Raw genomic sequence first — 72,089 nt, forward strand, 5'->3', positions numbered from 1 at the left:
ACTTAACAGCACAGTCACAGAAGCGCAACTACCCGGGTCCGAACACCAGCTGTGCAACCCTGGGATTGTTCCTTACCCCTCTGAGCCTCAGTTTCCTCAGCTGTGACATGGGTTGGTGAGTAATAATAGCTAATTCATAGGTGTTAGTATAAATTAAGTATATTAATGGATGTAAGTTTTGATAATAATATAGTGATTATATTCCCTCATCTTTTTGAAGTTCTGTGCTATGATTTGAGATTTTCTTCCATTTGATCTTCCAGGCTACTAATTAATATTTCTACTGTTAAAGCAAACTAAATATGGTCTGAGAAGGACTCTGTACTCCTATATTTGAGTTCTTGTGGATGAACTGTAACCTAGCTTAATAGTCAGACAAAATTGAAAACCTAACTTTATAGTATGTACCTGTAACAATAACTGAGCGTTTGACAATCCCAGTGGTCATACTTCAACCACTCATAGACTGCTGAATGTTCAAACTACGTACAAATAAGGCAAATGCAGAGCTGTAACCAATCTCACTGTTTCTGTACCTCACTTCTGATTCCTGTACGTCACTTTACCTTTTTTTTTTTTTTGAAACGGAGTCTTGCTCTGTTGCCCAGGCTGGAGTGCAGTGGCACAATCTCGGCTCACGGCAAGCTCTGCCTCCCGGGTTCAGCCATTCTCCTGCTCAGCCTCCCGAGTAGCTGGGACTACAGGCGCCCGCCACCACGTCCAGCTAATTTTTTGTATTTTTAGTAGAGACGGGGTTTCACCGTGTTAGCCAGGATGCTCATGAACTCCTGCCCTCGTGATCTGGCCACCTTGGCCTCCCAAAGTGCTGCGATTACAGGCGTGAGCCACCGCACCTGGCCTCTTCACTTTACCTTTTTTGTCTAAAAATTTGTCCTGACCACGAGGCACGCCGGGGGTCTCTGTGAATCTGCTGTGATTCTGGGGACTGTCTGAGTTACAAATTGTTCCTTGCTCGATTAAACTCCTTTAAATTTAATTTGGCTGAAGTTTTTCTTTTATCACCACTTTGCCCGTGAGCTCTTTGAATACGTCTACTGAGTTTTAATCAGAAAATCATGTTTTTAGTTCCAGGAAAAATGTTTTGATGCTGTACTTAAGGTTTCTTAAATGCTCAGGAGGTAGACTGTGTCATTATCCTCAGTTATTTGCTGCTCCTCTCTGCAAGATGCTTACACTTTTCCACCCTGCTAACATCAGGCTTCGCGAGTGACTTGCTTTAGCCAATGAAATGTGAGCAGAAGCAACATAGGCCATTTCTGAGAAGCTTTAAGAGTCTTCATGTGGGCCGGGCACGGTGGCTCACGCCTGTAATCCCAGCACTTTGGGAAGCTGAGGTGGGTGGATCGCCTGAGGTTGGGAGTTTGAGACCAGCCTGGCCAGCATGATGAAACCCCGTCTCTACTTAAAAAAATACAAAAATTAGCCGGGGATGGTGGCAGGCACCTGTAATCCCAGCTACTTGGGAAGCTGAGGCAGGAAAATCTCCTGAGCCAGGGAGGCAGAGGTTGCAGCGAGCCAAGATTGCGCCATTGCACTCCAGCCTGGGCAACAGAATGAGACTCTGTCTCAAAAAAAAAAAGAGTCTTCATGTGGTCCTGATGTCCCTTTTTCTGTCTTTCAGATAGGGGGGCTGTTCCTTGAACTTGAATCCTAAAATGAACAAGATATAGGACAGGGCCAAACCCACTCATAAAGGCCATGTGATATGACAAAGAAGCAAACCTTTGTTTTCATAAGCCGTGGAGCTTCTGGGGTTGGTTGTTTCCATAGCACAATCTAGCAAAAGCTTACTAATACAGCCGATATGTTTGTTTGTTTGTTTGTTTTTTGAAACAGAATTTCACTCTGTCACCCAGGTTGGAGTGCAGTGGCATGATCTCAGCTCACTGCAACCTCTGCCTCCCAGGTTCAAGTGATTCTCGTGCCTCAGCCCCCCCAGTAGCTGGGATTACAGGTGCGAACCACCACGCCCAGTTAAGTTTTGATTAATACAGATTGCTGTTATTTTGTTACTAGATGTTAGGCTTATGGTAGGGTCTAAGGGCATTCTTACTTCTCCTGGTCCAAACTCAGTCTTAGGCAGAGGCTGTGAGCCTGAGCCCTGTGGTTGAGGCCTTCTCAGCGTTTCTGCTCCTTTCCCATCCCCATGGCAACCAAAATCTGTCCTGGAATCTGTGCTGGGTCTTGGGTGTAAAAGAGCCCCTCTGGCCAGGCATAGTGGTTTATGCCTATAATTCCAGCACTTTGGGAGGCCAAGGTGTGAGGATTGCTTGAGGCCAGGAGTTCAAGACCAGCCTGAGTAACATAGCAAGAGTCCCTCCTCCAGACCCGCACGTCTCCACTGTATATTGGTGCAGAATCCTAGGCCCAGAAGGTTTTCCTACCCCTGTTTTCCCAGGAGAAGTCAGCTTTTGCTTTGACTCTTATCCCAGAAGCAGTGGATCTTTGCCCTTGCCAATGTAGAATGAGAGTTTCCTACTGTTTCCCAAAGGCAGCCAGACCCTGCTTCTACACCTGTGGCTCTGGGGTGGAAAGTGTTTGCTGCCATTCTTCTAGCTGCTTGATGCTTTTATTGATGAAAGAGGAGTCTTTGGAAGTGAGTCCCCACCCACTTCTTGGCTACACCCTGGCGTAGGGCTGCCTGCATCATCTTGAATGCCTGCACCATCAAGCATGGGGCTCTTACCCTATCCCCATTCTTTCTCGTGAGCACCTAGTGGAGGCCCATGGAAAAGGGCTTGTAGTGACAAACTCCCCTTCTGTCTCGGACTCCCAGTCATTCTAAACTGATACGCACTGGGTGCAATGTCTCACGCCTGTAATCCCAGCACCTTGGGAGGCTGAGGCAGGCAGATCACTTGAGGTCAGGAGTTTGAGACCAGCCTGGACAACATGGTGAAACCCTGTCTCTACTAAAAATACAAAAATTAGCCAGGCATGGTGAGGCAGGCCTGTAATCCCAGCTACTTGGGAGGATGAGGCAGGAGAATTGCTTGAACCTGAGAGGTGGAGGTTGCAGTGAGCTGAGATCGTGCCATTGCACTCTAGCCTGGGTGACAGAGTGAGACTCCATCTCAGAAAAAAAAAAAAAAAAAAATTAGCTGGGCATGGTGGTACACACCTGTAATCCCAGCTACTTAGGAGGCTGAGGCACGAGAATCACTAGAACCTGGGAGGAGGAGGTTGCAGTGAGCCAAGATTGCACCACTGCACTCCAGCCTGGGTGACAGAGCAAGACTCTGTCTCAAAAATAAATAAATAAATAAACTGAATGCTAATCCATACTCAGTCTTTGGGAATCCAAGACATTTGAGTTCCTTCCTTTTTACCAACACTGGTGGTGGCCACTTCCTTCTGTTCTCTGCCAAAGACAGGACCCACCTCATGGTATCCGAGCTGTGCAGTCACACAGTGCCCTGTGCTCAGAAGTTCCCCATATTTTTCACCAGGTCCTATAAACCTGTAAATGATGTAGCCAGTGCTGGGCAAAGGTAAAATAGCCCCTGTTCCCTATTTCTTCTCAGGGAGGATAGTTACTCTTTGGAATTCAGTTCATTTCATTGCCTTGTGACCTCAGCTCTCTGACGAGTTCAAGAAAAGGTATGTTTTATAGATTATACGTCTTTTTCTCACCGTTTGGATGGGAGTTCTGGTTTTTTTTTTTTTTTTGAGATGGAGTCTTGCTTTGTCACCCAGGCTGGAGTGCAGTGGCACGATCTCGGCTCACTGCAAGCTCCGCCTCCCGGGTTCATGCCATTCTCCTGCCTCAGCCTCCCAAGTAGCTGGGGCTACAGGCGCCCGCCACCATGCTTGGCTAATTGTTTACATTTTTAGTAGAGATGGGGTTTCACTGTGTTAGCCAGGATGGTCTCGATCTCCTGACCTTCTGATCCACCTGCCTCGGCCTCCCAAAGTGCTGGGATTACAGGTGTGAGCCACTGTGCCTGGCCTGGGGAGTTCTGTTCTTTATTCTCCTGCAGCTTTCTACATCCTAAGCGAAAACAGCCTCTTTCTGTTAGAAATTATTTGAGGCCTCAAAGGGAGGTAACAGTGCTATGTTGTCTGCAGATTCCCTGCCAGGGATAAGTTGGTGATGGACAAGTGATTATCCCTGGGTGGTGTGACTCTTTTTTCTACTTTTTGTTTGATTATATTATCCCAAATTACTTTTACAATGAGCAATCCCTGCTTGATTAAAAACAACTAGAGCATCAAACTTTGAAGTATCCCTTTTAAACTTTTTTTTTTTTTTTTTTAATGACAGTGAAATTGATCCCTCAGGGTTCCTTCCCTAGACTCACTGGAGAAAACAGCATATCCAGGGGCACGAAGGGATATTATACAGAAGGCACAGAAAACAAATTAACAGAGCTCTGCTGCTCTAGGACATAGCTCCTTCAATCCTGGCCTTTGGATCAGGTGACAGGAGGGCCACTCTCTAAATATCTCCTTCCAATACCACCATTTCTGCACTGGTTGGTAAGGACCAGATGTGGCCCCTGTTCCTTTCCTCCCATTCTGCTTTTGGGTAGTGGCTGCTTCCTGCTGAGACAGCATGTTTTGGGGCACTCCCTCTGGGAACATGGGATAAGAGGGAGTCAGAAGCCTTCCTCTCAGTTCTGCCTCCAAGTCTATGACCTTAGACAAGTCGCTGAGCCTCTCCAAGCCTCGTTTTTTTCATCTATAAAATAAAGGTAAGCACGATAACCACCCCCACCGGGTTTTTTTTAAGGAGGACCAAATGTGATGATGTTTTAAAAAAGTATTTTACAAACTGCAAAGAACCCTCATTATTCATCTTGGTAAGCAACTTATACCTGGGAGTAGAATGGGGTAGGGGACAGATGGAAATGGGTCCTCACGTTCACTTTCAGAGCTCATATTTTGGAGCAAAACTTGGAGATAATAATATCTGCCTGTTCTCTTGTCTTTTAACCACCACCCCCCTACGCCCTGGTGAAACCTCAGTGTGTGGGTGTGGTTGCAGGGGCAGGCTATCTCTGTGGTCACAATACTCAGGGGGCCTCCTTCCTTCCTGCTACCTTCTCCCCTGGCTGAGTGGGCATGTGTGTTGGGGAGAGCTTCCACTAACATCAGGTAGAACCTATTAAGTACCTGGCAAGTGTTTCTCTGCTAGCTGGACACTAATCCTTTTCTGCAAGGGAGGGACCCCTTAATAGCCATCATTGGGACATCTTCTCTGCCCTTGCCAATGCAGCTGCTGCTTCATGATCTCTCTGGAACAGGAAGGAACTTCCCTCCCAAACAGAAGGTGTGCCCCATTACAAGGCCACAGAAATAAACTCCCTCTGCAGCTTCTCAACTAAATGGGGACTCCCAGATGGTAAGGCCCAAGTTCCAGGAGAAGCACAGCCAGGTTATCCCATGACAGGGAGCTGTCCACTACTGGCTGGTGGGCGATAGGGCACATTTGAAAAGGTGCTTCTCTTTGACTAACTACTCCTCATGCCATATGGCCTAGCCACTTGACCACTGATATTTCCTTTTTTCCTAGCATGGCTTTCTTTTATTTTATTAATTTATTTCAAAATTATACGTATCTGAACACCTGTGAACACATCTGCCAACCCAAGATCTAATTTTATTTTATTTTATTTTATTTTTTTGAGACAGGGTTTCGCTGATACCAAGGGGAGTGGCGCAATCACGGCTCACTGCAGCCTTGACCTCTTCAGGTTCAGGTGATCCTCCCCACCTCAAGTAGCTATAGCTGGGACTACAGGTGCACACCACCAAGCTCAACTAATTTTTAAAATTTTTATTATTTTTGTAGAGACGGGGTCTCCCTGTGTTGCCCGGGCTGGTGTCAAACTCCTGGGCTCAAGTGATCTACCAGCCTTGGCCTCCCAAATGCTGGAATTACAGGCATGAGCCACTGCACCTGGCCTAAAATATCAACAATAACTTACATTTACCTGTGCGCTTCCCTTTACCCCTTTACTTCCATTTTGTCCTAATAATTTTCTTCCTTTAAAAAATAGTTAGTGTTATCCTTAATTAATGTTTAATTAATGTTAAATTATATTTGATTAATGTAATGCTTAATAAATGTTTAGTTTTAGTTGTTTTTAAACTTGTTAGAGGGCCAGCCACAGAGGCTCCCACCTATAATCCCAGCACTTTTGGGGGCCAAGGTGGGAGGATTGCTTGAGCCCAGGAGTTAGAGACTAGCCTGGGCAACATGGCGAGACCCCATCTCTACAAAAAAATACAAAAATTAGCCAGGCATGGTGGCATGTGCCTGCTGTCCCAGCTGCTCAGAAGGCTGAGGTAGGAGGATCACTTGAGCCTGGGAGGTGGAGGTTGCAGTGAGCCGAGGTTGTATCACTTCACTCCAGCCTGGGTGACCCTGTCTCAAAAATAAATAAATGAAGAACACTTGATAGAAAGGTATTATGTTCTAGGTAGTCTATATACAATTACATTATAAGAACAGTATAGCATGTAGTTGTAGTTCATTGCTTTGTGTAATATTCTACAGTGTGAATATATCAATTTGCTTGTTCATTTACCTGTCAGTGGACATCTGGGATGTTTCTGGTTTGATTTTGTTTGTTTTTGCTGATATCTACAGAGCTCCTAATGGTATTCTAATAGATATATCTTGATGCACACATTGGGTCATAGAGAATGTGAATATTCAATTTTATAATATAGTTAATATAGTCAATAATAATAATATAATGTATCAATCTGTTCTCTTTTTGGTTGGTACTTTTTTGTACCTAATTTAAGAATTCTTCCCTTCTTTTTAAATTTTTTTTTAGCGACAGGTCTTGTTCTCTTATTCAGGCTTCAGTGCAGTGGCTCAATCATAGCTCACTGCAGCCTGGAACTCCTGGGCTCAAGCAATCCCCCTACCTCAGTCTTCTGAGTAGCTGGGACTACAGGCACATGCCACCACGCCCAGCCAATTTAAAACATTTTTTTATAGAGATGGGGTCTGCTTTGTTGCCTAGACTAGTCTCAAACTCCTGGCCTCAAGTGATCCTTCCGCCTTGGCCTCCAAGAATGTTAGGATTACAGGTGTGAGCCACCATGCCTGGCCTCTTCCCTTCTTTAGTCCAAGAAAGACAGTCCTCTATCTTTTCTACCAAGATAAACAGTGAAGACATGCTTTGACATTGCCCAGTTTCATTTTTCTCCATATGGATGTTTTCCTAGCTTCAGTTATTGAATAGTTCCTCTTTTATCTCCCAATATGACATAGCGATTGATATTTTAACCATAACTTCACACTGATTCTTCATAGAAGAAAAAATTTCACTCATAATCTTAATAAAACATTATGTTGACATATACCTTTAAAACATATCAATTAATTACTTTTTTTTTTTTTGAGACAGAGTCTCACTCTGTCGCTCAGGCTGGAGTGCAGTGGCGCAGTCTCCGCTCACTGCAAGCTCCGCCTCTCGGGTTCACGCCATTCTCCTGCCTCAGCCTCCCGAGTAGCTAGGACTACAGACTCCCGCCACCACGCCCGACTAATTTTTTTTTTTTTTTTTTTTTTTAAGTAGAGACGGGGTTTCACCATGTTAGCTAGGATGGTCTCGATCTCCTGACCTCGTGATCCACCCGCCTCGGCCTCCCAAAGTTCTGGGATTACAGGCGTAAAGCCACCGTGCCCGGCCTTTCTTTTTTTTTAACTGAAAAGTGATCACTTCTGTAGAATATATTTCCTACTGGCTATGCCCTCCTTGGCTTCCCCCACGGCACTGGGCAAGTAGCTGGTTGGCCCATTGCACTTCAGTGCAGAGCCTGGAGCCAGAAGGGAGGCCCTGACATTGGTCAGCAGGGCAGCTCGCCTCACAGCTTCATTTGGACAAGAGTCGCAGACAAGCTCAAGGGTCTAGGGGAACCAGGTTTGGAGATGTTAGACTGGGAATGGGCTAGCTCAGAATCAATCTGAATGATATGACATTGTTACAGGGTAGGTTAAATTATGTTCCCCCAAAGGATATATCCTGGCCCCCAAACCTGTGAATGTGGCCTTATTTGGGAATAGAGTCTTTGCAGGTGCAATCAAGTTAAGATAAAGTCATACTCAAATACAGTGGTCCCTAATCCAATGACTGGTGTCCCTATAAGAAGAGGAAAGTTTGGACACAAATACACAGGGAAAAGACCTCATAAAGATGGAGGTAGAAATGAATATGATGGGTCTACAAGGCAAGAGACGCCAAGGAATGCCAGAAACGATAAGAAGCTGAGAAGAGGCAAGCAAGTGTTAAAGCAAACTATATATGTCGTGAGAAGGACTCTGTACTTCTATATTTGAGTCCTTGTGGATGAACTGTAACCTAGCTTCATAGTCAGACAAAATTGAAAACCTAACTTAGGAGTATGTGCCTGTAACAATAACTAAGCCTTGGCCAATCCCAGAGGCTATACTTCAACCATTCACACTCTGCTGAGTGTTCAAACTACGTTCAAATAAGGCAAACACTGAGCTGTAACCAATCCGGCCATTCTGTACCTCACTTCCAATTTCTGTACATCATTTCCCTTTGTCTATAAGTCTTCTTCCACCATGTGGCTGCGCCGGAGTCTCTGTGAATCTGCTTGATTTGGGTGCTGCCCGATTCACAAATTGTTCATTTAATTAAACTCAATTAAACTCCTTTAAATGTAATTCAGCTGAAGTTTTTCTTTTTTCAGAAAGACCCTCTCCTAAAGACTCTAGAGAGAGCATGGCCCTGCCACCACCTTGCTTTCTGACTTCTAACCTTCAGAATTGTAAGAGAATAGATTTCTGTCATTTTAAGCCACAGTTTGTGGTACTAACACAGGCAACTTCTCCTCTGCCAAAAATAATAATTCATGTGATGGGATAAAAATGACTGGCGAGTTCCCAACCTTTCCCACCCCCATGGCCCCTAATGAGGGTCCTGGTTACACTCTCCTCAGTTCCTCCTGGAGCCCACCCTCCAAGGAAGGAGCCCCGCCCTGCCAGCCATTTGTGAGATAAAAATCAGAGGAAACGGAAACTGAGAGCCAGACCGGGAGCCCCTGCAGCAAGTGAGAGCCATGTGTGGGAGAAGACGGAGGGGGACATGCAAGAAGAACTGTGACTCTCATGTGGCCACCGTGAGAATCAAGTGCAGTCTTCCGAAGGACTACGTTCACTTATCGGTGTGAGAAACACACGTGAAAGACTTGAGTTATTTTGAAATCACGTTTTGTTTCATGGTCTTTGGACCGCATCGCAGCTCCAGCACAGAGCTGAGCCACGTGGACCGAGGCTCTGTGAGCTTTCCTCTCCTCCCCATCACTGAATGCTTTCTGCCCTCCAGGCCCCTGCTAAGTGCTTGGCAGACTTCTCTCCTGTCCTCACAGTAACTCTAGAAGGACAGTGCTGTTTTAGATGACAAAACTGACGCCTAACAGCAAACCTCAGTGAAATGGCCAAGGTCTAAAAGCTCAGATTACCTCATGCCTAGCTCAGAACTATTAGAATAATAATAGAAGTAGCAAGGAGCCTTGAGGCGACACCTAGAAGCTGGCAACCAACCCTACTACTGGTCTATGCTCTTGGGACAGCCTTGCCTCCTGGGATAATGGCAGCTCTGTTACCCTCCAGGAGATCAGAGAATGGTGTGTTTCTGGCATTGAGGCCTAGCCAGGCCAGGGTGGGCAGAGGTGGCTGCTATAGAATGGGCTCTGGAGCCAGACCGCCAGGGTTCCCCCCAGCTCTGCCACTCTCTAGCTATATGGGCATGTTATCTGACCTCCCTGGGCCTCTGTTTCCTCGTCTGCAAAATGGGGATAACAATAGTTGCCACCTCAGAGGGTAGTTGTGAGGATTAAGTGAATTAATACAGTATATGACATGCTTAGAACAGCACTGGACACAGTAAGCCCTTAATAAAAGCTAGCTCTTGTGATTATTAAAAAACATGATGCTCTACTCAGATCTGACAAGACCTTAGCTACAAAAAATATAAATCATCAAGCAGACTGTCTGACATGTGTATTTTTATTAAGTGTAAGAATGAACCTTGGCCAGGTACAGTAGCTCACACCTGTAATGCCAGCACTTTGGGGAGGCCAAGATCACTTGAGATCAGGAGTTCAAGACCAGCCTGGCTAACATGGTGAAACTCCATCTCTACTAAAAATACAAAAAATTAGCCAGGTGTGGTGGTGGGTGCCTGTAATCCCAGCTACTTGGGAGGCTGAGGCAGGAGAATTACTTGAACCTGGGAGGCAGCGGTTGCAGTGAGCCAAGATCACACCACTGCACTCCAGCCTAGGTGACAGAGCAAGACTCCATCTCCAAAAAACAAAACAAAACAAAACAAAAAAGAATGAACCTCAATTTAAGTATATAATAGAACTTAAAATATTATAACAGCTAATTATAATGCTACATATATATTCAAAAATACACATATTGACAAATCTCCCTGTGCAGGAAAATCCCAAGGGATTTACGTAGACACCCAGCCTTCAAGGAAGACAGCATAACTCTCTACTCCTTAAGTGTGGGCTGCACATAGTACTCTTCCTTCCAAAGAATGCAGTATGGGAAGGGGGAAAAGTAACTTTACAGTGGGGAAAGTGACACACTACCTCAACCAGATGACCAAGGTCAATGTCAACAGTGACATATTGATAGTATGTACCTTTGACATGATGTGTTGAAATGACATGATGTGACCTTCCTCTCCATGACCCAAAACCCCCGTCTTATCATGAAAAAACATTGGACAAATCTCAATTGAGGAGTTGTCTACAAAATACATGACTAGTACTCCTCAAAACTGTCAAGGTCATCAAAAACAAGTGTATTTCTCCGCTCTCACATCGCTATAAAGAAATACCTGCGACTGGGTAATTTATAGAGAAAAGGGGTTTAATTGGCTCACAGTTCCACAGGCTCTGTAGGAAGAAGCATGGCAACATCTGCTTCTGGGAGGCCTCAGGGAGCTTTTACTGACAGCGGAAGGCAAAGCAGGAGCAGGTGTCTTACGTGGCAGGAGCAGGACTGAGAGAGAGAGAAGGGGGCAGTGCCACACACTTTTAAACAACCAGATCTCATGAGAACTCACTCATGAGGGAGGAGTACCAAGAGAGGATAGTGCTAAACTATTCACTCCGGTTTGAAGGAAATTCCATGAGCTGTGGAGGCCAGGAGGCTTGGGTTGAATCCTGACTTGACTACCACTAGTTGTGTGGCTGGATGCATTTGTGACCCCTCTATCTCAGTTCCTGCTTCTGTGGAATGGGGATTGCTCTCTGCCTCACAGAGATTTTGTGAGCACACAACACACATGTGAGGCACAGAGTAGGACTCACAGCAGCTAATAAATAAGTTTATCTCTTTGGTTTATAATGGTCAAGCTCATGCACCATCAGAATAAGTACAGAGGGTGAGGAGACTGTGCAAGTAAACATGGTAGGTACAGGTGACCTGGGTCCAAGCCCCTTGTTGGGCCAGGTGTTCCCTTTTCCTTCCTCTCTCTCAGGCCTGCTTAGGGATTAGATGGTGGGAGAGCCAGACAAGAGCAGGTTGCCACCCTGCAGCAGCACAGAGGTCTGTGATGGTCTGGGATGTGACAGGGACCGGTGGCTGATTCCTAACCAGCCTTCTAACCAGTTGAAGAGCTGGACCAGCTTTCTATGCTGCAGAAAGCTGCAGCGGGGTTGACAGACAGACTTGCACTCACATCCTGGGCACGTCACCTTCTGCGGACCTTATGGGCCTCACCTATAAAGCGGGGATAATAGAGCCTACCCCAAAGAGCTCTTCTGAGGATTCCAGATGGTACTTGGGAAAGCACCTAGCAGGGCGCCTGGCATCTAGAGCGCTTCCATAAAAGCCACTCGGATGCGACATTCCTAGCCCACGTGGTTGCCCTTTGATTTTCCTTTTCTGTAAAATGGGGATGATAAAACTACCACCTCCCAGGTTTAACATGAGCATGAGATAAGGCAGGGCACAGAGAAAACATCGATAAAGGACAGCTACGAGGGATGTTACGTGCTTTTACACTTTTATTATTCCTGTGGACCAAGAGTTTGGATAGCTCTCCGATCCTTGATAAAGGGCCTTTCCAACTAATCTCAGGGACCACCCCTACAAGGATCACATAAGCATGGCAACTGCTCCCTGCCTTCTACAACTTCCTGGCTGGCACAGATCAGGGACTCACCCACAGGCCTCCTTACTGGGCAGGCTCCTCGGCCCTTCCCTGGTGCCCTGTCAGCTCTAGGCTTTCTTGCCCTCCCATCAGGCAGTGCCTACCCACCCCTCATAGAAACCCACACGTACAGAAGCACTCAGGTTCAAGGCCTTCTGTTTTTTGGTTGCTCCGTAGATAAGCACTCATGGCATTTTAGTTTTGTAAGTTTCACAGCAGATAATTACAGGAAAACAGATAGGGGGTGGTCAAAAGAGCAAATCCCAGGAAGGTACGAAGTCCTCCCAGGCTGGTCCTGACTTTCTGGGAATAGGAAGTGTTACTCCTGAAGACTGTGGTGATTCATAGGACTTTTATATTGAACATGGGACCAGGACACTGAGAGGCGGGTCAGCCCTGGAGAAATTTCAGCCAGTGCTAGTTTCCTGTCAGGAACAGCAGGGGAGAAATGGGCAGCTTCCACTCTTCACAAAGGATAGCAGTGAATGAACTCCACTGCTACAGAGACAAACCCCTCAGGTCCTGGCTGAAGACAGCCCAGGCAGCCGGCGATCTCAGACGCCTGACCTATTCCCAGGGGACAGGGGGCTGGACACAGAGAGGAGGGTCACCAGCCTGGCACAGAGAACACAGAGAGGAGAAAACTGAGCCAAGAAGGCTGCCCCCTACAAGTGTTTACCTGAAATATTCACAAACATGATGAGTCACAGAAAGAAAGCAGAAAAACCAGTAAGATGTGTAACCAGATTCTCTTCCACAAAGCAAGGAGAAGTTGTGGCAATAATGCCACTGGGCACGGTGTGCTCTGCTGAGGGCCCTGCTTGAGAAACCTGTGTCTCCACCACACTTTTGGCCTCAGCTAAGGTTGAGAAGGGAAACTGACAACTGTGCCAGGGGAGGAAAGTCCCTGCAGGAAGCCTGCTGCTGGTCTGGGTTACCAGGGCAACTGGCAGCTGCTCTCTTCTCTTGAAAGAGAATGGACTTGGGAGGCCCAGATGTGCTCTGCCCTAGTAGCTGAAATAAGAAGGGTTAACCTTAGACAGCATCAAATAACATCGGAGTACGCCACCCCCACAGCACTTCCCATGCATCCCCATCTCATTTAATCTACCTCTCAGGAGAGCCGGGTGCAGGGTGATTACACCCATTCCATTCCACAGTGGAGAAAACTGAGATCCGGAGACACTAAGTCACTTGCTTAGATTTACATGACTAAGAATTAGTTTGGATCCATCCGGGCATGGTGGCTCACACCTATAATCCCAGCGCTTTGGGATGCTGAAGTGGGCGGATCACTTGAGGTCAGGAGTCTGAGACCAGCCTGGACAACATGGTGAAATGCCATCTCTACTGAAAATACAAAAACAAAAACAAAAACAACCAAACAAAAAACTAGCCAGGTTGGAGGCTTATGCCTGTAATCCCAGCTACTTGGGAGGCTGAGGCAGGAGAATTGCTTGAACCCGGGAGGTGGAGGTTGCAGTGAGCCGAAATCGCACCACTGCACTCCAGCCTGGGTGACAGAGGGAGTCTCTGTCTCAAAAAAAAAAAAAAGAATTAGCTTGGATCCAACCTGAGTCTTTAAACACCGAGTCTAGTGAACATCCCCCTACACAGTCTGGCTGCCGAATCAACAGCTTGGGTTTTTTCAGTGCTCTCATATTTATGAATGCATGCATTCTGTTTGCAAAATACCAGGCATGGATCACTCCCCTCTTCATCTCCCACATCAGAGATGTGACGGTGGTGCAAGGAGGCAGGACTGCCATGGCAGCAGTTTGAGTGGGTAGCCAACATCTGACCAAGACTCGAATCCAGAGCTTTTTCCATGACACCAGCTGGCTGCCTTGCCCCTCACCCCTCATCTGGAAAAAATGACTCAGGTGACAGTGGGCTAATCATGTCATCCTTGTGACTGCAGGTGCCACGTCGTTTATGAAGCACTTTAAAGTGGGAACGCTTGCCCTGGCTTTCCCCCAGGCCTTTATTAAGTAAAGGTCATGCTGTTTGTTAAGATTTGAGCACACTGGTGGCTGGCTCACAGGAAAGAGCTTCATAAGCTGTGCCTGAGATAAGGTTGCTTCTGGAGGCCTTTCTGCAGAGAAGAGCGAAGCCCACCCCCAATGCCTGGCTGGTTGGATAATAAGACTCAGATGCTCCAGTTCTCCCTGTCCCGTCTGGCCTCTGTGAATTGTCTGACTGCACTGCCACTTTTCTCACCTGCCTGAGGTCAGTGTCACAGAACCACCTAACCGCACAAGAAAGGTGGAAGCAAAGATAGGTTCCGGCCCAGAGATGGTTTCTAGTCTCCCTCTGCGACGGTGATTTTTCTGGCCGCAAGAAGTTTCCAATCCTGTCTCCACCAACGATTCCACAACTTTCCCTCATTCTCTGTGGCTCTGGATTCCAGACTCAGGGCCCCGAGGTGACCTGAAGGCTCTCATCTGGTCATTGCGCTAAAACCTTGGCTAAGGCAGGTGGCTTCCTTCTCTGCCCAGATCAAAAGAGTGAGCAATGCCATCAGCAGCTTCCCCAAGGCAGTAACAGGAAAGAATCCTCCTCACCAGCCCCTCCCACCCACACTGTCCCAGCAGGTGGTGTTTGCAGAGGTAGCACCAGGTAAGGCAGGTGGCAGGGGAGAGGAACTGGATTGAAACTTCAGTTGGCCTCAAGCCACCCACTGCTGCCGCCTTTCCTGTGTGGCTAGGATGTTCTGTAGCACTGATCACAGGTACATGAGAAAAGTGGCAGTCCAGTCAGACACAGAACCTACAAAGCCACATAGGAAGGGGAGAAGTGGAGCTTCTGAGTCTTACTATCCAATCAGGGAGTTGGGGTGGGATTGGTTCCTCTGCAAAGAGGCCTCCAGAAGCCAGCCTTATCTCAGGCACAGCCTTGGGAACTCTTTCCTGTGAGTCAGCCGCCGGTGTGCTCACATTTTAACCATGTTGGGCAGCACTCACAGGCCGCCTGTTGTGAGGCAAGAAGCCTACGCTGTTCTGGAGGAAGCCCAGGTGGGGTGATTCTGAGCAAAGTCATTATGGGTCCTGTTAGGAAACATTAATTGTGTTTATGGGTAGAACTGCCCCCAAACAAATTAGACACATGTTCTAAGGTGTCCATTTTTAAAAATCTTGGTTGAGGCTGCCCTTTGGCTCCTGGGTGACACGAGTGCTTTGTTGTCCAACATTTGTTCCTGGGAGGTGGGGTTACCAGAGGTCGGAAGACCTGACCCTCTCCTCACCTCAGGCTGGAGGAAAGGCTGCGATGATGCCCTGGGAGGGAACAGTGCTGCCTAGACGGACCTGAGGCTCTGACAACAAAACACTCAGACTGGACACGAAGATGGTGGTTTATGTTCTCAGAGGGGAAAGGGTCAGACCACACCTTCAGGTGTGGAGGGAGGAGGGAGATTGCCCCTAACAGAAAGGGGTGTCCTCATGGTCTGTCATCCCAAGGCAGGCAAGAAAGAGTGTTGTGGGCTGGAAAGGGAGGGATTTCTTCCTCTCTCTGTGGAGAAAGGAGGCCTGTATATTGCTGTTGGTGGGGGCTAAAGTGGCCCCTGCCAAATGGAGGCCTTTGGGTACAAGACACTTCTCCTCTGGAGGCAGATGGAAATTTCTAAGGCTGCTTTCTGTATGACCCCACTCAGTGGAACCTGTGGTCAGATGAGCTGCAGGGGGTTGGGGAGGGCAATGTCTCCTTCCCAAGGCCTGGCAGAGTCACTAAGTCACCAGTCCCATAAGCTACAGAGACAGAATCATGGCAGCAAGAAGAAGAGGGTAGAGTGAGAGATACTTTCTGGAGCTGTGCAAAGCTGTCCCTGGGAAACTTTCAGAAATACTCGGGAGGGGAACTCTATGGTTAGGTAGAGTTAGATGTAGGAAGGAAGTATAATTTCACTTTAAAGTTGGTAAAGTTTCAACATAGGTTAATTGCATATGAAACACTCATTTCAAAGATGAAGTAACCAGGGGTTTTGGAAGCCTGAGAAAGAGAAACCATGAGAGGGGGTCTTCTGTCTGAGAAGCAGGTGCAACCCTCTGGTGGTAGCAAAGACCCAGGAGATCCTGGGGTCTTGCACGGAGCCTCGACAGCACATGTGTCTGGATTTTGGGTAAGAGTGGCACAAGTGAGGCCAGAAGCACACCTCCTTCTACCTGGCACATCATAAGGTGACCAAAGAATAATTTTTTTGAAAAAAGTCAAAAACTGGCAGGGTGCAGTGACTCATCCCTGTAATCTCAGCACTTTGGGAGGCTGAGGCGGGCAGATCACCTGAGGACAGGAGTTTGAGGCCAGCCTGGACAATAGGCTCTACTAAAAATACAAAAATTAGCTGGGCGTGGTGACGGGTGCCTGTAGTCCCAGCTCCTTGGGAGGCTGAGGCAGGAGAATTGCTTGAACCCGGGAGGCAGAGGTTGCAGAGAGCCAAGATTGTGCCATTGCATTCCAGCCCGGGTGACAAGAGTGAAACTCCATCTCAAAACGAAACAAAAACAAAAAAGTCAAAAGCTAACCAGAGGTAACCGCACATGGAAAATAGTATAACCTTATGACATAAGACTGAAAAGGTGTCAAGAGGGAAGAAATAGAGGGTCTCAGAATGGAATGTTAGCTGTCTCTCTCCCACACACACAGCTGAAGCCAAATGAGGGAAGGTAAGAGAACAGGATCCCAAGAAGGGTCACCAGCACCTCTCAGTTCGGCACAAAGAGGGCCAAGATGCTCAATTGGCAGCCTGGGGAGTCCAGGAGAAACTCCAGAGAGGAGGAGCCCCTGAGCAGCATCACAGAAGCCAGCAGCGGCTGGAGGAGTGGCTGGCTGGACTTGCTGCTGTTCAGAACTCTGTGCTGTCCAAGGAAATGAGCTGAAGTCCCAGGAGGGGACACGTGCCTGCCAAGTGGAGCGGACCCAGGTGTGGGATGCTAGCCCACATCAGGAGGGAGCCAGGCCCAGCTCTGTCCTTCGCCCGTCCGTGTGACCCTCAGAGCTCAGGAAGCAGGAAGGAAGTATCACCCAGCCCCCAAACTCTAGTATTGAGGAAATGACAGGTAGCTAGAAAAGGTGTCAAAAAGAATTCGTCCTCACACTCTCCGAGCATTAGATGGTCTGACCAGACTTACCTGTGCAAAATTAAAAGAGATAGCATGAAGGCTAAGCCAACACACTAGATTTTAAAAAGAAGAACACCAAGAAGGAGAAGGCAGAGTAGGAGAAAGAAAAGAAGGAAAATAGGCAAGAAACAGGCTGAGTGCAGTGGCTCATGCCTGTAATCCCAGCACTTTGGGAGGGTAAGGCAGGAGGATCACTTGAGCCCAGTAGTTCGAGACCAAGCAGGGCAACATAGTGAGACCCTGCATCTACGAAAAATAGAAAAAATGACCAGGGTGTAGTGGCGCACGCCTGTAGTCCCAGCTACTCTGGAGGATAAGGCAGGAGGATCAATTGAGCACAGGAGGTGGAGGCTGCAATGAACCATAATTGTGCCCCCGGACTCTAGCCTGGGTGACAGACTGAGACTCTGTCTCAAAAACAAACAAAAAAAGCAAGAAACACAACATGAAAAAGATAAACATATCCAGATATCTAGATTGGAAGAAATCACTCTCCCAAGTACAGAAGAAAACTCCTGAGAATGCTTCACATTGTAGAACCAATAAGAATATTTAATAATTAATCATATTAATTTAATAGTTAATTATATTAATTTAACAATTAATAATTTGTATTAACTTGGTATATAATTAATTTTAAAACATTTAATATGCTTTTGAAATTTAGTAAAACAAGAACCCAAAGATGACTTGATAAGTCTACCAAGTGAAATGCAAAGGAAATTCAGAGCTAAGGAAAAAAATTCAGGATGAAAACAAGAGCTTTATAGAGCTATTAGATAAATTAGAAACATCAAGGAAGCTTGAAATTTTCCCAGCTCAGGAAAATCTTGAGATAATTCTAGTGAACGTGGAAGAAAATGACAAAGCAATTAACGTAGTTAAGAAGATGTTGGATGTATGGAGGACAAACACAAATCAACATAAGGATAAGTATTATTGAATTTCAGGTCAACATGTTGAGCACAGGGTGAACTCCCCCTACTGCTGTCATCTCCTATTGCAAGTGCATAGAAAAACTTAATAAAATATAAAAATATATTTTAGATTGATATGTCCAAGCTCCAAGCAAGAAAGGGAAATCTCCAGGGACAGGGTAGGAACAAAGTCATACAGGCATCCCTCAGACATACTGCCAGTTTAGTTCCAGACCACCACGAAGTAAATATCATGATAAAGAAAGTCACACAAATTTTTTGGTTTCCCAGTGCGTATAAAAGTATGTTTACCCTATACTGTGGTTTATTAAGTGTGCAATAGCATATGTCTAAACAATGTACATACCTTAATTAAAAGATAATATTGCTAAAAAATGCTAATGAAGTGAGCATGTGCTATTGGAAAAATGGCACTGATAGACTTGCTCCACGCAGGGTTGCCACAAACCTTCAATTTGTAAAAAATGCAATATCTGCAAAGCGCAATAAAGCAAAGTATAATAAAATAAAGCATGCCTGTAAATGAGAGCTAAAGCCAGAAGGCCCACAGGGGACTCAGACTGGATGAGCTGTGGTTGCGATTTCAATGCATCATGAGCCCCACATGCAGCAGGAAGCCATGAGTCCAGGAGGCAGGACCGTGCCGCCCCTTCAGGAAGAGGGCTGCCCAAGGTTGTGGCTGAACACAAGCCATCTGCCCAGCTATCAGTGGAAACAGTCAATAGTCCTGGTCCACTAGCCATAGACTTGGTTTGAAGTCAGTGCTCTATTCCATAGGACAACACTGAAACCTCCTCACCGGAATCCTTCTTCTAAAACCCAGACCACACAGTGGAGAAGTCCCAAGAAAGATGGCTCCCATGAAAGACAAGCTCATAGGCAAGAATTACACACTCTATAAGGAAGATCAACAACACTAAAGGCAGTTTTCAGACCCCCCCAAACAAGAAAATTTATACTTAAGGAACTAGAGATAATAGACAATCTCAAAGGGGGTTTTAAAATGTATACATGAAACTTCAGGGAACTAAATAAAAGAATAGCCATCACAAATAAGAACAGATGGTTATGAAATAAAAATAGGCAAATACATGACAAAGTATATGTAGTAGAAACAAACAATGCAGTTATTGAGGTAGCTGGACGTCTTATTTATGTTTTATAGATGTGTGAGTTTTTTATACACAAACATTCACATGTACATACACAGAAAAAGATTGGAAGGAAATACATCAAATGGTAAGTAATAGCTAACTCTGAGAATAGGACTAGGGGTGTTTTTAATTTTCTTTTTGCCTACCTGTATCTTCAAACTTTTTTGTTACAGTGAATATGTAATTAAGAAAAGAAAAAATCACTAAGAGACATATTTGTTTTTTAATTTTTTTGTTGTTGTTGTCCCAGATTTATTGAAAATAATACAGCACTGCAGAAAAAATTCAAACAGGTCCCCGAGGGGTTTTGAAATTCATCCCAACTGTAGGCTGAGTGACCTGAAGGTTGGACAGACTGCCGAAGTCCAAAAGCTTCAGCATTTCCTTAGTGTCAGGATCTACTTCAATTATCTCCTGATCCAAGGCTGAGACCTCAGGAACATAATTTTCTCTCCTTTCTCTCTCCTCCTCCTGCAGCTTGATGGAGATACCTCTTCCTGGGCCCCTCTGAATCCGCTTCATCAGATGCGTGACATAGCCTGCTATCCTGTTGCGGAGCTTTTTGCTGGGGATAATGGCGATCTCCTCGCACACGCGCTTGTTCGTGTGGAAGTCGTTGCCCAGGCACGTGTAGTACTTTTCTATGATGACCCGGGCCGCCTTCTTCACGGTGTTGGTGCAAACGCAGCCCATGTTCGCGGGTCCTTGGTAAAATAGCTGTTTTTTAATTTTTAACTTTTATTTTTTTGTAGGGACAAGGTCTCTCTATATTGCCCAAGCTGGCCTCAAACTCCTGGGCTCAAGCAATCCTCTCGCCTCACCCTCTCAAAGTGCTGGGATTACAAGTGTGAGCCACTGTGCTCAGCCTAAAGACACATTTTAATTTCACAATGATGAAGGATGTATACCTACTATGTACCCTCAAAATTAAAAATTGGAAAAAAAAAGTGAAGGCAGAGTTGGTAGAGCTTGGGCTCAGTCAGTGTCACCACATGTAAAATGATCATGAATTAAACCAAGAGATATTAATAAAATTTTATTATACTACATGAAAATAGTTGAATAAGATTTGAACAAATGTTTAGAGCATATTGGGATTGTCTGACCTTATTTAGGGTCAAGGTGATACCCAAAATAATTCACTTCAAAGAGTGAGGCAGACATCCTCCAGAGTGTCTACCACTGAGACCCAGTGAGAGGCCCTGGCAGAGAAGGGAGGTTCTGTGCCGAAGAAACCAAGCAGTAATTTTGAATATGAGCTGCACAGCAAAAATCATACAGGGCTGGGCGCAGTGGCTCACGCCTGTAATCCCAGCACTTTGGGAGGCAGAGGCAGGGGGATCACTTGAGGTCAGGAGTTCGAGACCAGCCTGGCCAACAAGGCAAAACCCCATCTCTACTAAAAAATAATACAAAAAAATTAGCCGGGTTTCGTGACGTACACCTGTAACCCCAGCTACTCAGGAGGCTGAGGCAAGAGAACCACTTGAACCCAGGAAGTGGAGGTTACGGTGTAATGTATGTGTATACGCAATGTAATGTGAGTTTCCTGGTCACGGCATCCTAAGGGACTGAGTTACAACTGCAGTGTGAATAGAAATTTTTTTACCCTAGGCCCCTACCCCATGGTCCCCTCTTCCTCTTCCTGGCAGGGCCCAAGTATCTCATCAACACTGCCTCCACTGATAAAGCCTTCCTGGACCTCTCTCCGGGCTATTCTCCACTGTGCTTCAGTGGGATCGGCAGCAGGTTTTGCATGAGCACCAGCCTGGCCATCATCAAGACCAGCAGTGATGTTGCCAACTCCATACATCACTGCTAGTGTTGGCCACTAGCAATACAGTATAGTCACTGTCACTCCCCAGTGAGGACATCACTGTGTACTCTGACCATGGATGCCACTACCCCATGTTGGGGCTGACACTACCCCATTGCCCCTGTGCCAATTAGACCAAAGAGTGCCCTTCCTTAAGGCGTTGGACTTCCTCTAACAGAAAACCATCATGATATTCTGACTTTAGGATGCAACACTTGGCTGCCATTTGCTGGAAAGATTTCTCTTTGGTGTCCATTATGTGTATGGGCTTCTTGGGATGTGGTAGAGCACAGCCTGCCCAGTTTCCAACTCTTTGAAGTGGAAGAGATGTCTCTCCTGATCAGTTTTCATGGCTTGTTTATAAGGCTCCAAAAGGACCACTCGTGCTCTTTTCATTTTCTTAGGGCCTCCTGGATTCCTCCATCAGGGCTGGGTCAGAAGTCAGCAACCATCGACCACCATCAACCACCCAGGGATATGTGCAAGAGACTCCCCGCAGTGATTCTACCATGGAGTGATTTTTTTGCCCATCCAAGCATATTCTTCAGGGGTCAAAGTCACCTTTGTCTTTATTTTTTTTCCCCTAGACATGTAAACCTGCTCTCCTAGAATCCTGTAGTCAGTCCTTAAAATTATCTTCATTTTTTCAAAGAGTCCTAGTGGGTTTTCACACAAAGTGGATACCTGAAATCCCATTTGGGCATGCCAATGCTTCGCTCTTGACTCCAGCACAATTGGGGTCACAGGAGTCTCTGCCACACAATTGGGACTTATTAGACAAACACTGCCTGCAGCTGCCTGAACTTGGCTGGCTTCTCTGAAAGAGTCTCCTTCCATCACAAGTCAACTGTTGTCTCTTAGTGTTCATTCACAACAGTTGATATTTAACAACCAAAGCCAGCCCAACATATAATAAGTTGTTTGAACTAAACCAAGAAGTTTCTCCCTCTAAACTTGAACTGGGTTAAATTTCTTAGGAAGAGAGCCCCTTAAAGAAGCAGCCATCAGTCAGTGTTAACTAAGCATCTCCTAACAAAGCTCTTAGATGCGGAAGAGGACTCCAAGGAGGTCTCCAACTCTCCATAGGAATTGCATCCTACAATTCCATTCCATCCTGATTAATATGTAGGATTAATTAATATGTTGGATTGGATCTGGAGTAAGTGCAGACACCACAGGTTTAGGGTTCAGTCCCATGAGACTGCCCCCACTTTGGATGCCAGTCGAAAGTTGCAGGTTGTCCCCAGTACTTCTGATCAATCACCTATAAATCAAGAGTTTCCACAACCTCCTCCTCAGGTTGGATAATTTGCTAGAAGGACTCACAGAACTCAGGAAAGTACTTTACTTACTATTTCCAGTTTATTGGAATAGATACAAGTTAGAAACAGGCAAATGGCCGGGCGCGGTGGCTCACGCCTGTAATCCCAGCACTTTGGGAGGCTGAGGCGGGTGGATCACGAGGTCAAGAGATTGAGACCATCCTAGCTAACACAGTGAAACCCCGTCTCTACTAAAAATACAAAAAATTAGCCGGGTGTGGTGGCAGGCGCCTGTAGTCCCAGCTACTCGGGAGGCTAAGGCAGGAGAATGGTGTGAACCCGGGAGGTGGAGCCTGCAGTGATCTGAGATTGCACCACTGCACTCCAGCCTGGGTGACACAGCGAGACTCCGTCTCAAACAAAAAAAAAAAAAAAAAAAAAAAAAGAAACAGGCAAATGGAAGAGATGTAAAGGACAAGGTACTAGGGGGCGGTGTGGAGCTTCCACGCTCTCTCTAGAATGCCACCCTCCCAGGACCTCAACATATTCAGCAACTCAGAAGCTCTCTGAACCTCACTGTTCAGTTTTTAATGGAGATCCCATTACCTAGACATGATTGATTACATCATTAGCCATTGGGGATTGACTCTATCTCCAGCCCCTCTCTCCTCCCAGGAGGTCCAGGATAGGGCTGAAATTTCCAACCCTCTACTCCTGCCTTGGTCTTTCTGAAGAGCAGCCCCCATCCTGAAGCTATCCAGGGACCCCCGGCCACTGGACATCTCACTGGCACACAAAAGACACTCATCTCTTGGGGACAAAGCCCAAGTACATCTTATCACAGATGGACAGACTGGGCCCCTTCATGGAAAAAGTTCCCAATTTACTCTGAAAGACAAGAGTGATTATACTTCGCTGCTTGCCTGCCACAGTCCCAGTTTACACACATTGTCCCAGAGTAATTATTATTCCCACCTCCTTTCACTCTTAAGAATGTCATGGTTTGGAGGCTAAAAGTTACACGGTCACCCTAGATAAGACATATTCTTACGAAAAGAGAACTTGGAAGTCAGAGTAGAACACATCTTTAAGTGTTAGGATTGTCACAAAGCCCATGAGGCTGGCTAGGGACCCCTGGAGCCAGTGTCTAAGGCTCCTTTTCTTACCAGGCCTTGCACATGCCTCTTGCAGCAGGGAAAGGGAGGCCTCTGGAGAGGGCAAGGGCACCGGTTAGATGCAGCAAATCCCAAAAAAGTCTGCCTTCATTGCTTTTCCATTTGTTGGTAAAGACAAATAAAAGGCTGTAAAATACATTTTAAAGGGAGGGCACTAGAGACAGCATTATGGACTTTAGACCTATGAAGACCTGAAGCCCTACTTCATATCCACACATACCACAGGCTCTGAACACTGAGTGAAAAATAGCTCAGTGAGAGAGAGAGAGAGAGAGAGAGAGAGACAGAACATGTGTATCTGATTCCATGTGATTTAGGGGTTTTGTCTGGAGATATCCCTGTGCCTCGCTCCCCCTCCCTGGACGTGGCTGGCCACTCACATCCCTGGCTCCCTCCTCCATGTACCACGTTCCCAGTCCTCTTTGCTGAGGATAACACTGCACAAAGACAAATGGTGAAGCCTCTTTTTTCTCCAACTGAAGTAACACCCAGGCGATGAGAGCAGCACATCTTAATTCCCAACAAGTTTCCTCCAAGAGCCCCTTCCTCCTCTGCTCCCTTGGCTATCCGGCACCTCGATGTCCCTCCCACCCTTGCAGAGAAGCTTGGGCGTCGCCATCTCCCTGGTGAGGAAAAGGCAGGTTCTCCTGAGGGAAGGAGCTAAGAGGACATCTGACTTGGGTACCCATGTTCCCTTTGGTTATTTACCTGTCCTGTGGCTGACCCCACCACCCACACCTGGAGATGTCCCCAGAGCACACCATGGGTGAAGGCGTTCTCCTCTCTTCATTCTCGTGTTTAATTCAACCAGATCTTGGAAGCGCTGGGAGGGAGGGCAGGCAGTGAGTGGTGTGACAGAGCCAAATCCTCAGACCCCACGCCTTTCCCTGGGCTTGACAGAGGGGGACAGATAGGGCATCTCCACAGGCAAGGCTGTGGGGATTGGTAAGACGGGCACACCCATAACTCCCGAGTCACTGACAACCCTCTGCATCCTTTGAAAGAGTCGTTTTCAAAAAGTCAAAAACATGGTTGTAAGGGATGGCCCAAGGGAGTTTTTTAGGGGGATGGTGGACCTGTTTTGTATCCTAATTGTGGTAGCAGGTACGCAACTATATATGGGTTAGAATTCATAGAACTGTAAATGGAGAAAACCCTCAATTTTGCCAGATGTTAATTTTTCAAAATTAAATTTTAAAACATGGCTTTCACACAAATATAGAATGAACACGTATCTAAAAAGTGTTTAATCAGTGAGAGAAACAGCAGGATGATAGAGCTGTTTTAAAAAAAAATGTAAGAGACATCAAAATAGTTACAATCACTGAAGGAAAGAATATTAAAGTAATATTGTTAAATCACTTTATATAAAACCTTAGCCTTTCTTTCTCTTCTTTTTTTTTTTTTTTTTAAGATGGAGTCTTGCTCTGTTGCCCAGGCTGGAGTGCAATGGTATGATCTCTGCTCACTGCAACCACTGCCTCCCAGGTTCAAGCAATTCTCCCACCTCAGCCTCCTGAGTAGCTGGGATTACAGATGCCCACCACCATGCCTGGCTAATTTTTGTATTTTTAGTAGAGATATGGGAGTTTTGTCACGTTGGCCAGGCTGATCTCGAACTCCTGAACTCAGGTGATCTGCCCACCTCGGCCTCCCAAAGTGTTGGGATTACAGGCCTGAGCCACTGCGCCCGGACTTAGCCTTTTTTTCCCCCTTTTCCTTTGTTTTTACAATTTTTTATGGGGCAATACTTCATTCCATAAAATAGAATGAGTGTCCTCCCTGGCCTTTTGACTAAAATACTTTTATTTGTGTCACTATAAAACAAGCCTGCACCCTGTCAGTTTCCTATGCCTTTGTCATAAAGTTGTAAAATAACCTAATGAGTAGTAAATAGCAAGTTAGACAAAGGTCTACACCCCTAGAAAGTCAGGTAATTCCTCGGACAGGCCTGCCAGACAACGCCCAAAGCTGACATGACTCAAAGGACCTGCAGGAATCTCTGCTCCATTTTCAAGTCTTGGACAATTTTCCCTAACAATTTTCTCATTCCTATTTCCCAGGGGAAAGGAAACGGGAATGTGAGGCCCACAGCTGTGCCCAGGGAGGAAATAGTGAGCTGAGCTATCAAAGAAGGGAGAGGCCCAGGGATGTCCTGTGGTCCTAAGGAAGCTAGCTGGTCTGCGTCGTAGCAGGACATCAGTGGTTTTGCAAAATATAGGCATTCATAGAAAAGACAGCAGGAAAGAAACCCAGACAGGGCTGTCTGGATCCACAGACGACCCAGATCATCCTCAGACCCACCAGATTCATTCTTGCCCCAGGGTTCCAGATCCATGGCAGGTGGCACAGCCTGGGACCTGGCCTCTCCCTCTAGGTTTCATGGGCACTATTCCAACCGCCATGACTTCAGGTGGGTCCCTCGGCCTTTCTTTTTCTTTTTTTTTTTTTGAAATAGAGTATTGCTCTGTTGCCCGGCTGGAGTGTAGTGGCATGATGTCAGCTCACTGCAACCTCCCCCTCCCAGGTTCAAGAGATTCTCCTGCCTCAGCCTCCTGAGTAACTGGGATTACAGGCGCACACCACCACACCGGGCTAATGTTTGTATTTTTAGTAGAGATGGGGTTTTGCCATGTTGGCCAGGCAGGTCTTGAACTCCTGACCTCAGGTGATCCACCCGCCTCAGCCTCCCAAAGTGCTGGGATTACAGGCATGAGCCACTGCACCCAGCCCCTCGACCCTTCTTTTTCAGTCATTGGAAATGGGACACATTAGCCCTGTCTGCTCAGAGGGGAACTCCAAAGCTAGCCCAGAGCAGATGTGGGAGTGGATTTGGCCTCCTCCGGACCCTTCCAGCTGGGTGGAAGGGGTCTTGCCAGCCAGTTCCCCCAGGACAGCATCTGAGTGCAGGTGGACCCTGGTGACTGTACCCATGACAGCCCAGGCTCTAGAAACCACAGCGTGTCTGCAGCTGCAGGGTCTTCTTTTGTGGGAAGGGGAAAAGCAAAGCTGCTCTGAGGGAATGCTAAAAACGTGCTCAGCAGAGAGGCTCCGGGCTGGGAGAGGAAGGTGAGGCGGGAGCCTGTAAACAAAAGGCCACGGCCCTCAGAAATCCAGGAGGAGCTTGTAGGAGGCGGGGGGCAAACAGCCCTGGCTGCAGCCTGTGCCAGACCAGCCAGGCTCCCTGTTTACAGAGCTGGTCACATTGGGGCAACCAGAACCAGGGCTTGCTGAATTCTTCACCTCCTAGGTGACTGAACGGAGCTGGGAGGAGTCAATTCAGTCCCCTTGGCCTTCATGCCAGCTGGCCTCTCCCGAGGTTAATAATTCAGGCCTCTCCAGCCAGTGGGCCCAGGGCCTGCGTCAGGGCTGTGAACTGTGGTTTCTGTTTCCCTGGCTGCCTCCCCACAGTGCTAGGCCGACGGTGCTGCCAACAAGAAGACCCTCCTCAGCCACCCACCAGTGGGGGCATCCTGCCTGACCTTCAGCCTGCCCCAGCCTGCTTCCCATGCCCACAGGGTGGGCGGGTATCCTGCAGCTCCTCTGGTTACTGTTCTCTGGCAGCCGCCCAATCCCTGCCCTGGGCCACTGGATTCACACCTCACCAGGCACAGTTCAAGGAAGGGAAGCCCTCATTGCTCTCCCTCCTCCATGCCCTTCTCATGCTTCACTCCCAATCCTGTGCCCCAGGTGCCTCTACTCCCAGACCTGGACTCACTGGTAAGTGGGGGACCAGGATGGCAGAGGGCAGGAATACAGCTGCTCCCCTTTCTCCAGACCCCTAACTCTGTTCACAATTGTCAAGAAAGCCCCAGACCACCGACGTGATGGTATGGGTAGGAACCGGGGTGACAGCTCTGTGGCCTGAATGTCTGGACAGGGCAAAGAAGGATCCTGGGAGACCTCATTCCCCCTTGGTGGGTTCCTGGCATTCCTATCATGGGCTTGAGCCAGAAAAAGTGACCATTGAAAGAGCATCCACCTCAGACACTGGCTAGGGCAGAGGGTCAGTTCAGCAACCTGCCCTCCCTGGGTTCTAGGCTCCCCCCAGTACATCAGCTGGGGACAAGCAGGGTTTGAACAAAACAAGAGAGGGTCCCTGATGGTGGAACTTCTCACGGGGAGCTGGAACTTCTCACGGGGAGCTGAAGTGGGGCTGCTGCTGTGGTGGGGCTCACACTGAGGAGGCAAGAAGCCTTCTGCCTTGGCAAATGTAATCGCCAGGTAGCAGGGACTCTGGCAGGTGGCAGGCAGCTCAGGGCCTTCAGAGAAATCTGGAGAGCCCTGGACAACAGCCAGGAGAAACGTGGGAACATAGAGGAGACAGCAGTCCTTAAAGGACCCCAGATTAGGCAACTTTCAGTTTCAAAGTGACTGAAAGTTTCTCTACCTCTTCAGTGGGAAGAGCCTAGAGGACTGCTTTGCTGACTTTGGCACTCAGACAGAACCTCCTGGATAAGAGGCAGGGAAAATACCTCTTACATAACCTCAACTTTTCGAAAGCCAGGGCATGCCACTGATACATAACGAGATTGCTTTGATCTAAGAGTTCTCCAGAGCTAGTCTTCTTTTCACTAGGGATGAATGAAAAACACACTGTTTTTCCTCTGCTCTCACACCACAACCATCAGCACAGAAAACCTGGGTGACCAGATGTGTGGGGATTTCTCTCCATCAATAAGCAGGCAAGCAAGCAATTCCACAGCAGATGCCAGCTGTTCAATCACGATTTACCTGGAGATAGTGTCAGATCCCACAGGTTGAGGGTTCATCCTCACAAGACTGCCCCCCAACTTCCAATGTCAATCACAAGCCCCATTATTTTAATCACCTGACAGGTTCCTTCCACCCACTGCACAGACAAAACCAATTCACTGAGACCGTGGTACCGCAGTAAAGAAATAGTTTAATTAATGCAAGGCCAGACACACGAAACCACTGGTGTTATCACTCTAATCAGTCTCCCTGAGGGCTCGGAGGTTAGGGTTTGTCAAGGATAGTTTGGTGGCCAGAGAACCAGAGAATGGGTGCTGCTGATTGGTTGGGGATGCAATCATAGGGGCGTGGAAAACGGTTCTCATGCCCTGAGTCTTGGTCTTTCTGGAGAGTGGAATATATATATATATATATATATAATATATATCCAGGGCTTCAAATTTCCTACAGTGAGCCATGTAATGCTGAGAGGTGAAAATGGTTGGCTGACATGGTTGCTTTGCCCAGTGGTTCTCAAAGGGTGGTCCCAGGACCAGCAATATCAGCATCACTTGGGAACTGTTCAGGAATACAAATGCTCAAGCCATCCCAGACCTATTGAATTGGAAACTCCCCAGGTAGGGCCCAGGAATCTGTGTTTTAACAAGCCATCCAGGGGAGTCTGATGGACATGAAAGTTTGAGAACCATGATATAGATCCTGAGGTCCCTGAAGCAGAGGGACACATGCTGGTTCTGGATTGCATCCCCAGCATTAGTGATGTCTGCTGTAAGAGGCGATCATGAAGATTTTGTTGAAAAAGTGAATGAATGAATGAATGGTTTAGCTTATTTGTGATGGACTACTTCTCTCTAACCAGCTGCCAACGAGAACATTTGCAAGCTGATAAAAAGAGAAGGGTGTGAGTATATCTGATCATTCACTCCAGCTTCTTGTTGGCTCTGTTTGATCTCTGAATTATTAAGCAGGACTCATGGCCCATTTCACGTTTTCTTTTTAGAGATGAGGCCCTGGCTCTTTGACAATTTTTTTTTTTTTCTAACCTCCAGAAACAAAAGCACTTTCCATTTGATTTCAGAATCAAGTTCTCCCACTACATCATTCTGGCCCTGGAAGGAAAAGGAGGATGCAGCTAGAAGGATGTTTTTGCATTTTCAAGTTCAAATATACTCAAATTATTAAACATCTGGCTCTCAGGAGAACCAAGAAATACAGGCCAAGCACTTCTTAGAAATCCTGGGGGATGGGCAGGTTACGCACAGCAAATAGTAGGCCTATTTCCCATTCAGAGTCAGCCAGTGGCCAGAGGCTGGGTGGAGCTTGGTGCCTTCTCTCCTTGGTATTGGATTATGGGCTGACTTTCAGATTCTCTGAAACTGCTACCTCCCTCAAATTCCCCAAAGCCAGGATTTCTTTGGGCTCACACCTCCTGAAACTAGCTGCTCTGTCACCCAGTGTGGTGCCCTTTCTCCTGTAACCACATACATTTCAGCTGGCGAGAGACTGGCCCCAGACAGACTGGGCACAGTGCCAGGACACTGAGGCGTCCTCTGTTTCAGGAGCTCCTGGCTGCCTGCCACTAGCCCCACCCCTCACGAGGTCACCACACTCAACTGACAGGCACTAATCACCCTCTGAGCCATCTCACCCACAATAGACATCCAACACTCTCTATCTTTTTAGAACCAGGCCCCTGCAGCAGTCTAATAGAACAACCAGGCTAAGAAACTAACTGCCCCAGGCTGGGCACGGTGGCTCACACCTGTAATCCCAGCACTTTTGGGAGGCCAAGGCGGGCAGATTCCTTGAGCTCAGGAGTTCAAGACCAGCCTGGTCAACATGGCAAAGCTGGGCATGGTAGTATGTCCTGTAGTCCCAGCTGCTTGGGGGACTGAGGTAGGAGGACCGCTTGAGCCCCAGAAGTTGAGGGTGCAGTGAGCTGAGATTGCACCACTGCCTGGGGGACAAAGTGAGACCCAACAAAAAAAAAAAAAGAAAAAGTAACTGCCCCTTGTTTTCTGGGCTGTAGGCATATAATGAAAAAAATGAACTATCCCTCTCCTCCTATTGGATAGCCAGGCCTCAAGTCCTGGGGCATAGGTTTCCCCTGCCCAGAGAGGTGAAGGCTGTATTTTTAGAAGCGAGTAAAGAGCTGGTGGGATGGCTTGGAAGGAAGCTAGAGAAGGAAGCAGCTTGGAAGGAAGCTAGGGAAGGATGAGGTACGTGAGCCATCGGCCCTCTGCAGGCCTCATGACTCAGGGATCTGCACCCTAGGAATGACACATCCTGAAGGTCAGCGACTATGGCACCAGAGGCAGAGGCCTGAGAACCTCTGCAAAGAAGTGTCCTAGCTTGGTTTGAAAGAGGAGGAGTCGGCAGGGCGCGGTGGCTCACGCCTGTAATCCCAGCACTTTGGGAGGCCAAGGCGGGCAGATCACGAGGTCAGGAGATCGAGACCATCCTGGCTAACATGGTGAAACCCCATCTCTAATAAAAATACAAAAAAATTAGCTGGGCATGATGGCGGGCGCCTGTAGTCCCTGCTACTCGGGAGGCTGAGGCAGGAGAATGGCATGAACCCGGAGGCGGAGCTTGCAGTCAGCCGAGATGGCGCCCCTGCCCTTCAGCCTGGGCGACAGAGCGAGACACCGTCTCAAAAAAAAGAAAGAAAGAAAGAGGAGGAGTCATGAGCATGGATGAGATCAGAAGGGCTGTGGACAAATTGCACGAGGAGAAGCAGCCAATGCTGGACCAAAGACAGGGGCTCTTCCCTCTTCCCTAAGACAGTGTAAGCCTGGGCATCACATGCACACCTTGGGCTGGGTGGATGGAGTGGGGGAGGAGGGAGGAAATCCTAAACAATGACAGAGACTGATTTCCCACTAACCCTAGTGGAGGGAGCAGATGAATTTGATTTCTCATTTCTCACACTTTGGGATTCTGCAGAATATTTCACCTCTCCAGTAGATTGTAAACTCCTAGAGACAGGGGACAGGTCTTTCACTTTTTACAGAATACCCCCTCCTTGGCACTTAACAGTGACAGGCATATCGTGGGCGATGGATTAAGTGGGAGCGTATTATCATTTCTACATGGTAATTTTCTTCTCCTGATTCTCCTCCTCCTCTTCTACCGTTCATCTTCTTGCTATTCCTATCCCTACTCCTCTTCCTCCTCTACTTCTACTGCTTTTTAAATTAACTTTCTCAGATATAATTTGCATACAATTGAATGTACCTTTTTACTGTGCAGTTCTATTAGTTTTTAGATGCTCACTCCGTCACGAAACCCCCATCACAATCAAGTTGGAGAACATTTCCATCACCCCCCGAGTTCCCTTGACTGCCTCCTTGCAGTTAATTCCTTCTCCCACGCCCAGCCTCTGGCAATTTCATGTCAATAGACTCACACAGCATGTACTCTTTTGTATAAGGCTTTCTTTGCTTAGCATGATATTTTTGAGAAGTATCTATGTTCTTGCATGCATCAGCAGTTTGTTCATTTTTATTATTGCGTAGTAGCCCTTGTATTGAAACTGCCTTTGCAAAGACTATGACAGTGAGAGAAATATAACACAGCTGACTCCATCTTGCTTTTAGCCTCGCAGGCTGGCATCTTTGCGCATTCCTGTGCACAGGCCAAGCTAACCATGGGAGGAATTTAGCTTACAGTTTAACTTGGAAACAAAGATGATAATAGTCCCTCCCTAAAACTAACCTCTGCCCCCTTGCTCAGGGACCAAAACTAATGAAAGGCCATGAGATTAGGATTATGAGAGGAGACGTGAACTCTGCTAAAATATAGGTGTAATCCCTTCCCTCCCCTTCCCCTTCCTCTTCCCTGCCTCCACCTCTCCCTTACACTTCCCTTCTTTTCCTTTCTTTTTTGAAACCAGGTGTCACTCTGTCACCCAGGCTGGAGTGCAGTGGTGCCATCACAACTCATTGCAGCCTCAACCTCCCAGACTCAAGCGATCCTCCTATCTCAGCCTCCTGAGTAGCTGGGACTACAGGTGTGCACCACCACACCCAGCTAGTTTTTGTATTTTTTGTAGAGATGGCATCCCATCATGTTGCCCAGGTTGGTCTTGAACTCCTGTGCTCAAGCAATCCTCCCACCTCAGCCTCCCAGAGTGCTGGGATTACAGGCATGAGCTATTGTGCCCAGCTGTAGGTATAGTCTCTATAACTCCTTACTGCTCAGGACTTACATGGCCAGAAGTCACAAGATTTGTGATTTCTCCATTTGCTTCAACAGATAACATCACTATTGTAGAACCTAAGATTGGTCTTTTGAGATGTTTTTCAGACTTTTCCATTCCGGAACCCAACTGACCCCACCTGGACTTGTGACTCATGACTCAACTGGTCCACGGCCCCCCACCTAGAGGCAGACTCAGTGCACAAGGACTGTTTTCCATACCCCTATGATTGCATCTTCAACCAATCAGCAGCACTCATTCCCTAGTCCCTCACCCACCAAACTATTCTTTGAAAACCTTAACTTCCAAGCCCTTGGGAGACTGATTTGAGAGATAACACCAGTCCTTCCACTAGGTGGTCTTGCATTAATTAAATCCTTTCTCTACTACAATACTACAGTCTTAATGAATTGGTTTTGTCTGTGCAGTGGGCAGGAAGAACCTGTCAGGCAACTACAGTATGACTATACCATAGTTTGTTTATTCATTCCTCTGTTAATAGACATTTGGGTCATTTTCAGATTGGGGCCACTATAAATAATGCCATGAACATTCATCCGTAAGTCTTTTCGTGGGCATATGTTTCATTTCTCTTGGGTAAATACCTAGAAGTGCTAGGTTCCACGGTAAGTATATATTTAACTTAACTTTCTGAGAAACTGCCAAACTATTTTCCAAAGTGGTTATACATTTTACATTTCTACCAGCAATGTATGAGAGTTCCAGTTGTTCCACATCCTTACCAGCAAGATTGACAGTTGGTTCTGTCAATCTTTTAATTTTAGTCATTCTAGCGGTTAGGTAGTGGTATTGTATTGTGGTTTTAATGTGCTTTCCTCTGATAAATAATGATGTTGAGCACCTTTTAGTATGTTTATTGATTATTTTCTTTTTTTTCCTTTTTGAGATGGAGTTTCAGTCTTGTCACCCAGGCTAGAGTGCAGTTGCACAATCTTGGCTCACTGCAACCTCTGCCTCCCAGGCTCAAGTGATTCTCTTGCCTCAGCCTCACGAGTAGCTGGAATTACAGGCATGCACCACCAAGACCGGCTAATTTTTTGTATTTTTAGTAGAGACGGACTTTCACCAAGCTGGGCAGGCTGGTCTCAAACTCCTGATCTCGGGTGATCCGGCCACCTCAGCCTCCCAAAGTGCGAGGATCACAGGCATGAGCCACCTCACCTGGCCTTAGGTATTCATATATTTTCTTTTGTGAAGTCTGGTCAAATCTTTTGTGCACATACATACATATATACACACACATTTAAATGAAACAAGGTCTCATTATATTGCTGAGGCTGAACTTGAACTCCTGGGCTCAAGTAATCCTCCCAACTCAGCATCCCAAGTAGCTGGGACTATAGGCATGTACCACCACATGGGGCTCTATCCTGGTTCTTTTATTTGTTCTTACACAAGCAACTCTTGCTGTTGCATTCAAATAAGAAATGCAGAAAAACAAAAGGAAACAATCAAAATCCTACCAACTGGCAAAGGATTGTGACATTTCTCCAAAGAAGATAAATGACCAGTAAGGAGATGAGAAGATGCTCATTGTCAGTCATGAGGGAAATGCAAATCAAAATGACAGTGAGATGTCACGTTACATCATCCATTAACAGGGTTGCTATTATAAAAATACAGAAAGTGGGCCACGTGGTGGTTCACACCTGTAATTCCAGCACTTTGGGAGGCCAAGGCGGGCAGATCATTAGGTCAGGAGATCGAGACCACCCTCGCTAACACAGTGAAACCCATCTCTACTAAAAATACAAAAAAATTAGCCAGGCATGGTGGCGGGCACCTGTAGTCCCAGCTACTCAGGAGGCTGAGGCAGGAGAATGGCATGAACCCGGGAGGTGGAGCTTGCAGTGAGTGGAGATCATGCCATTGCACTCCAGCCTGGGCAACAGAGCGAGACTCCATCTCAAAAAAAAAAAAAACAGAAAATGGCAAGTGTTGACAAGGATGTGGAGAAATTGGAAATCTCATATGCTGCTGATGGGAATGTAAAATGGTACAACTACTGTGGAGAACAGTTTGAGGATTAGTCAAAAAATTAAACATAGAATTACTATATGAGCCTGCAATTCCACTCCTAAATATAAACCCAAAATAATTGAAATATATGTTCACACAAAAGTTGTACTCAAATGTTTATAGGAGCATTATTCATGATAGCCAAAAGGTACACACAACTCAAATGTCCGTCATCTGATGAATGACTAAACAAAATATGGCAATGTAATATTATTTGGCAATAGAAAAGAATGAAGTACTGACATGCTACAATGTGGATGTGCCTTGAAGACATTATGCTAAAAGAATTCAGACATGAAAGGTCACATATTGTATGATTCCATGTACGTGAAGTGTCCAGAATAGGCAAATCTATAGAGAGAGCATGTAGGTTAGTGGTTTCCAAGGACTTGGAAGAGAAGTGACTACTAATGGATATGGGGTTTCTTTTTCAGGTTGTGAAAATATTCTTTCAGGATGAAAATGGAATGAGATGGTGATGATCATTGCACAACTCTGTGAATATACTAAAAAACACTGAATTGTATACATTAAAGTGGTGAAGTTTATGGTATGTGAATTATATATCAATTAAAAGCACATCCTATCCACCGACCAACTTAAGCAATTAATATGAAGATAGACATTGTCTTCATCCATTTTATGTTGCTATAACAGAATACAACAGGCTGGGTAATTTATAATGAATAGAAATTTATTGGCTTACAGTTCTGGAGGCTGGGAAATCCAAAATTGAAGGGCTGGCATCTGGTGAGAGTTTTCTTGCTGCATGATCCCATAGTGGAAAGTGAGAGAGTTAGAAAGAGACAAAAAGGGATTGAACTCATCCTTCAATAGGGAACCCACTCCAACAATAATGAACCCACTCCTGTGGTAATAGCATAAATCCATTCATGAGGACAGAACCTTCATGACCTAAACACCTTTTGAAGATCCCACCCCTCAACACCTCTACATTAGGGATTAAATTTCTAACACATGAAATTTGGGGGATACATTCAAACCATAGCAGGTATATTTCCAGGTCAACATTAAACAAATATGTACTTTTAGATATATATTATTCATATTATTTGCTAGCCTGCATTGTCACATTACATTTTTTGAATATCAATCTGTGTCAATAAATACAGATCTACATCATCTACGTTTATGGCTACATTATTTTCTTATATAGTTAAAGCAATTATTTAGCCAATTTATCATTGTTAGATATTTAGGCTGTTTCTAGTTTTCTGGTATTAATCAACAGCACCCTTGAATATTCTTTTTGGTTAACTTTTCTAATTATTCCCTTAAGATACATTTCAAGAAAGAGGACTGCTGGATTTTTAAGATATTAAGAAATTGTCGAATTGGCCTCCAGAAGTATGTGGGATTTACCTTCCCACTCAGAAGGGAGAGGGAATGCAAGCCCCTAAATCATCTTCAACACTGCACATTTTTACTCGTTTTCATCTTTGCTTCTTTGTAGGTGGAAAAGCGGAACCACATTCCTGTTTGATTTCTGACAGCTTTTGCTGCTTGCCTTTTCCTTCCTCACCAAGATGATTGGCTGTTGTGTTGTCCCACTTTATTTTCAAGAGCCCCCAGCCTTCCTGAGCCACCTTCTCTTTGGAGGGAGTTCTGTATTTACCAAACATCTATGTATGTATTGAATATCTGTTTGATTTATTGTATTGTATATTGAATATTTTTATATTTATTTTAAATGATTAAATATCTGTATTGTTATGTCCTAATTTACTCTTCACAATTCCCTATGAGGTAGGTATGATACCCCTTGTACAGATAAGAAAACTGTCTCAGAGATCATTGAAGCTGTAAGTGGCAGAACCAGAGTTCAAACCCAAGGCTGCCTCATTCTAAAGTCCCCACTCTTTCCATTCAAACATGGGATCATGCCTATAACTATTTATCTTTCTCTTGACCTTTTTTGAAATCATTCTTCCTAAAGTCTAGTGTGTATTGACTACACACATTTCACATGTTTTTCCCTAGATATTACACGTGAGCTCACTCCTCCTTCTCAGCCAGAATTCAGTTTCAAGCAACAATTCCCTTGATGCTCCCAACATCTAAGAGGGCATTGAGACCCCAAACACAGATGCCCAGTCCCTGAAGCAAGTCCATCCAGACAAGTGGGCTTTGCCTCCCAAGACCACCTGGATGACTGTTATTGGAAACCAGCTTTAGCCAAGTACACAGAGTTGAAGGTGTCATAGAAACTGAGCACACAGAATCCACAGAAAAACAATGAGATTTCTTTTAACAGTGAGTTTTCATCTAAATTGTGCCCAAAAAATGTTGATTTTTCTGTTGCAGTTGACAATTTTCCGGAGCAACTCAATTCAAGATCAATGTGTGTGTAGTAAGAATTTGGCTCCTAAGACTCGAGTTCTTGCAAGTGAAATGAGAGCTTTGATGGCCGGTTTTCAAAGCTATTGCAGAGTTGAGGACTGAGCAGGTATAAGAGAGGTAGATTCTGATGTGATGAACAAACAATGTGTTCTCCTATCACAGGCTCACTTGATCTTCCAACAACATGTTCAGCCAACCTGTGTAGGTATTTTAGTCCCACTTTGTAGGTTAAGAAATTGAGGATTAGGCGGGGCGTGGTGGCTCATGTCTGTAATCCCAGCACTTTGGGAGGCCAAGGCAGCGGATCACCTGAGGTCAAGAGGTCAAGACCAGCCTGGCCAACATGATGAAATCCCATCTCTACTAAAAACACAAAATTAGCCAGTCATAGTGGTGTGCTCCTGTAGTCCCAGCCACTATGGAGGCTGAGGCAGGAGAATCGCTTGAGCCTAGGAGGCAGAGGTTGCATTGAGCCAAGATCGCATCATTGCACTCCAGTCTGAGCAACATAAGTGAAACTCCTCTGTCTCAAAAAAAAAAAAAAAAGAAAGAAAGAAATTGAGGGTTAAAGTTAAAAGTAGCTTGAGATCTCCCTACTAGTAACAAGTAGAGCCCAGTTAAAAATAGCTTGAAGGCCGGGAGCGGTGGCCCATGCCTGTAATCCCAGCACTTTGGGAGGCCAAGGCGGGCAGATCACAGGTCAAGAGATCAAGACCATCCTGGTTAACACGGTGAAACCCCATCTCTACTAAAAATACAAAAAATTAGCCAGGCGTGGTGGCGGGCACCTGTAGTCCCAGCTACTCGGAAGGCTGAGACAGGAGAATGGCGTGAACCCGGGGGCAGAGCTTGCAGTGAGCTGAGATCACGCCACCGTACTCCAGCCTGGGCGACAGAGCATGACTCCATCTCACCAAAAAAAAAAAAAAAAAAAACTAGCTTGAGATCTCCCTGATAGTAAGAAGTAGAGCCCAGATCTCAGATCTTCCACCAACCTGGGCCTTGGCCATAGTCTCCAGGCCTATTCTCTTCATTAACTCACTTCCTGGCCCTGGGGCCTTTAATTTTGGAACCCTCTTCTACTTAGTCTCTTCTTAGCACATGTCGCCTTGTTCTGATTATCTATTGCTACAGAATAAACCACCCCAAGCTTAGCAACATAAAACAATCATTTTATTATGCTCCCAGATTCTGCAAGTTGAGCATTTGAACAGGGCACTCTTGGGTGTCTTTTCTCTGCACCATAGTGCTTGAGTCCTCAGCTAGGAAGATGCAAACAGGTAGGGGTGACTCCAAAGGCTGGGTGCTGAAATCATCGAGAACTGCACTGTCCAGTACAGTAGCCACTAGTCACATGTGGCTATTTAAATGTGAATTAAAATTAAATACAATTTAAAATTTAGTTACTAGGTGGCACTGATCACATTTTAAGGCTTGCTAGTCACATGTGGCTAGTGTCTACCACATTGGACAGTACAGATATTAAACATTTCCATGACTGTAAAAAGTTCTTTTGGAAAGCCTGTTCTGGAGGCTTCCTCACTCAAATGCCTGGTGCCTGGGCTGGCATAACTTGAAGGCTGGACTCAACTGAGATCTTTGACTGGTTTTGGCTTCTCATACCATGGCTGCTAGAGAGAGTGTCCTAAGAGAAGCATCAGGAGAGTGAGAGTTCTAACAGATCAAAGTGGAAGCTCAAGGCTTCTTGTAATCCATCCTTGAGTCATGTGCATCCCTTCTGCCACATTCTATTGGTTACGTGCCAGTAGGGTTTGCCAGATAAAATACAAATATTGCATGGGTGTATTAGGCTGTACTTGCATTCCTACAAAGAAATACAAAGAAAAGAGGTTTAACTGGCTTATGGTTCTGCAAGCTTTATAGGAAACATGGTGCCAGCATCTGCTCAGCATCTGAGGAGGCCTCAAGAAGCTTTTACTCATGGTAGAAGATGAAGCAGGAGCAGACACTTCATGGTAAAAGCAGGAACAAGAGAGAGTGGGAGGGGAGGTGCCACACACTTTTAAATGACCAGATGTGTCAAGAACTCACTCTCTATCTTGAAAACAGCACCAAGCCATGAGGGATCCATCCCCATGACCCAAATACCTCCCATCAGGCCCCACCTGCAGCACTGCAGACTACAATTCATCATGAGATTTGAGCAGGGACAGACATGCAAAATATATCATTCTGCCCCAGCCCCTGCCAGATCTTGTGTCCTCACATTGTAAAATAAAATCATACCTTCCCAATAGTTCCCCAAAGTCTTAACTCATTCTAGCACTAACTCAAAAGTCCAAAGTCCAAATTCTCATCTGAGAAAAGGCAAGTCCCTTCCATCTGTGAACCTATAAAATTAAAAAGAAGTTATTTACTTCCAAGATACAATGGGGGCATAGGCATTGTGTAAATACTCCCATTCCAAAAGGGAGAAATCAGCCAAAAGAAAGGGGCTACAGAGCCCATGCAAATCCAAACCCTAGCAGGGCAGTCATTAAATCGTAAGGCTCCAAAATAATCTCCTTTGACTCCATGTCCCGCATCCAAAGCACACTGGTGTGAGGGCTGGGCTCTCAAGGCCTTGAGCAGCTCCACCTCTGTGGCTTTACAGGGTCCAGCCCTTAAGCTGCTCTAACAGGTTGTTGAGAGCCTGCAGCTTTTCCAGGCACAAGGTGTAAGCTGCTGGTGGATCTATCATTCTTGGATCTGGAGGGCAGTGGCCCCCTTCTCACAATGCCACTAGGCAGTGCCCCAGTGGAGACTGTGTAGGGGCTCCAACCCCACATTTCCCCTCCACACTGCCCCAGTAGATGTTCTCTGTGGGGCTCTGCCCCTGCAGTAGTCTTCTGACTGGGCACCTGGGCTTTTCCTACATTCTCTGAAATCTAGGTAGAGGGTGCCAAGCCTCATTCACTCTTGCACTCTGTGCACCCGCAGGCTTAACACCATGTGGAAGCCACCAAGGCTTACAGAGACTTGTATTCTCCAAAGTGACAGCATGAGAAGTATCTGCGGCCCTTTGAGCCAAGGCTGGAGCTAGAGCAGCCAGGATGTGGAAAGGAGTGTCCCAAGGCTGCATAGAACAGCAGGGCCCTGGGCCTGGCCCCCAGAACCATTTAGTCCTTCTAGGCCTCAGAGGCTGTGATGGGAGGGGTTGCCTGAAGGTCTCTGAAATGCCTTCAAGGCCTTTTTCCCATTGTCTTGGCTATTAACACTTGGCTCTTTTTCAGTCATGCAAATCTCTCTAGCAAGTGGTTGCTCCACAGCCTGCTTGAATTCCCCTCCAGAAAAAGCATTTTCTTTCTCTGCCACATGATCAGGCTGCAAATTTTCTCTATGCTCTGTCTCCCTTTTAAATATAGGTTCCAACTTTAAGTCATTTACTTGCTTCTACATTTGAGTGTAGCTAGGCTGTTAGAAGCCACCAGGCTACCTCTTGAATGCTCTGCCAGATACCCTAAATCAACTCTCTTTAATTCAAACTTCTACACATTCCTAGAGCATGAACAGAATGCAGCCAAGCTCTTTGCTAAGGCATAACAGGCACAGCCTTTGCTTCAAGTCCCAATAAGTTCCTCATTTCCATCTAAGACCTTGTCAGCCTGGATTTCACTGTCAATATCACTATCAGCATTTTGGTCAGAACCATTTAACCAGTCTCTAAGAAGTTCCAAACTTTTCCTTATCCTCCTGTCTTCTTCTAAGCCCTCCAAATTCTTCCAACCTCTGCCTGTTACCCAGCTCCAAAGCTGCTTTCACATTTTCAGGTATCTTTATAGCAATGCACCACTCCAACTACCAATTGTCTGTATTAAGCCATTCTTGCATTACTATAAAGAAATACCTAAGGCTGGGTCACTTATAAGAAGAAACGGTTTGATTGGCTCAGGGTTCTGAGGTTTTACAGGAAACATAGTTCTGGCATCTGCTTCTGGGGAGGCCTCTGGAACCTTTATTCATGGCACAAGATGAAGCAGGAGCAGGCACTTCACATGGTAAAAGTAAGAGCAAGAGAAAGTTGGAGGGAGGTGCCACACACTTTTAAATGACCACATCTCTTGAGAACTCACTCACTATCACAAAGACATCACCAAGAAATGAGGGATCTGCCCCCACGACCCAAATGCCTCCCACTAGGCCTCACCTCCAGCATTGCAGATTACAATTCAACATGAGGTTTGCGTGGAGACAAACATCCAAACTATATTAATGAGACATACTTCTATATAACAAATGCCATTTGTTGTTCATCTGAAATTCAAATTCAACTGGGCATCATGCATTTTCATTTACTAAATCTGGTAACCTCACATGGGAATCACTAAGGCCAGCCAGATTCAATGGGAGAATTCAATCCACCTCTTGATGAGGGAATGACAAGGTCACATTGCAGAAAGGTATGGGGGATGGGAGACATTGTGGCCATCTTTGGAAAATATAATCTGCCACATGTTGCCAAGGAGGTCCTCATAGAGTTGAGGTTAAAGCCTTTCATGGCTTTCCATTACCTAAAAGATGACATTTAAGTTTCATGGCCTGAAGGAATAGAATTGCAAGAAAAGATCTGCTTTTATCTCTTTTTTCCTTCACTTTGAGCTTTGAGGAACCGTCCTCAGATAATAGGTCTAAATCCTATTGCCAGCAGGCATTTGTCTCTGCCAGCTCTGTAACCAAAATTAACTATACATTAAGAAAAACAGCCTGTAATCCCAGCACTTTGGGAAGCCAAGGTGGGCAGATCACTTGAGGTCAGAAGTTCAAGACCAGCCTGGCCAACATGGTGAAACCCCATCTCTACTAAAAATACAAAAATTAGCTAGGCATGGTGGTGGGTGCCTGTAATCCCAGCTACTGTGGAGGCTGAGGCAGGAGAATCACTTGAACCTGGCAGGCAGAGGTTTAAATGAGCCGAGATTGCACCCCTGCACTACAGCCTGGGCAACAGAGCGAGACTTAGTCTCAAAAAACAAATAAACAACAACAAAGACAGATAATCCATAGCACCATCATAGACCATGTTTCTTCTAAAGTAAAGCCTCCTGAAGTGACAGTATACTGGGGACACATTGAATAATCAGGGAACTTATGCGAAGAGCAAACGGTTTCCCATCTGTGGCTCCCAGAGGTCCAGCTTAGCAAGAGAGACTCCTGTGCACAGCTCCCTATAATCCAACATAAGGACACACTGAAGGAATGAACAATGTTTCATGAAGACAGAGATTAACCCCTCTCACCAACACTGAGCATATGTATACTTTATATAACAGTTGAAGCTATCAGCTTGTTTGGAGATATAGGTGTTTATTAGCAGAATTTTCATGCTGCTAATAAAGATATACTCAAGACTGGGCAATTTACGAAAGAAAGAGGTTTAATGTACTTACAGTTCCACATGGCTGGGGAGGCCTCACAATCATGGCAGAAGGCAAGGAGGAGCAAGTCATGTCTTAGGTAGATGGCGGCAGGCAAAACCTGTGCAGAAAAACTCCTCTTTATAAAACCCATCAGATCTCGTGAGACTTATTCACTATCACGAGAACAGCATGAGAAAGAACCGCCCCCATGACTCAATTACCTCCCACTGAGTCCCTCCTGCAACACATAGAGATTGTAGGAGTTACAATTCAAGCTGAGATTTAGGTGCGGAAAACTCTGTCAGGCCTGCAAGGGTGAGGCCAAGTTTCTACATGAAGGTGTGGTCAGTCCCAATGTCAAGCTCTAGACAGCCTGGAGAAGAGTATGTTCCCTCATTCTCATGTTGCACCCAGGTGTCCAAATGTCCTTGGAACCCAGGAGGGTGCTCTTCAGTGGACAGTGTTAAGATGGCATGCCCATGTGGAGACCAGTCAGGAGCGACGAAACAAGGACATTTCCAAATCAAAAGTGACTTTGATCTAATTAATCACTTCACTGAGATTTATGATGTATTCTGTGCTTCTTTTCCTTATTTTGGACAAGTGTGAAGAGGGGGCTGGGACCAAGAGGGGAGACAGCAAGTTCATCAGGAAATGTTAAGTGAAAATAGATAGGATATTAAACTAGATCATAGACACACACACACACACACACAGAGATACTAAACTAGATCATCATACACACACACACACACACACACACACACACATATATATATGCACATACACATACATTCTGTGATGGTTAATTTTATGTCTCAGTTTGACTGGGCTTAGGAATGTATAGCTAACTGGTAAAACATTCTCTCTGGGTGTGTCTGTGAGAATGTTTCTGGAAGAGAGTAGCATCAGGATCAGCAGACTGAGTAAAGAAGATACCCTCACCAACGTGGGTGGGCATGATCCAATCTGTTGAGAACCCAAATAGAATGAAAAGGCGGAGGAAGGGTGAATTCATTCTCTCAGCTAAAGTTCAGATATCCATCTTCTCAGGCCCTCAGACATCAGTGCTTCCAGTTCTTAGGCCTTCAGACTTAGACCGGGACTTGAACCATCAGCCTCCCACTTCTTAGGCCTTCAGACTCTGACCAGGATACACGCCATCCACCACACCCCACCCTCTACCCTGTTCTTAGGTCTTTGGCTTAGAACTGGGACTTATACCATTGGCTTCCCTGGTTCTCGGGCCTTTGGGCTTGGACTGGAACTACATCACCAACTCTCCTGGTCTCTGAGACAGGAAAAACCAAATTGCTTTCCCTACCCTCACACACTCACCGCTCAATACTTCACCTCTAGTCACCAAAATGTGTGTCATCAGCCAATTCTCCATCAGGTGCCAACTAGGTATACCCAATTTAACTCAATTCTGACATTATCTACCTGGAGTTAGCGTCAGATACCACAGGTTAAGGGCTCAGTCCCACAAGAAGTCCCAGAAGAGTGCCCCCACTTCAGATGCCAGTCACAAATTCTCCAGGTTGTGACTGTACATCTGACCAACCAGCCATAAATTGGGAGTTTCCATTAATCCCTCCTCAGGTTCAATTAATTTGTTAGCGTGGCTTACAAAACTCAGGGAAACTATTTATGTTTACCCATTTATTATAAAGGACCTTAAAAAGGATACAGAAGAACAACCAAAGAGAAGAGATGCATAGGGTGAGGTATGTAGGAAGGGGCATGGAGATTCCGTGCCCTTGTCAGCACACCACCCTCTGGTACCTACATGTGTTCAGCAACGAGGAAGCTCTCTGAATCCCATAGTTCAGGGATTTTTATAGCAGCTTTATCACATAGGCATGATGGATTATTGACTCAGTCTCCAGTCCTTCTCACCCTCCCAGAGGATGGGGGTTGAAGCTGAAAGTTCTAAGCTTCTAATCATGGCTTGGTCTTTCTGGTGACCAACTCCCATCCAGAAGCCCACCAAGAGTCACCTAATTAGAACAAAAGATCCTCCTATCACCCAGGAATTCCAAGGGATTGGGGGCTCTGTGCCAGGAACCAGGGACAGAGAACAAATATGTATTTCTTATTTTACCACAATGTCACAATCTACAGCTTACCTATGGCAGATTATGGGACTTCTCAGCCTCCACGATCACGTGAACCAATCCGTCACAATATATATCTTCCTATATATCCATATATATCATATTGGTTCAGGCCGGGTATGGAGGCTCATGCCTGTAGTCCCAGCACTTTGAGAGGCCGAGACAGGCACATCACTTAAGGTCAGGAGTTCAAGACCAGCCTGGCCAACATGGTGAAACCCTGTCTCTACTAAAAATAAAAAATTAGCCAGGCATGGTGGTGAGCACCTGTAATCCCAGATACTTGGGAGGCTTAGGCAGGAGAATTGCTTGAACCTGGCAGGCAGAGGTTGCAGTGAGCTGAGATCATGCCACTGCACTCCAGCCTGGGCGACAGAGCAAGACTCTATCTCAGAAATAAATAAATAAATTAACATATATATCATATAGGTTCTGTTAATTTGGAGAACCCTAATACATACAAACACACACACACACACACACACACACACACGTTGATTTATTTTCTCCGTGTATTCTATATTCCCTTTAATTAGCAATGAGCATACATTACTTTTATAATAAGAAACACATGAACATTATTTCAAAACGGAAAGAAAGAAGCAACAGACTACTATTTTTTTTTTTTTTTAAGACAGGGTCTCACTCTGTCACATAGGCTGAAGTGCAATGGCACCATCTCTGATTGCTGCAACCTCTGCCTCCAGAGTAGCTGGGACTACAGACACAAGCTACCACACCTGGCTAATTTTTGTAGAGACGCGGTTTCGCCATGTTGGCCAGGCTGGTCTCAAGCTCCCAGGCTCAAGCTATCCACTGCCTTGGCCTCCCAAAGTGCTGGGATTACAGGTGTGAGCCACCGTGCCCAGCTGAGTAACAGACTATTGATGGAATTCCAAGTTAAAGAGAACACAAACTAAAGAGGTATTAGTGCCAGTCATAGCTGATTACTTACCTAGCTGCCATTTCTTCTTCCTTCTTGTAGGCAGAAACCTGATTTGATTCAGGGTCAGTATGCACAACTGAAAAAGATTAATCATAATTAGTCCAAAGCTCATCCTCATTGTCAGCAATTGGTTGGTCTAAGGGTAGTCACATGACTTAGTTCTGGCTAATAAAACACAAGTGGGGCCAGGCACGGTGGCTCACACCTGCAATCCTAGCACTTTGGGAGGCTGAGGCAGGTGGATTGCCTGAGCTCAGGAGTTTGAGACCAGCCTGGGCAACACAGTGAAACCCCATCTCTATTAAAATACAAGAAATTAGCCGGGCATGGTAGTGTGCGCCTGTAGTCCCAGCTAGTCAGGAGGCTGAGGCAGAAGAGTTGCTTGAACCTGGGAGGTGGAGGTTGCAGTGAGCCAAGATCGCACCACTGCACTCCAGCCTGGGCCACAGAGCGAGACTTTGTCTCAAAACAAAACAAAACAAAACACAAGTGGACACCTACTCATAGCTGTTAGGGAAGATTTTACTCATTTGTTAAAAATAAGAGAAAGAATCACAAGAGGAAAAGGTCCACTATATCCTCTTCCTTAACCATCTTGTGAGGGTGCTGTCATGTGAAGATAATACTCAGTGCTACAGCAGCCATCTGATGGCCGCCGGGGAGATTTGTCAACATGCCGAGATGGCAGAAAGAAAAGTGAGAAGGCTCCTGGTCTCCAATGACACTACTGAGCCACCCGATTAACCCCAAAACTGCCCACTACTAACCAGACTTGTTATACAAAATAACTGTATTGTTTGCTTGTTTGTTTGTTTGTTTGTTTGTTTGTTTTGAGACATGGTCTCACTCTGTTGCCCAAGCTGTGGTGTGATCACAGCTCACTGCAGCCTCAACCTCCCAGGCTCAAGCGATCCTCCTGCCTCAGGCTCCTGAGTAGCTGGGACCATGGGCACATGCCACCATGCATGGCTACTTTTTTTGTTTGTTATAGAGACAAGGTCTCACTTTGTTGCCCAGGCTGGTCTCGAACTCCTGGACTCAAGCAATCCTCCTGCCTCAGCCTCCCAAGGTGCTGGGATTACAGGCATGAGTCACCATGCCCAGCCCAAAAACTGTATATTGTTGAAGCTATTTTAGTTGGTATTATATTACCTGCGGCCAAATACATCCCCGAAAATGTTCACTATCAGGAGACAAGGTTACTAACCAACAGTTAAGGACATCTTCAGATGGTTGAAGGCACAAGAAGAGGTAGGCATACTGAGTGGAACAGGTTAGACACGATATTCAAGATATTTAACAGCTGGTCCCTCATGGGCACAAAATACTCTGAAAGGGGACCAGCCCAGTCAGAATGGACCCCAGTTATAAATGATATGCCCATGCCAATGTATCCTAGCTGAATATCAGCCTTAGGGTAGTTACAAAAGACAAAACAGGGGGCTCAATTAACCCTGTTTGGGGATAAATTTTCTTGGACCAGATTCCACCTACGATGTGCCTCTTTTGAAAGTCCTGCCTCTACCTTCTGAAGCCAAGCCTCTATCAGCTTTAAGCAGATCCGTGGCTGGCTCACTGCAAAAGACAGTGCCTGGAAGTTGGCAGTTTACACTCTGAACTGATATTAGTGTTTTTGCTATGGTGATAGTGGTTTTGAACTTTCTTTTTAAATTGAAAGAGTAATACATGATCTCAGTATAAAAATACAAACTTTAAAGAGAAGCATAAAATAAAAAGTAAGTCTCCCTTCCGTCCTGGTACTCCTAGCCTCATTCCCCAGAGGTACCTTATTAAAAATTTGTTGCATACACTTGCATAAATTTTCTGTATTTACACAAACGTATATATGCGTATATTTTTTAACACACAAACAGGAGCCTACTTAGAAATGTTTATGTACTTTGCTATTCCTATTCACTATTTCTTTTTTCTTTTTTTTTTTTTTTTTGAGACAGAGTCTTGCTCTGTCGCTCAGGCTGGAGTGCAGTGGCGCAATCTCGGCTTACTGCAAGCTCCACCATTCTCCTGCCTCAGCCTCCAGAGTAGCTGGGACTATAGGCACCCGCCACCACGCCCAGCTAATTTTTTGTATTTTTTAGAACAGACAGGGTTTCACCGTGTTAGCCGGGATGGTCTCTATCTCCTGACCTCATGATCCACCTGCCTTGGCCTCCCAAGGCAGAGGGATTACAGGCGTGAGCCACCGTGCCCAGCCCCTATTCACTATTTCTTAGATCTTAGTCCATATCCGCATATAAATCCACTTCTTTTTATTTACAACTGCATAGTATTTTATTGTATGGATGTTACATAATTTATTTAATGAGTCCTCTATTGATTAACATTTAGGGTGTTCACTATTACAAACAATGCTGCAATAAACACTGTATCAATTAGTGTTTTAGAATGAAAATAACAGAACACCCAACTGTAAGTAAACCATAGGATTTATTATCTTACATAACAAGAGATCTGCAGCTAGGTGGTCCCAGGATGAGTTAATTTAGTGGTCCAACAATATCATTAAGGGACCAAGTGTTTTCCATATTTCTCTTGCCATCTTCAGAGTGTTTGATTTTTTGCCCTAGGTTTGGAAGTAAGATGGCATGTACTGTTCCAGCCATCCCATCATGATTCAGCTGTTCAAAGACAAGAAATCAATTTCTTCTCTCACATCTCTTTTTCTCAGGGAGGAAAACTTTTCCCAGAAGCCCTGCCACAGACTTCTCTTCACAAATCATTAGCTAGAACATACCCATCCATAAACCAATCACTGTTAAAGAGGGAAATAATTACTCTTATTGGCTTATACCAGTTAAGATTAATCCCTGGAGCTGTGGAAGAACAGGCTTGTCCTGATCACAGAACATCCTGATACCTGAAGAAACTCAAGGTCCTTGGCAAGAAGAAAGGATGAAATGTCTATTGGGTAGCAACCAAGAGGGTCTTCTACAAATACCATCTTTGTGTATATACGCAAGTATATGCATAGGACAAAGTCCTTGAAATAGACTTGCTGGATCAAAAGAGTATGTTCATTTTAAATGTTGATAGGCATCAGTGGATGAATGGTGTATTCGTTCATTTTCATCCTGCTATGAAGAATTACCTGGGACTGGGTAATTTATAAAGAAAGAGAGGTTTGGCCGGGCACGGTGGCTCACGCCTGTAATCCCAGCACTTTGGGAGGCCAAGGTGGGCAGATCACCTAAGGTTGGGAGTTGGAGACCAGCCTGACCAACATGGAGAAACTCTATCTCTACTAAAAATACAAAATTAGCCAGGCATAGTGGTGCATGCCTGTAATCTCAGCTACTTGGGAGGCTGAGGCAGGAGAATCCCTTGAACTTGGGAGGCAAAGGTTGCCATGAGCTGAGATCGAGCCATTGGACTCCAGCCTGGGCAACAAGAGTGAAACTCTGTCTCAGAACAAAACAAACAAATAAAAAAAGAGGTTTAATGGACTCACACATGGCTGGGGAGGCCTCACAAACACGGCAGAAGGTGAAGAAGGAGCAAAGGCACGTCTTACATGGTGGCAAGAGAACATACGCAGGGGAACTGCCCTTTATAAAACCATCAGATCTTGTGAGACTTATTCACTATCACAAGGATAGCATGGGGAAAACCTGCCCCCATGATTCAATTACCTTCTACTGGGTCCCTCCCACAACATGTGGGGATTATGGGAGCTACAATTCAAGATGAGATTTGGGTGGGGACACAGCAAAACCATAACAAATGGATAAACAAAATGTTGTATATACATAAAAGGGAATATTCAGCCTTAAAAAGAAATGAAATTCAGACACATGCAATAACATGGACAGACTGAAGATATTCTACCGAGTGAAATAAGCCAGATACAAGAGGACAAATATTGTACATTTCTACTTACATGAGTAGAATAGTTAAATTCATGCAGACAGAAAGTAGAATAGTGACTGCCAATGGTTGTGGGGGGAAGAAATTGGGAAGATGAAAAACTTCTAGAGATGGATGATGGTAATAATAGCACAACAATGTCAATGTGCATAATACTATTGAACCATATGCTTAAAATGGTTAAAATGGTAAATTTTAAGTTATGTATAAATTTACCACGATTAAAAAAATAATGTTGCTAGATATTGCAAAAATGTCCCAAAGAGATTTTAACATTTAACTCTGTCACCCCTAGTGGATAGGGCCGTGCCTGGGTTCCCTACAATGTTTTGACTCCAGTGCAAACTCAAGGGTCCCCAAGTGGTAGCACAGAAGGTATTGATGGATATAAGAGACCAGCAGTCCCTTTATTAGATCAGTAGCAGAAAAATCTGGTTTTAGAAGTAAAAGAAGACTCTCCAGGAGGGCAGGGATGAGCAGGCAGTCTTCTTTTTATTTCTCGAGTTTCAACCATCTCTCTTTCCCTTTATTACTTCTACCCCATCATGGTGGCTCCAAGACTCTGTTGCTCCCCTTTAGCTCTGTGAGTTAAGTGAGGACAATAATCTAGTCCCCTGCTTTCCCTTAAGAAAAATCATCCAAAAATTGGAAATTCAGCACAAAGATTACCGCATGCCCTTTCAAAGCCACATGACTGACTATTGTGTAACAACCTTCCTAACACTCATCTGCTTTTCTAAGGGATATAACTTCAGTTGACCTACTTATTATTTTTTTTAATAGAGACAAGGTCCTACTTTGTTACCCAAGCTGAAGTGCAGTGGCAAAATCATAGCTCACTGCAGCCTTAGACCGCTGGGCTCAAGTGATCCTCCCACCTTGGCCTCCCAAAGTGTTGGGATTACAGGGGTGAGCCACCGTGCCTGGCCTCTTGACTTACTATTTGCAGTTGATCAGGCTAGGTTCTGAAAAGCTAGATTTAATCTATAAAATATTAATATGTTTTGCAAAGTTTTTTTTTTTTTTTTTTTTTTTCTGGTGAAGTAAATGATTTCTCTCCGGTAGAAAAGATAAGCCCAAAGGTTACAGTTATTGCTCTGTCAGGACCTGTTTTGTATCTGACTCTGCCATCTTTCTGCATTCTTCTTTTCACCGACTACATATAAACTTTGAACTGGTGTTGCCATCTTGCTGGTGTCCTCATTAGAGAGCTAAACACATCTTTGACAAGGGCTCACTTATGTTACATTCTTAACTATTTGAAAATTATATTTGACATCCTTAACACAGTTGTAGCAGGCTTTCAAAATGACTTTGCTAAATATGAAAGAATGGGAATAAACAGAAGAAATTTTAAAAGTATAAAAAAACCATCTCATCCATCCAGCTGCCCACTCACACCCTCAGACATCTCTAAAGTTAGACCATGAAGCAGATCAGAATTTGCTTTGAAGCCATTTTGAAATCTGGGGTTTGACTTTTCCCCCAGAGGATGGGCAGGACTGTCGAGGATAGCTGTGGGCATGTCCTCCCTCTTCTGGACCCCCCCTACTGCCCCCTCAACCCCCCACCCCCATCCCCTACTTGGATGGGACTTGATCTCTTCCAGTGCCCAAGAGTACAACCACACCCTTACTCCTCCACGTGACTCAGATCTGACAGCTGGGAAGTCCTCAGCCTCAGCAAGTTGCCCTTTCTGTTAACCTTTGCATCTAAATAGCTCAAGCTATGCATTCCTGGGGTTTTGTTTTGGTGGCCAGCTCCCACTCCCATTTCCTATTCCCACTGAATTCCTATGCCTTGCACTGTGGCTGTTCCCTTCTCTTGGTCCTACCACTGGACCCTAGATCCCTCTTGATTTCTTGGAGCCATAACTTGCCCAAAGCAGTTGTGTGCAGCAGATATCTACAAAGCTTTGGAGAGGCGTTCTTCACAGCACTGCACAGCCACCATTTTCTTATTGACTGCTAGAATCCAGAAGCATCCCTGCCGTTTTGCATGTTTTGCTGGTTCTCCCTTCTCAGGCCTCACACTGGGCTACCTGCACATTAAGTCAACCCCTCCACCTTCCTTCGTCTAAACCAAGCTTGTCCAACCTGTGGCCCAGGATGGCTCTGAATGTGGCCCAACACAAATTCGTAAACTTTCTTTTTTTTTTTTTCCTTCAAGAACCGAACAGTAGTGAAAATGTTCATAAACTTTCTTAAAACATTATGTGATTTTTTTTGAGTTTTTTTTTTTTTTTTTAAGTTCATCAGCATCATCAGTGTTAGTGTATTTTATATGTGGCCCAAGGCAATTCTTCTTCTTCCAATGTGGCCCAGAGAAGCCAAAAGTTTGGACACCCCTGCGAACCTTTCCACAGTCCCTCCCTTCTCTTCCCTGACCCTCTTTCCAGAACTATCTCCAGGAATTCAATATTCGTCCCACCTTACTGGGCAGGACAATTCAAAATTATCTCCCAAAGGTCTCACATCCAAATACCCTCTTTGTGCAGCCCATTCTGCCCTGAAGCTGAGTCTCACCGTCAGCAACCCTAGGGGCCAGCAAGGTAATTTTCTAAACTAAGAACCATTTCCCCTCAACGTAAGACATTTCTCTTAGTAAGAAGCAAAATGTTCTCCCACCACATGTGAAAGAACAATACAAATATATGGCAAAATGGAGGAAGAGAAGAAGAATTTTTTTTTTAGTGTCACATAGCTCCCTGGGAAACTGCCTTTAATTTATCATATTTATACTCTCAGAGCCCCAAAAAGAACTGGATTAAGAATTTCTCACAACGAGGTGCTGTGGCTCGCACCTATAACCCCAGCACTTTGGGAGGCCAAGGCAAGCGGATCACCTGAGGTCAGGAGTTTGAGACCAGCCTGGCCAACATGGTGAAACCCCTTCTCTACTAAAAATACAAAAATTAGCCAGGTGTGGTGGTGCGCACCTATAATCCCAGCTATTCAGGAGGCTGAGGCATGAGAATTGCTTGAACCCAGGAGGTGGAGGTTGCAGTGAGCCAAGATCGCACCACTGCACTCCAGCTTGGGTGACAGACTGAGGCTCTGTCCAGAAAAAAAAAAAAAAAAAGAATTTCCCTCTAGGGAAGATGAGGTTTTCCCAAAGGCAAGGCAAACCTTTTTGGCACAGGTAATTTGTGTCCTAGTCCACTCATGTAGTCTAAGGGCTCTTAGCTGGGGACCCTCGGGAGACGCTGTCAGCGGCTACTGCAGTAGTCAGCACTGAAGCAGCTGCATGAAACTTGCTGAGGAAGCAAAATGCCCCTGTAGTGGGTGTCAATTCATCATCCCCACTTTTCAGCCGGCAAAGAAATCCAGAAACAGTTAAGCTGCATGTTGCAATTTCTTAAAATAGAACTTCCTAGTTCTGAGTTTCATCAAGCCTTCCATTGGTTTTACAGTATTATGCATATGTCCTTCCCTCTCACATTGATTCTCCTTTTAATTATATTTTCTTCCTCTTTTTTTTTCTTTTTCACATCAGATGGGTAACATGCCGATGCCATAACAAGGTTTGAGGGAGGCACAGCTCACACAGGAATGCGAAAACCCAGGCATGATGCTTATGAACTACAGAAGGATCACGTTGTCCCAATGTTCACACTACTTTTAGGAGATTGCCCTCTGTGTGGAAAAGCGGGCCTAAGAAAGCTCTATGTTAACTTCGTTGCTGACTTTGATAACGGAGGCCACCAGACTGTAATTAGTCAGCTGTCAACTTGGGCTGTCGTAACAAAACACTATAGGCTGAGTGTTTAAACAGGAATTTACTTCTCATAGTTCTGGAGGCTGGAAGTCTAAGATCAAGGTGCCAGCAAGTAGGTTTCATTCTGAAGCCTCTTCTCTTGGCTCACAGGCAGCCATCATCTTGCTGTGGGCTCACGTGACTCTTTGTAGTAGGAGAGCAAACTCTCTGGTGTCTCTTCTTATAAAGATGCCAATCTCATTATGAAGGCCCCATCCTCATGAGCTCATCTAACCCTAATTATCTCCAAAAGAAAATACTACCGTATTGGGGGTTAGAGCTTCAGCATGTGAATTTGGGATTGGGGGTACAATTCAGTCCACAGCATAGGGTCTGTTTCCCAGTCTCAGCCTTTGGGGCAGTATCTTCAATTTCCAGTCACATGATGTGAATTGACGACCAAGACCACAAGTTATGACTTAAACTCCACAGTTTCCCTCTTACATTCCATTACTAGAAACAAGGAAGCATTTTAAAAACTATTACCCTAGTTTTTTGCAGTCCTCTTAAAATACTTTACCAGAATAGTAGATAGTAGCATTCTTTTGTATTTTGAAGTTTCTGCAGCATGGTCTTCTAAAGAAAAAGAGCTTCCGGCCAGGCGCAGTGGTTCATGCCTGTAATCCCAGCACTTTGGGAGACCAAGGCGGGTGATCACCTGAGGTCAGGAGTTCAAGACCAGCCTGGCCAACATGGTGAAACCCCATCTCTACTGAAAATACAAAAAAAAAAAAAAAAAAATTAGCAGGTGGGCCAGGTGCGGTAGCTCACTCCTGTAATCCCAGCACTTTGGGAGGCTGAGGCAGGCGGATCATGATGTCAGGAGTTCGAGACCAGCCCGGCCATCATAGTGAAACTCTGTCTCTACTAAAAATACAAAAAATTAGCCAGGCATGGTGGCGGGCGCCTATAATCCCAGCTATTCAGGAGGCTGAGGCAGGAGAATTGCTTGAACTCGGGAGGCAGAGGTTGCAGTGAGCTGAGATTGTGCCACTGCACTCCAGCCCGGGCGACAGTGCAAGACTCTGTCTCAAAAAAAAAAAAAAAAAAATTAGCTAGGCATGGTGGCAGGTGCCCATAATCCCAGCTACTCGGGAGGCTGAGGCAGGAGAATTGCTTGAACCCGGGACGCAGAGGTTGCAGTGAGCCAAGGTAGTGCCATTGCACTACAGCCTGGGCAACAGGAACAAAAACTCGGTCTCAATAAAAGAAAAAAAAAAGAGCTTCATACTAGATAAAGGATGAAGATGACAGTAATTTCCTCTTTGTCACGATCTAAAAACATCACAAAATGCTACATGTTAAAATACATTAAAAATACACGACTTTCTTTCCACCCTTTGATATTGTCATTTATGAGCTATGATTCATAAGAATGCTCTGTCACAGGAAAAGCACAAAAATCAAATTCATTGTGGCATGTTTACGATTACTACTAGAAAAATATATGGTGTTGATTCTCTAGGTGATTCTTATTCCTTTGGTCTTTTTCTTCTTTCCTCTTCCCTGTGTTGTTACAGTATTGATTGTACAATCATTTACAGAACAACAGTAAATAATGTCAGCTAACATTTGGTGAATTCTTAACATGCGCCAGCCACTTGCCAAGTGTTTTACATTCCCTCTCTCTTTTAATCCTCCCGAAAGCCTCATGAGGTAGATATTATTATCCATGAAACACAAAAAATATTAAACGTTAAGTACGTATAATTGTCTCCCTGCTCTTCACTTTCTAAGAAGGTAGATTCCTTGGAGGGTGCTTCATTTTACTTGATGGGGTGCTGCTGGGGACAGGAAGTGGAAAAGCGAAGAGAGAGAGAGGGAAGGCTAAATTAGAATAAAGAGATGGAGACCTGGAAGGGCTGGGGGAGGGGGGCAGATTAAGGGGTGGAAGAGGAGAGTAAGGAGAAAGTGAAGGCAAAGACGAGGAGCTGGGAGGAACCTGGCAAGGGCTGGCAGGCTCAAGAGGAGGGGAAGGTGTCATGGCCACAACAGAGGCGGGGGCGGATTTGTGCGGAAATAGTGGGACATTTAGAGAGGATTTTTCAAAGTTCTGGTACATGAAATATCACTTACTCTTTCTTCCATATCTCCAGGAAAATTTCAGCATTGAATCTGCCATATTTTATCTAATCCAAGATGTGAATGACTGTAAGATAGAATCGATGGCAAGATACATCATTGTTGGGCGTGGTAGTACACACCTGTAGTGCCATTACCTGGGAGGCTGAGAGAGGATGAGCTCACAAAGCCCAGGAGTTCTGGGATGTAGTGTGCTATGCTGACTGGATGTCTGCATTAAGTTTGGCATCAGTATGGTCACCTCGCAGGAGCAGAGGACCACCAGGGTGCCTAAGGAGAGGTGAACCCAGGTTGGAAACAGAGCAGGTCAAAATTCCCATGCTAATCAGTAGTGGGATGATGCCTGTGAATAAACAGACACCCCAGCCTGGAAAACTCACCTCTTAAAAAAAAAAAAAAAAAAAAGGCACATCATATTTTAGGAAGGAAGAAAGGTATGAAGGAAGAGAATTACCAATTACAAGCGCCCATCAGTTCAAAATGTGTCCCAATTTCAAAGAAATACAATATATTATACCTTACTCCTTTCACAGTCAGCTTTATATCTTTTTGTTTTGTTTTTTAATGTGTCGTTATCTGGCAAGGCCAGATCTGAGCTGCCCAGGAAGGGTCTGTTATACTTCAGTTACACCCGTTTTACAGAGGAGAAAAAGGCAAGCTGCACCTGCCTTTTCCATGTGTGAGGGTTGGGCCCTAGAGGCTGCAAATGCTTGGTTTTGCTCCTCAGTGGCCTCCACCCTGAGCTCAGTCATCCAGCTGAAAAAGACAATAGGAAGCTACCTATCTAACTAAAATTGGTATCCTTATTCAATCCTGTGGCAAATTCCTGTGATTCTGTGTTACTTTTGGCATCTTTTTTTTTTTTTTTTTGAGATGGAGTCTCGCTCTGTCGCCCAGGCTGGAGTGTAGTGGGGCAATCTCGGCTCACTGCAAGCTCCGCCTCCCGGGTTCACGCCATTCTCCTGCCTCAGCCTCTCAGAGTAGCTGGGACTACAGGCGCCCGCCACCACGCCCGGCTAATTTTTTTTGTATTTTTAGTAGAGACGGGGTTTCACCGTGGTCTCGATCTCCTGACCTCGTGATCCGCCCCCCTCGGCCTCCCAAAGTGCTGGGATTACAAGCGTGAGCCACCGTGCCCGGCCTGGCATCTTTTATTTTATTGTATTTTATTTTTGAGACGGGATCTGGCTCTGTCATGCAGGCTGAAGTGCAGTGCGCTGCAACCTCCGCCTCTCAGGTTCAAGCCATCCTCTCACCTCAGCCTCTCCAGTAGCTGGGACCACAGGCATAAGCAACCACGCCCAGCTAATTTTTTGTATTTTTTGTACAGACGGGGTTTCACCATGTTGCCCAGGCTGGTCCTGAACTCCTGGTTTCAAGTGATCCGCCCGCCTCGGTCTCCCCAAGTGTTCAGCCTGGCATTGGAATCCATTTTTAATCTCCCTCTAACACATCCAAACTCCTTGAAAAAGCTTAAATTCTCTCTCTGGGCTTTGAGATGTAAATTTGCTATCCTGTTTCCTCTAAAACTCAATAAAGTCTCCCTTTATGTGGGACAGATAAGCTTTAATTTGTTCTATTTACAAGGCATAGTTTGAATTCAACTGTCCTTTTAAGCTAGTGAATGTTATGTGTCTCATGGCTAGTTTTAAAAATCAAAGCTACAGGGCTGATGTGGTGGCTCACGCCTGTAATCCCGGCATTTTGGGAGGCCAAGGGGGTTGGATCAATTGAGGTCAGGAGTTCGAGACCAGCCTGGCCAACATGGTGAAACCCCATCTCTACTAAAAATACAAAAATTAGCTGGGCATGGTAGTGGGCACCTATAGTCCCAACTACTTGGGAAGCTGAGGCACAAGAATCACTTGAACCTGGGAGGTGGAGGTTGCAGAGAGCCAAGATCATGCCACTGCACTCCAGCCTGGGTGACAGAGGAAGACTGTCTCACAAACTCTGTATCACACCAAAAAAAAAAAAAAAAAAAAAAAAAAAAAATCTAACTATAAGGGCTTTACATTTGTGTTTTTATGTATACATGTGTACATATCTGTGTTTCTGTATTGTCTACATGGTACCAAATTGACTTGTAAATAAATGAATGCTCATAAATTAAGTAAATAAAACCAAATGCTTTTCAAGTTCATATGAATTTTTAGTAATCTTTGGTAAATAAAAATAATATTGGTTTAAGTGTATGTAATTGAAACTACTAGAAATAAGGGAAAACAATCCTGTATACCAAGTATACAAAAAACCCAAGATGTTTTTGGTGAGAAAAGAGTTATAAAAAGGCATAAGGACATGTGTTTTTGTTTTTAAAAAATACTTTTGTCTAGTTTTGCAGTTAAAAGTTGTTTCTTTTTTTCCCTTTTTTTGGGACAGCGTCTTAACTCTGTCACCCAGGCTGGAGTCCAATGACACATTCTCAGCTCACTGCAACCTCTGCCTCTCGACCTCAAGTGATCCTCCCACCTCAGCCTCCCAAGTAGCTGGGACTACAGGCGCACATCACCACACCTGGCTAATTTTTGTATTTTTTGTAGAGACAGGGTTTCACCCTGTTGCCCAGGCTGATCTTGAACTCCTGGGCTCCAGTGATCCTCCTGCCTTGGCTTCCCAAAGCGCTGGGATTATAGGCATGAGCCACCGTGCCTGGCCTATTTCAAAATTTTAATGATATACATAAAATTGAGTGAATATAGAAAGTTGGGAAAAGAAAGACAGTAGAAAAAATTTCATACCAGGTTAGGTTATAAAAGGCTTATGGAAATCTTGTGTGGTCAAAGCTAATTAAGAATAGATGAACTTGCCGGGCGCAGTGGCTCACGCCTATAATCCCAGCACTTTGGGAGGCCGAGGCGGGCGGATCACGAAGTCAGGAGATCGAGACCATCCTGGCTAACACAGTGAAACCCCGTCTCTACTAAAAATACAAAAAAACTAGCCGGGCGTGGTGGTGGGCGCCTGTAGTCCCAGCTACTCGGGAAGCTGAGGCAGGAGAATGGCGTGAACCCGGGAGGCGGAGCTTGCAGTGAGCCGAGATTGCGCCACTGCACTCCAGCATGGGCGACAGAGCGAGACTCCATCTCAAAAAAAAAAAAAAGAATAGATGAACTTATAAAGTTCATAAAGATGAGCTTATAAAGTTTTATTAAATTTAGCTTTAGTATCAATACACTGAAACATGGGTAAATTTTGGTTTTCTCTTTGAACAAAATTTTTGTGTACTACTAATAAAAGATAGTAAGCCGGGCACAGTGTCTCACGCCTGTAATCCCTGCACTTTAGGAGGCCAAGGCAGGTGGATCACCTGAGGTCAGGAGTTCAAGACCAGCCTGGCCAACAAAAACCCTGTCTCTACTAAAAATGCAAAAATGAGCTGGGCGCAGTGGCAGACACCTATAATCTCAGCTACTTGGGAGGCTGAGGCAGGAGAATCGCTTGAGCCTGGGAGGCAGAAGTTGCAGTGAGCCAAGATCGCACCACTGCACTCCAGCCTGGGCAACAGAGTAAGACTCAGTCTCAAAAAAAAAAAAGGAAGGACAGAAACAGATTCTGCGTACTTTATTAGATCTTTTAATTATTTGAATATTTGTCTCCTCTCTATCAAAAAGTAAAGATTTTTGCTTTTCAAAATCTTTTATAATTAAATTATAACTTTGGCTAAATGACTATCGTTTTACAGTGACCTGTGATCCTATTGTGATAAAATGTTTAAAACCTTTTAAACCTTTCCTATTTTGATGAAGTGTTTTCAAGCTTTTACATATTTCACAGGCTTCCCCAAATCAAACTTTATATTTGAAATTAAGTGTTTTCAACCTCAAACTAACTTTGAGATGTTCAAAGAGGCCCCTGAAGCATCCAAAAGAGAGCTCATAAGCAGGCCTATTGGTACGTTAAATTATATGGGAAGAACTGTCAAATAAAAAATGATGCTCAGCCTTTTTTTTGAGTTATATTTGTATAAACATGTCATTAATGTGTTCCAAAATTGTATGCAAATCCTAAAAATCTGACATGTTATCAACTCATAATTATGGTGATTATGTAAAATTGTAGATCACAGAAAATAACCAAGTTTTAAAAATCGATTATTTATTTAAGTATGGCCATTTTAAGTTCTGTTGTCCACAGTTAATTGCTTTATTTTGATACTTTTTTCCTGAAAGCTCTTTGCAAATCCTAAATGTTGTATCTTCAAGGAGGTTTGTGGAAAGGATGGAAAGAACCCTGACAAATACATGTTTCTGACAACATTGAGATCACCATTGGACTAGGCAAAAAATTTCAGAACACTAAAAAACAAAACAAAACCAGAAAACCTGGACTCGTAAAACCGCCCACCTAACATCAAGCAGAACAAGAACTAAGTAGATGGGACTGAACTGGTAGAAGAGTGAAAGATTTTTTATGACTTTTTTTTGTTTGACATATTGCTGATTTTTATATTTTGTTTTCCAGAATTAAGAAAACTTTTTTCTTCTTATTTAAGGCTATTTATAGCTTACAGCAATTGAGTAAAGTGTACTTTCATAACAGATTTAAAACATTTACCTCTCTCTCTACCTACTCCCTCTAGAATTTGGAAACTATTTGTGAGTATTCTTATTTTGTGACAATATAGTTATTTGTGTAAGTTCAGTAAGATTGTTTTCATCTGCCACAAAACACAGTTGGAAAAACTGGTTATTTTACCAAGGCTTTAACTAGAATGTCATATTTTGAAATATGACTGGACTGCTTTGAGAGACTGAGGTTGACTTGTATGGAGCCAATAAAAAGCCCTTTAGAAAGACCGGCCTGGTACCTTGTCTACACAGTACTCTAATAAGGTTCCTAACCTTGAAGTAAGTAAAGAATGTCACTTTCTGACAGGCCCAGGAACCTCAAGTTATTTGGGGGACCTCAGGAAGAGAGAAATTCACTCAATTTGTATTGGTCTTACAGTCTTTGGCTTAACTCCTAAGCCTCAAGTGGTTTTTAAAAGACTAATTTGACATTTCTTATGAAGTTTCAGCAAAGCCAACTTAACAAGAGTCTATATGATGAGTCACTATCGTTATTGCATTTTATGCAAATAACCAGGCCAAGTTAATGAAACTAAACTTATTTTACAAGTAAATTAGTCTTGCTATAAATATCTTTGATAAAAATGAGAAAATGGCAAGAGAAAGCTTTTGTTTCAGAAGAAAACTATAGTGCATGAGATTCTAGCCCTGTCCATTTGTTTTTGAGGGGTTTGTTGTTGTTGTTGTTGTTGTTATCCAGGCTGAATCCAGAATTTCAGTTTTCTCCAATATCTGGCTGCAACTCTCCAGACTAATGTTTCCAATTGTTCTCCCATCCTTCTGACTTGGAATCACTAGAAATTAAAACCGTCTTTTCCCTAATGGCCTACAAGCTGAAGCTGGTCAGCTTGGCTTTGAAGAAAAATCACCACAACAGCTTATATTTGGACAAATGTTGTACATGCAAACTGCAAACCAGAAAAATCTGTCAGATTGCCACTAATTTTTGCAGTGGACTGCCCTCCAAACTCTAGAAAAACTAGCTTATAGACTACTCCAGACATTAACCTTTGTTCTTCTGTTTCCACAGAAATGCCTCTTATTAAAGACTGCCCGCATCATATATAGAGGCATAGCTTTGACAACCCATCTGCAATGCCGTCTTCTAGAATGATATACCACTGCTTAATTGGACTGGCCTATTCCCTGAAATGTGAGACTGGTTTAATTGGGCGTGGGGGAGAGTGCTTAGGTTTGTTCTTTTCTATGTGCTTATTCTCATCCTAATCTGTGTTATTTTCTCCCTTTGCAAATTCCTTGCCACTCAATTACTAACCTGATTTCTCTCTCCGTAACTAGCAATCCTATTTTAATAGGTAAAACTTCCTGAAAATAAAGTTTCAAATGGGAGACTAAAAGAAACCAAACATATTTCCATATTCACCCCAAAATGTGCTTTTTTTTTTTTTTTTTTTTTTTTTGATGGAGTCTCACCCTGTGGCTCAGGCTGGAGTGCAATGGCGCGATCTCGGCTCACTGCAACCTCCACCTCTCAGGTTCAAGTGATTCTCCTGCCTCAGCCTCCCAAGTAGCTGGGATTACAGGCATGCGCCACCACGCCTGACTAATTTTTTGTATCTTTAGTAGAGATGGGGTTTCACCACGCTGGCCAGGCTGGTGACTCCTGACCTCATGATCTGCCTGCCTTGGCCTCCCAAAGTGCTGCGATTACAGGCATGAGCCACCATGCCTGACCCCAAAATACACTTCTTTGACATATTTTGAGATGGCTATTCAGAGGACCTGCAGAAAGGAATAGCCCTGAAAAGCTGCCTTTTGTAGGAGAGATTTGCATTTATACAGAAAAATCTAGGTTAGTGAAATGAACAGTCATGCTTCCTCTGAGTGCCTCCACCCATCCTTTGTCCAGATCTAGAAAAGATTATGTCAACCACAGGCTACCATCTATCCTTTCTGAGGGCAGCTCCAAGACTGTATTAGTCCATTTTCATACTGCTATAAAGAACTGCACAAGACTGGGTAGTTTATAAAGAAAAGAGGTTTAATTGACTCACAGTTCCACATGTCTGGGGAGGCCTCAGGAAACTTACAATCATGGCAGAGGGTGAAGGAGAAGCAAAGATCTTCTTCACATGGTGGCAGGAAAGAGAGACCGAGCAAGAGCAGGGAAAAGTGCCTTATAAAACCATCAGATCTCATGAGAACTCACTCACTGTCATGAGAACAGCATAAGGGAAAATGCCCCCATGATCCAATCACCTCCCACCTGGTTCCTCCCTGGACATGTGGGAATTATGGAGATAACCCTTAGAGATGAGATTCGGGTAGGGACACAGAGTTAAACCATATCAGAGACAACCTGAGATATTTCCATCTGCATAATAAGACAGCCTTTGCTTGACATCCTCTTCCATAACCTGTACTGTCACCTCCCCCAGAGCCCAGGGAAACTTGGTCCCAGGCCACTGGTCTTTGGACTCACTCATTTTCCCTGAAAATCATTTACTGCCCCTCAAAAGAATTGTCTCCCCACTCCCTTATGAAGAAGGGTACACAAGCTTCTGTACCCTACTGGGTTATTGAGTAATCATTCTCTCCTGTGATTCCTTGGTGCTATGCATGTTAAAAAAATTTTAATATGCCCTTTCTCCTATTAATCAGCTTTTTGTCAGCTGGTTTTCTGTGACTCTTCAGAGGCTGAAGGATAAGCTTTGCCTTGGCCCCACAAGAACAATCCCTAAACTATTTTTATAATTTATGATGTTGACTTTTTGAAGAATTCAAGCCATTTGTCTTTTAAAATGTCACATAGTCTCTGTGTGTGTCTGTGCGTGTGTTTATGCCTTTTTGTTTTGTTTTGTTTTGTTTTGGACAGAGTCTCGCTCTGTCACACAGGCTGGAGTGCAGTGGCACCATCTCAGCTCACTGCAACCTCCGCCTGCCAGGTTCAAGTGATTCCCCTGCCTCAGCCTCCCTAGTAGCCGGGATTACAGGCATGCACCAACACACCAGGCTAATTTTTGTATTTTTAGTAGAGATGGGGTTTCAGCATGTTGGCCAGGCTAGTCTTGAACTCCTGACCTCAGGTGATCCACCCGCCTCGGCCTCAGCGAAGTGCTGGGATTACAGGCGTGAGCCACAGCACCCGGCTTGTTTTGTTTCTTAACGCATCATTAATCATTAAGGCCAAGTCTGAGCTGCCTAGGAAGGCTCTGTTATATCTGAGTACACACATTTTACCGAAGAGAAAACTGAGTCTCAGAGAAGCTGAGTTACTTACCTCTGGGCTCACAGCTAATACATGGAGAGCCAAAATTCTGACCTAAGTAAGCTTGATTCAGCTTGTGTGTGTGATACAATTTGCTTGGTTCCTTTATCACCTATGCTTCCTATTAAATTGAGGTTGGGGCTGGGCATGGTGGCTAGTGCCTGTAGTCCCAGCTGCTTGGGAGGCTGAGGTGGGGAGGATCACTTGAGTCTGGGAAGATCACTTATGCCATGATTGTGCCACTGCACTCCAGCCTGGGCAACAGAGTAAGACCTCGTCTGAAAAAGATAATAATGAATAAATAAAGTAAATAAATAAAGGTTGGATGATTCAGGTTAAGCTATTTTGGTAAAATGATTTCATAGGTGATGCTTTATACTTCCTAGGGCATACCATGTCATGTCAGGTGTCCCACTCTTAGTGACCTACATTTGATTGCATGGTTAAAGTTCTGATCACCAGATATCTCCCTCTGTAATTAATAAATAACTCACAGAGTAACATGTTGGCACCATGCAAATATCCTGTCCTGCCTTGTTCATTTTTGTAGCCCTCAGTTCCCTGCAGAGGCCATACCCAGTAGACGAATGAGTTCTACCTTGGCAAACTATGATTGAGCACAAGCACCCAAACCTCACCAAGACACTTCCTCTAATGAATTATTCTGGAGAAATGGAGCCCTTGCAGGCCTGAGAGAAGGCAGGAGAGATCCCTGGGGCAGGTGCTGAGGGCTAACACAGCTTCTCTTGCCAATGCCTCAGGCTAAGTTCCCAGACACACTCTAAGTGCTTGGAAGGAGCTGCCTCCTTTTAGAGATTGCTGGGGGAGGCTACCCACAGCTTGGTAGAAGCCAGAAAAACAAAAATTTTAAAAGCTGTCATTTCAAAGCTGGGAGCAGTTTTCTGTTTTGCAATAAACTGAAGACTCAATCTCCCTTTGTTCTTGGAAAAACACCTGCCTGGTTCATTAATTTTATGCAAATATTAAGCAGGAAATGTTTGAGCTAAATTGCTTTCTATAATAATGTAATAGGGTGTCTATGCCTTGCAGAGTCAAATCTCTTCAGAATTTGTTTCCTTAGGCAGTGATTTTTGTTTTGGGTGTGTGTGGGTGTTGGGGGTTCGGGTTGTGGGTATGGCGGTGCGTGTTGCCTAAATATGGTTTGAAAATTCTCTGTGCTTGAAAACTCACACTAGTTCTGGTAGAGATGGGCAGCAGGGGCGCCTGGACATAGTCTCACTGGTATCACAGGGGCACCATACCTGGAAGCTTTTTCAAACTAAGTGGAAGAATCCAAGCAGACTGGTTCCTGAGCTATCTGAGCCCAAACCCTGGGCATTCCCAGAACCCCTGAAGGGACATCCTGAGTGGTGGCTTAAGGCCATCTTAGCTAGCTACGAAAGTAAAATGTGACCTCATTTTGATACCATTTGGATGTAGCATACAAAGTGTTGTTACACCAATATGCCTGCATAAAGCTCCTGCTCTGAGAAAGCAGTGTGAGTGTTGACAGTCTGCACACAGAGGTAAAAGACACAGAAAGAGGGGCACCCTTCATTTCCTGGCAGCTTTGAGAGAGAATGAGAGGGTATGTGTTGAGACCAGATCCTTTCCAATTTTAAACAGGCTAAGACTCTTCTTTGGCCAGGCCTGGAGGGTGGCTATGTACGCAGTGTCATTAAAAATGGAACAGTGCAAGTTCTGTCACCTGCTGACCTGGATCCATTATTCATGGGTCAGAATTTGGCCACACTGAAGTGGATCTCTTCACTGGGATGAACACATTATCCAAAGTTTCTTGATTCCTGAAATTCCTAAATACTGTAAACCTCTTGGCAATAAAGTTTGGGAACAGCCCACCATTCTCCACTTATTATTATTATTATTTTTAGACGGAGTCTCACTCTGTCGCTCAGGCTGGAGTGCAATGGCTGGATCTCGACTCACTGCAACTCCTGCCTCCCAGGTTCAAGCAATTCTCCTGCCTCAGCCTCCTGAGTAGCTGGGACTACAGGCGTGCACCACCATGCCCAGATAATTTTTGTATTTTTAGTAGAGACAGGGTTTCACCATTTTGGCCAGGATGGTTTCGATCTCCTGACCTCGTGATCCGCCCGTCTTGGCCTCCCAAAGTGCTGGGATTACAGGCGTGAGCCACCATGCCTGGCCCCACTTATCTCAAACTAACCATAAGCCCCTTCCCAAGTCACCAGGGGCAATGCAGCCCGAGGATGCGCCCTTTCTGCAGTCTTGAGTCGCACTGAGACAGATTCTCTGTGGAGAGTGGAGAGTGGAGAGTGGAGAGTGGGCAGGTGTGATTAAAGCTCAGGGTCTGGTCTGCCAATGTGGCTCACACCTATATTCCCAATGCTTTGGGAGGCAGAGGTGGATGGATCGCTTGAGCCCAGCAGTTCAAGACTAGCCTGGACAACATAGGAGCATCCCATCTTTACAAAACTAAGAAAATTAGCAAGGCATGTTGTCACATGCCTATAGTTCCAGCTACTCAGGAGGCTGAGGTGGGAGGTTAGCTTGAGTCCAGGAGTTTGAGGCAGCAGTGAGCCACGATTGTGCCACTAGACTCCAGCCTGGGTGACAGAGTGAGTCCCTGTCTCGGGGGGGAATAAAATGCACAGGGCCTAAGACCTCAAAATCTTAAACCCTACCTCCTCCCCATTAACTCCACCCACAAATGTTTACTTCTCCAAATAGCCAAATAATCAGTGAGTGCTGAGCCTTCAAATTGATCCTGATTTCATCGTACATGCCAAGCATTCTTCATGATTGAGTTTTGAGGTTGTGCACATTTTCTAGTTTTGTAGAAGACTGGGTTTTCTACATATTTTCCTTAACATTTTTTTGTTTGATTTTGGAGAGAGTTAGAGACAACTTTTTCTGACATCTCTAAGAGTCGTCTTTTTCTCCATCGTCAGTTGTTTTGTGCAGTTATTTTGTTCAGTTGTTTCCAATTCTTGCCCTTTTGTGAAAAGTTTTGAAATGACTGTCTTTCAGTTGATCTTTAATTGCCTCCCACCAATTTTGATATAAAGTGTTCTCATTGTCATTAATTTTCTAAGTAATTTGTAACTTTAGTTTTGATTATCTATTTAACCCAAGAGTTATTTAAAGGGTGTTTTTAGTTTTCTAAGAGAGTAGGGGTGGGTTTTTCTTTGTTTGTTTTTTGGCTATTCTACTGATTGTTCTCTTTTAGCTTTATTGTATCATGGTGTAATGGAGTCCCTGTAATTTGTTTTTGTAATTTGTTTCAGTTTTCTTGATTGCTTGATGATACAATCAAGCAATTCACATTTCTTGATGATACATGGTCAATTATCAGGAATGCTCCTTGAATGTTTGAAAATAAAAAGTATTCTCTATTTGTTACAAAATATATAATAATAACAGCGTATTATAATTGTGTATAATTATAATATATAATATGTTAAATCAAGCTTATTAATTGTGTTATTCTAGTGTGTAAGCTTTTTGGTCTCAGGATCTATTTACATTCTTTTTTTGTTTTTTGTTTTTGAGACAGGGTCTCATTCTGTCGCCCAGGCTGGAGTGTAGTGGGACGATCTTGGCTCACTGCAACCTCCGCCTCCTGGGTTCAAGCAATTCTCATACCTCAGCCTCTCGAGTAGCTAGGACTACAAGCACGCACCACCACGCCTGGCTAACTTTGTATTTTTAGTAGAGACAGGGTTTTGCCATGTTGGCCAGGCTGGTCTCGAATTGCTGACCTCAAGTGATCTACCCACCTCGGCCTCCTAAAGTGATGGGATTACAGGCATAACTCACCATGCCTGGCCCCATTTACATTCTTAACAACTTTATTTTTTTTAAATGTGTAAATAATTATAGACATTAATATAATATAAAAATATATATGACATTAAATAAAACTATATAGAACAATAATGAGCATATTACATATTAATAGAAATAAAATATTTTTATGAAAATAATATTTTCCCAAAATAAAAAAAAAAGTGAGAAGAGTAGACTTGTTTTGCATCTTTGCAAATCTCTGTAATATCTGACTTAATAAAAGACAGCTGGATTCTCGTATCTGTGTTTGCAGTCAATCTGTCGTTATATTGCTTTGGCTGAAGTATATGAAAAAAATGGGTATTACACAAATATGTAGGTGGAAAAATAGCCTTTTGGCCAGGCGTGGCAGCTCACATCTATAATCCCAGCACTTTGGGACGCCGAGACGGGCAGATCACTTGACGTCAGGAGTTCAAGATCAGCCTGGCCAATATGGTGAAACCCCGTTTCTACTAAAAATACAATTAGCTGGGCGTGGTGGCGGGCACCTATAATCCCAGCTACTTGTGAGGCTGAGGCAGGAGAATCGCTTGAACCTGGGAGGCGGAGATTGTAGCGAGCCGAGATCCTGCCACTGCACTCCACCCTGGGCGACAAGAGCGAGACTCTGTCTCAAAAAAAAAAAAAAAAAAAAAAAGCGTTTTAAGCCAGCCTTGGTGGTGCACACCTGTAGTCCCAGGTATTGGGGAGGCTGAGGTGGGAGGATCACTTGAGCCTAGGAGTTCAAGGCCAGCCTATGCAACATAGCAAGACACCTCATCTCTAAAAAGCAAACCAAAAACAGCCTTTTCCAATAATTGTATATATTCTTCTTTGATACTAAACTTCTAAGTGCAAGTGGTAGTTTCTTAAAAGTTATTTGCAATGGGGAATCCGAAACCTAACAATGAATATTTTGTACACTGTTACTGTGAAATCTATTGGTCTCGCTCTGCTGCCCAGGACAGAGTACAGTGCTGCAATCACGGCTCACTGCAGGCTTGAACTCCTGGACTCAAGCGATCCCTCTGCTTCAGACTCCCAAACAGCTGGAACAACAGGTATTGCCACCACGACTGGCTAACTTTTCAATTTTTTGTAGAGATGGGCAGGGCAGGGCAGGGCAGAGATCTCTTTTTTGTTGCCCAGACTGGTCTGAAACTCCTAGCCTCAAGCAATCCTCCTGCCTCAGCCTCCCAGAGAGCTGGGATTACAGGCGGTGATTCCTCCCCAGCCCTGTTTGTTTGTATGTTGATTTCCCCATAGTGTGATTGTAAGTTTGGGAATATATATTTCTATCATTTTGCTTTATATGTCTTGAAGATATGTTGTTAGAAACGTAAGTGTTTATGGAAATTTGTTATCGTCTTCATGCATAGTATTTTTTACCAATATGCAAAATCCCTCTTTGTTAATTATAAGTTTTTGCCTTGAGATTACTTATCTGATAGTAATATTGCTATACTTTCACATTCACCTGCTATGCTTTTCTTTTAATTAAAATTTTATTCTTATGAAAGTAATACATATACATAGTTTTGCTTTGTTTTTAAGTATAGTAATAATACTATAAGACCTCCAACAAAAAACAGCAGGACCTGCCCTTCCACTGTCTACCAGCCAACCCCATTCTCAGAGGCAACCACTCAAATGTTTGTATTTATTCTACATTCCTAAATAACACGCGTATACCTTCACTGACTATATAGACTTCAGTTATTCTCCTTGGAACTGACTTCTTCATAATGCTTGTTGCCTCATTAGTGAGCCAAATGACAAATAATATTGAGCATCTCTTCTTGTGCTTATGTGCCATCCATATATCCTGTTTGGTGAGGGGTCTATTCAGATTTTTTCCATTTATTTATTTATTTATTTATAAGATGGAGTCTCACTGTCTTGCCCAGGCTGGAGTGCAGTGGTGTGATCTTGGCTCGCTGCAACCTCCACCTCCCAGGTTCAAGAGATTCTCCTGCCTTGGCCTCCCGAGTAGCTGGGACTACGGGTGTGCACAACCATGCCCAGCTAACTTTTGTATTTTTAGTACAGACAAGGTTTCACCATGTTGGCCAGGCTGGTCTTGATCTCCTGACCTCAGGTGATCCACCTGCCTCGGCCTCCTAAAGTGCTGGGATTACAGGTGTGAGCCACCACGCCCAGCCTAAATTTTTCCCATTTTAAGTTTAGGTGTTTTATTTTCTTATTGTTGAGCTTTGAGAGTTCATTATATATTAGAGATACAAGTCCTTTATTAGAAATATGGTTTGCAGGCTGGGCGTGGTGGTTCATGTCTGTAATCCCAGCACTTTGGGAGGCTGAGGCGGGTGGATCACCTGAGGTCAGGGGTTCGAGACCAGCCTGACCAACATGGAGAAACCCCAACTCCACTCAAATACAAAATTAGCCAGGCGTGGTGGCACATGCTTGTAATCCCAGCTACTCAGGACATATCTCCTTTCAGGCTTTTTATTTATTTATTTTAGGACAGGGTCTCACTCTGTCCCCCAGGCTGGAGTGCAATGACACCATCACAGTTCACTGCAGCCTCAACCTGTTTGGTTCAAGAGATGGAGGTTGCGGTGAGCCGAGATCACGTTCCAGCCTGGGTGACAAGAGCGAAACTCCATCTCAAAAAAAAAAAAAAAAAAAGAAATATGGTTTGCAAAGATTGTCTCTCAGTCTGTAGCCTGCCTTTGTTCTTTTAACAGCGTGTCAAAGAGCCAGAGTGTTTCCTTTTGCTTGTTTTCTGAGGTTTGTTGAAAATTACTGACATGAAGCAGATTGATAAATAGGAGAAAAGGCACACAAATTTATTTAGCATGTATACACAGGAGCCTTCAGAATGAAGACCCAAAGATACAGGAGAAATTGTCTATTTTAATGTTTAGGTTCAACAAAGTATAGACAGCTGTGAGGAAGTATGATTGGACAAAAAGAATATGATCTAATGCTAATAGGCTGAGTTAGGGAAACCCAGTAGGGCCTGTGTGTCTACATTCTTCTTGGCCTCTCTGAGCATGCATTCCTTCCTCTCTGGGATGGAGCGGGGGGGGCAGGGGTCTTATGACAGGTATAAACAAGATAGGTCAGATAGTTTCTTTATGATCAGCCTTTATGCAGAAAGGTGGATGGAAAATTAGAGTATATTTTTAGGTTTTATGAGTAGCTTTGGGGAGAAGAGGTTCTGGTTTCTATGACCCGCTTTAGGGAAGAGAGATTTCTAGTTTCTATGGCTAACCTCGGGGGAGAATGGGACTGAGAGATAAGAGGGAAGAAGAAAGCCAGAGAAAAACTTTTGCTTCTGAGGCTGCTGCTGAGGTCTTCACTTTGGGGTATTGTTTTCTGAGCCCGAACAGATGAAATTCAATTTCTCAATTTACTTTTTTATAGATTGTACTTTTGTTGCCGTTTCTAAGAAATCTTTGTCTAACTCGAGGTCAAAAAGGTTTTCTCCTATGTTTTCTTCTAGAAGTTGATTCATAATCTTGGGTTTTACATTGACATCTATGCTTCATTTTGAGTTAATTTTTATACACGGTGCAATGTATGGGTTGAAGTTAATTTTTTCTGCCTTATGAATATCCAATGTTCCAGCACCATTTGTTGAAAAGATGATCCTTTCTCTACTGAATTGCCTTTGTATCTTCATTGAAAATCTGTTTCCAGTCTCTCTGTTCTATTCCATTGATCTATTTTCTTTCTTCACATCAGTATCACACTGTCTTATTGTAGTTGCATAAGAAGTCAAAATTGAAAACAGTATTCAGCCATAACAAAGAATGAGCTCCCGTCATTTGTGGCAACATGGATGGAACTGGAGATCACTATGTTAAGTGACATAAGCCAAGCACAGTAAGACAAATATGGAATGTTCTCACTCATATGTGGAAGCTAAAAAAGTGAATCTCATGGAGACAGCAGATTGGTGTTGACCAGAAGCTGAGAGGATGGGAAGAGAGGGATGAAGAGAGATTGATTGATGGGTACCAAAATACAGTTAGATAGAAGGAATAAGATCTAGTGTTCAGTAGTTCCCTAGGGTGATTATAGTTAACAATAATGTATATTTCAAGATAGCTAACATAATGAATATTCTCAACATAAAGAAAACATAAATGTTTGAGGTGATGGATATCTCAATTGTCCCATCTGATCACTACACATTGTATGCATGTAACAAAATATCACGTGTACCCCCCAAATACATACAACTATAATATATCAATTTTTTAAAATATACATTTAGTATTTTTATTTCATCCTTTCAAGGATCATATATTTTCATGTCATTCCTTTTTTTTTACTTTTTATTATTACATACCAACATTTTTGAAAATAAGTCTTGAAATTGGGTAATGTTAGTCCTTCAACTTTGTTCTTCTCTTCTAAAATGGTTCTTACTATTCTAGATCATTTGCATTTCCATGTAAATTTTAGATTCAGTTTGTAATTTTCTGCAGAAAAGCCTCTTGGGATTGTATTTGTAATTGCACTGAATCTATGGATCAATTTGATCTTTCCATTAATTTAGGTCATTTAAAATTTTGCTCATCAGGTCAGGCGTGGTGGCTCTTTCCTGTAATCCCAGCACTTTGGGAGGCCAAGGCAGGCAGATCACTTGAGGTCAGGAGTTTGAGACCAGCCTGGCCAATATGGTAAAACCACATCTCTACTAAAAGTACAAAAATTAGCCAGGTGTGGTGGCAGGTGCCTGTAATCCCAGCTACTCGGGAGGCTGAGGCAGGAGAAGCACTCGAACCTGGGAGGTGGAGGTTGCAGCGGGCCGAGATCATGCCACTGCACTGCAGCCTGGATGACAGTTAAGACTCTCTCTCCAAAAAATAAAAATAAAAAATAAAATAAAATAATATTTTGCTCATCAGTGTTCTGTACTTTTCAATGTACAAGTCTTCTTAGATCTTTTGATAAATGTATCCATAAGTATTTTTTTATGTTGCTATTAGTGGCATATTTTAAAAATTTTTGTTTATTTCCAATGGCTCATTGTTCATACCCAGAAAAGCAATTTATTTTTATTTTTGTTTTTATTTTTTTGAGAAAGAGTCTTGCTCGGTCACCAGGCTGGAGTGCAGTGGCACCATCTCGGCTCACTGCCACCTCTGCCTCCTGGGTTCAAGCAGTTCTCCTGCCTCAGCCTCCCAAGTAGCTGGGACCACAGGCACATGCTGCCACGCCTGGCTAATTTTTTTTTTTTTTTGTATTTTAGTAGAGACGGGGTTTCACCATATTGCCCAGGCCGGTCTCGAACTCCTGAGCTCAGACAATGCGCCTGCCTCAGCCTCCCAAAGTGCTAGGATTACAGGTGTGAACCACTGTGCCCAGCCAGTTTATTTTAATATATTAGTCT

The 72,089-nt window shown here is 44.6% G+C and overlaps 1 protein-coding gene, 1 long non-coding RNA gene and 1 other non-coding gene across 3 annotated transcripts; all 3 read right to left on the minus strand.

The window, feature by feature from the left end:
• Positions 1 to 19,647: 19,647 nt before the first annotated feature.
• LOC131381356 (small ribosomal subunit protein eS17-like) lies at positions 19,648 to 20,093 on the minus strand. The gene has a single exon (XM_058428894.1). The coding sequence runs from the start codon at positions 20,085 to 20,087 to the stop codon at positions 19,680 to 19,682; it is 408 nt and encodes a 135-aa protein (XP_058284877.1). The 5' UTR covers positions 20,088 to 20,093; the 3' UTR covers positions 19,648 to 19,679.
• A 15,227-nt stretch (positions 20,094 to 35,320) lies between these two features.
• LOC131381300 (uncharacterized) lies at positions 35,321 to 45,452 on the minus strand. Its single transcript, XR_009209944.1, has 3 exons — positions 45,395 to 45,452; positions 42,353 to 42,440; positions 35,321 to 35,369 (listed from the first exon to the last, which is right to left on the minus strand). It is a non-coding gene; the product is annotated as an uncharacterized LOC131381300 (long non-coding RNA).
• Positions 45,453 to 52,759: 7,307 nt separating this feature from the next.
• LOC116484394 (small nucleolar RNA U13) lies at positions 52,760 to 52,863 on the minus strand. Its single transcript, XR_004252566.1, has one exon. It is a non-coding gene; the product is annotated as a small nucleolar RNA U13 (small nucleolar RNA).
• Between the last annotated feature and the right edge of the window lie 19,226 nt (positions 52,864 to 72,089).

The sequence above is a fragment of the Hylobates moloch genome, unplaced genomic scaffold (genome assembly GCF_009828535.3).
Source record: "Hylobates moloch isolate HMO894 unplaced genomic scaffold, HMol_V3 SCAFFOLD_15, whole genome shotgun sequence".
Classification (NCBI taxonomy): domain Eukaryota; kingdom Metazoa; phylum Chordata; class Mammalia; order Primates; family Hylobatidae; genus Hylobates; species Hylobates moloch.

Coding starts and splice junctions, on each gene's coding strand:
- LOC131381356 (XM_058428894.1), bottom strand. CDS start 20,087: ATGGGCTGCGTTTGCACCAACACCGTGAAGAAGGCGGCCCGGGTCATC.